This window comes from Triticum urartu, chromosome 2 (genome assembly GCF_003073215.2).
Source record: "Triticum urartu cultivar G1812 chromosome 2, Tu2.1, whole genome shotgun sequence".
In the NCBI taxonomy this organism is placed as follows: Eukaryota; Viridiplantae; Streptophyta; class Magnoliopsida; order Poales; family Poaceae; genus Triticum; species Triticum urartu.
The window spans coordinates 562,009,509-562,080,754 of record NC_053023.1 but is presented as its reverse complement, the minus strand read 5'-3'; the positions used below and the strand labels follow the sequence as shown (position 1 = coordinate 562,080,754).

At 45.1% G+C, this 71,246-nt stretch overlaps 4 protein-coding genes across 4 annotated transcripts; 3 read left to right on the top strand and 1 right to left on the bottom strand.

The window, feature by feature from the left end:
• Positions 1-3,216: 3,216 nt before the first annotated feature.
• On the bottom strand, positions 3,217-6,589 carry LOC125537288 (potassium channel AKT3-like). The gene is made up of 8 exons (XM_048700584.1): positions 5,666-6,589; positions 5,331-5,576; positions 5,134-5,232; positions 5,008-5,043; positions 4,727-4,912; positions 4,447-4,644; positions 4,299-4,374; positions 3,217-4,172 (listed from the first exon to the last, which is right to left on the bottom strand). Exons 1-8 carry the CDS (start codon positions 6,587-6,589, stop codon positions 3,217-3,219), a joined length of 2,721 nt encoding a protein of 906 aa, XP_048556541.1.
• A 28,933-nt stretch (positions 6,590-35,522) lies between these two features.
• On the top strand, positions 35,523-43,905 carry LOC125538762 (kelch domain-containing protein 4). The gene is made up of 20 exons (XM_048702055.1): positions 35,523-35,795; positions 36,027-36,113; positions 36,652-36,720; positions 36,977-37,109; positions 37,202-37,248; positions 37,793-37,879; positions 38,198-38,259; positions 38,441-38,483; positions 38,596-38,676; positions 39,104-39,220; positions 39,416-39,521; positions 39,739-39,802; positions 40,450-40,492; positions 40,846-41,067; positions 41,163-41,324; positions 41,456-41,572; positions 42,874-43,026; positions 43,218-43,304; positions 43,380-43,448; positions 43,555-43,905. The coding sequence occupies exons 1-20, from the start codon at positions 35,664-35,666 to the stop codon at positions 43,657-43,659; spliced, it is 1,986 nt and encodes a 661-aa protein (XP_048558012.1). The 5' UTR covers positions 35,523-35,663; the 3' UTR covers positions 43,660-43,905.
• A 646-nt stretch (positions 43,906-44,551) lies between these two features.
• Positions 44,552-47,370, top strand: LOC125533658 (very-long-chain 3-oxoacyl-CoA reductase 1-like). Its single transcript, XM_048697034.1, has 3 exons — positions 44,552-45,248; positions 46,364-46,433; positions 46,921-47,370. The coding sequence occupies exons 1-3, from the start codon at positions 44,620-44,622 to the stop codon at positions 47,176-47,178; spliced, it is 957 nt and encodes a 318-aa protein (XP_048552991.1). The 5' UTR covers positions 44,552-44,619; the 3' UTR covers positions 47,179-47,370.
• An 18,739-nt stretch (positions 47,371-66,109) lies between these two features.
• On the top strand, positions 66,110-68,968 carry LOC125533657 (very-long-chain 3-oxoacyl-CoA reductase 1-like). Its single transcript, XM_048697032.1, has 3 exons — positions 66,110-66,801; positions 67,721-67,790; positions 68,464-68,968. Exons 1-3 carry the CDS (start codon positions 66,173-66,175, stop codon positions 68,719-68,721), a joined length of 957 nt encoding a protein of 318 aa, XP_048552989.1. The 5' UTR covers positions 66,110-66,172; the 3' UTR covers positions 68,722-68,968.
• The last annotated feature ends 2,278 nt before the right edge of the window (positions 68,969-71,246 follow it).

Here is a 71,246-nt window from a genome sequence, read left to right as displayed (position 1 = left end):
TCTGGGCTAGGATCCAAACAGTGTCTTCCGCATTGGGTGTTCTCAAGTATTGTGGCCCAAACACTGCCACCACTGCCCGACAGAACTTGTAGAAACACTCTATGCTGGTGGACTCGGCCATGCGCCCATAGTCGTCGAGTGAATCACTGGGAGCTCCATATGCAAGCATCCTCATCGCTGTCGTGCACTTCTGGATGGAGGTGAATCCAAGAGCGCCAGTGCAATCTATCTTGCACTTGAAGTAGTTGTCGAACTTCCGGATGGAATTCACAATCCTGAGGAAGAGCTTTCGGCTCATCCGATAACGGCGCCGAAATGTTTTCTCGCCATGAAGTGGAGCATCGGCGAAGTAGTCGGAGTAGAGCATGCAGTAGCCTTCGAGACGATGACGGTTCTTTGCTTTCACCCGCCCCGGCGCCGAGCCACCTCGCCGTGGCTTTTCATTGCTCGCCAGCAGCTGGGCGAGGGCGGCGAGCACCATGAGATGCTCTTCTTCCTGGACGTCGGCCGCGGCTTCCTCCTCCAGCAATGCGGCGAGCTCTTCCTCGTCATCCGAGTCCATTGTCGAGACAGGCAAAACACCGAACACCTTGTGCTCGGTGGGCGTGTACCCGCCGCTAAACCATGCCTCCGCGGCCGGAAACGCCTAGCTGCTGTGGGAGGGGCTGCCGCGGCGAAGCGCTGCTATTTTCCGACGAGGAATGGCTATCTAGCGGAGTAGGGCGGCGGCCGTCGCCGGGATATAGCTAGTGGTGGCCGAGGGCGCGGGGGGTGCGAGGCGAGTCGGGGGAAGAAAACCTTGACTTTTCCCCTGTCGGTGTGGGTCAGGCGTGCTTTTCCCTAGCGCCGGAGCCCCCAACTGCTCCCCAGCGCGTCGGGTTCGGTCTGTGACCGCCAGGCGGAAAAAAGGTCTGAATCGACGATTTTCGGCGTCCTGGGGACGCGACTGGGCCGTTTTTTCGGCGCCGGCGCCGAAAAAGTGGCCTGGGGGGGCCTGTTGGGGGCGCGACTAGAGATGCTCTCAGCAAGCGCGTATCAGTACGCACTCGTGGGTTCGACTCCCGGCCAGCACACACCCTGTTTTGCGATTTTACGATAAACTTGGGCATATCGTAACTGCCCCAGTTGTGCCACCAAAAGTGCGCAGTTTACTATAAACTACGTTTTTCTGTGATGTAGTCGTACATTGATGGATTGTGGAAATTGTCATGCCGTGGTACAAAAAAAATCCTAATATTATTTCTTTAATTTGCAATTATTGAACAGGACATAAAACTTTGAAAGTTGTCATGTGACCGTCAATACACGCATGGAAAAAAGTTAAAGATGTCATGTCTTACAATATATCAAAAAAGAAAAAGGAAATAAAACGTAAAGTTGTTATGTGTCCAATACCAAAAAATTGTAAATTTTTCCATGTCTTGCAAATTTTCAAAAAAGTTGCCATGGTGTGTACATGTCTCGTGTTATGAAGAATGCCAAATGAATCCTATTAGTTGCCATGTGAACATTGCAAAGAAAATGGCATGTTGCTTATAATGAAACTACCATGGTAGTTTATTGTTGAAACTACCATGGTCTAATTAATAAATTGCCATGTTGTTAATAATAGAACTGTCACGTTCTAATAACTAAAAATGTCATGACCTAATTTATAAAAATATCATGGTCTAATAACCAAAAATTGCATGGCCTGATTTATAAAATGCCATGCTACCTACAATAAAACAAGCATGGCCTAAAAGTTCCATAGGCTAATTAAAATAGAATATGGCATGGTATACTTAATAAAAATGCCATGGTCTAATTACTAGAATTACCATAGTCTAACTAATAAACAATGCCATGAACTGAAAAATAAAAATGACACGCTACCTAAATAGAAGCTGCCATTGCCAACTTAACAAACATGCCATCATGTAAATATTAAAAATGCCAAGTTACCTATAACAAAAATGCACTATTTCTAGTGTCCATTGTACTACTATGATTGAAGATGAATAGATTAAAAGTTTTTTCACAAAAATAAAATAAAAATAAAATATGCACATACCAAGATTAGGAAAAATTGTTCTCTATGAAATCCCATGCTCTAAAGAGTTAAAAAAATGTTGTGAATCCCCAGAAAGGAGCAAACCCGGGCGGCGCATGCCCACAGAAAAGAGCAAACCCGAACGTTCCATGTCCTCGCCAGAGTACCCCCAAAGAGGAAGATGAGGAGGCCAATGACAGATCGAATACCTTCAGCAGTGAGCGGACCGACTTGATCCATTTTGTGTCTTCAACCGCTACTTCGGTGACGAACAATGAACTTTCTCCATAGCTCATATCTACAAAAATCTACAAATATTTTACTTAACTTTCCAAACTAACACCACCCCACCCCCCCAATTCAACTCGGGTGGCCCCTTCATCCCCCTTTTTTTATTACCAATCATAATTCTCCACATCAGCTTGTTTGTATAAAAATTAAGTAACTTTTTGTAGATATAGCATTATTCCTCATAACTGGTACATCATGCCAAATTTTTTGGCCTGGTGACATGTAGAACTACGTAGGTCATTTTAACTTTGCATGTCATTGCATGGATTTGAGAATTTGCTAATAAGGTACCGTGGACACGGACATTTAAGGGGTGACTAACGTGTGGGTATTTTGTGAAAGTTCAAAGAGCTAGATTTGCTAGGTCTGCCAGTAGATGTTGTAAGTTGTAGAAATAAGTCAAGACAGGTGGATCAGATTTCCAGCCAAAGCTATGCAATCCATATTATCTTCCTATAAGTATTGTATTGTCTTCGGATCATTTTTGAAAGATCCAATATATTACAACCAATGCTAGACGCGGACGTTTGGTTCCTTGGTGTATCTACACCCTATATGAAAAAGAAATTTAGCAATTCAATAAAAAATCTGAAAATCTGAAAATAGTTTTGAAATAAAATTGACCTTCCATTGTACTTGTGAGAAAAATTCCGCAAAAATAAAATCCACCTTTGACTTGTTTTCAACAAAGACAAATTTTTAGCCCTGAAGTCAGCGTTGGGTTTTCTTTTTGTGAAAGTTTATATACTGGTGCGAAAGAAAGTCAAATTTATTTAAAAAAACTTCTAAACTATTTTAACTTTTTGTTTAATTATTAAGAATTCTCCGTATAGAGCGTATATACAACCAGGTTCCAAGTGTAATTTTTCCCAACCAATGCATCGGTGGTTTCATTATTGATTCCTATGCGCGCTGGTAGTGTCGGGCGCCCACTGATCGGAGACGAGGAGGAGGTGGTCGCCGTCCCTGACGAGTCTCACGTCGTCGATCTCGGCGCCGTCGCTCGTTATTACCCTCGTCGCCGTGAACCCGAATCTGTTCCCCCCGAGCTCGAGCAGCTGCAGCATCGTCTCCGGCACGAACACGAGCAGCCTCTTCTGGCTCCGTCCCTGTTCAGGGCACGAGATGGTCACCCTGACGTGCGAGCTGATCGGATTCCTCTCGTGGCGATGGTGGAAGCTCGTACCGCCGCCGCCGTCGTGTCGGTTCCCGTGGAACGACGAGGAGATGACGCCGAAGAGGGAGTTCCGGAAGCTGGCCATCCGCTGCGGCGTGCTGCGCGCCGACGAGGAGTTTGACTGGCGGCCCGCCCGGTTCGGCGACGGCGACGACGACGACGACCCGACGGTACCGCTGGGCGGCAGGACTCTGGCCGACGGCGCGCTCCTGAACCTCGTGACCTGCGGAGCAGCTGGCGCGACGGCAGCGACCTCCTCCGTGGACGAGGGCTTCGGCGCTCCCTGCTGGTCCCGGTGGCGGTGCGACTCGAAAAGTTGCTGAATGTCGGCGTGGGCGTGCCGGTCGGCCAAGGCCGCCGGCGTCAACCCGCGGGCGTCCTCCCTGTCAGGATCAGCGCCGTGCTCCAGCAGGACCCTGACCATCCTGGCGTTCCCGTCCAGGACGGCGCGGTGCAGCGGGGTGGTGCCGTCGCTAGAGCACGCGGCGGCCACGTCCCCGCCGCACCGGGCGATCTCCCCCAGCAGCACGGCGTCGTCCTCCTCAACGGCGACGCGAGCGTACATGGCCCCGTCCCCCGCCGACAGGTCCGCGCCGGCCTCCACCAGCACCTGCACCACGGTCTGGTGCCTCCTGCACAAGGCCTCCCACAGTGGCACCTTTCCTTCTGGATCTGCACGTCAGCCAATATCCTATTTTGATACCAATTCTACTTAGAACTCAAATTATTCAGCAATTGCCATGAAATTTTCATAATACTATTTGCCTAGATTTTCAAAACTTTTAGGCGCACATATACCTCTGGCATTCGCATCCGCACCATTCTCCAACAGGCGCCTAACGCACTGCTCACTCCCGTTTGAAGCCGCTATATGCTGTTCACAGATAAATAATCAAATCATGGACCGTTAATTTCTGGTTGAGAAGCAAAATTAATTCGTGGTTACCAGTGCTGTACGGCCGCAGTTATCGGTTTCATTGGTGTCCAGGCCGCGCTTCAGCAGCTGGTGCATCAGAAAATCGTCTCCTCTGGACGCCGCGAAGCAGAGTGTGATTGGCAGATCAAGCTGGCCCGTGGCTAGCATGCGCTCGATGTCCTTGGCGATGCCAGAGATCACGCCGTCACCCTTGTGTTCCTTGAGGTACTGCATGCATGACCAAAAACTCAGTGTTGTCGTCTCCTTAATTTGTTGATGCTGGGAGGGAGGGAGCATGCCGAAAACTGACCTGGATGAGGTTGTTCATGATTATGGTGGCATCCCCAACATTGGACTGGACGACCTTGAGAAAGTCGGCGCGGTCCAGGCGCAGGAGCTGGCACAGGGACTTCGTCCTGGCCGTGAAGAGCTGAGGCCTGTAGCACAGGACTCCGATCTCGCCGATGACTTGGCCGGACTTGGCCGTGCTGGCCAGCTGCATATACATGCTCACTCAGCTTGTGCAGCAGCAGCAGCAGCAGCAAGAGCTGCTGTATGAAAAAGGAACAAAGCGTAGATGGACAGACTTGCCTGCTCTGCACCATTATTCTGGATTTCCAGCAACTCCTGCAGACGCGCCACTCACATGGATCAGCGAGAAATGTTGAAGATAACCGAGGATCGGACGGATCATGAAGAGAGTGTGATCATTTTTACCACACTACCAGTGACAATAATGTAGAAAACCGAGGGCGCTTCGTTCTGCAGTATCACGTCTTCCCGCGGCGCAAAGTACTCGGCGCTCATCTCCGACACCTTCCCAAGCAGTTGCGCAGCAGAAACCAGTTGAGCAAATTCCCCAGTGTATGGCATCATCGTCTTGTGAGATGTTTATTAATGAACTACTCCATTACCAGCTGGAAGATGAGGTCATTGGAGACCCCCTGGAAGAGGTAGACGTTCTGGACGAGCCCGAAGAAGAGGTGGTGCGAGATGCTGGACCTAAGGGCTTTGGGCAGCGCGTCCAGCGTCTCCTGCTGCTGGAGCCCCTCCGAGTGCGTCCTGAATTTCAGGCTGAGGTGAGAGATCATCTGGTCCTGCAGCCGCTCCGGCAGCTCGTGCCGCTGCGCGAAGCTCGTCGCCGCCTGGATCTTGTCCCTCTGATCGATCAGATGACCAGAAGTCAGTCGATCGTCAGTATGGCTGGCCATCATCTTAACAAGAGAGAGGTTGCAGCTGTAAGACTTACGTATTTCCTGGTGCGGCTGGTGCCGTGGACGACGAGGTTGGTCATGTTGCCGATGAGGTAGGCGGTGAGGCCGAGATTGAAGAGCATGTAGAAGGTGGTGAAGAGCATCTCCCTCGAGTTGACGGCGTGCATGTCGCCGTAGCCCACGGTTGTGAGGGTGGTGATGGACCAGTACATGGACGCCACGTAGCGGTTCCAAATGCTCTCGTTGTGGAACTGCGGCATGGAGATGCTGATCCAGGTTTCCGCCGGGTTCGGGTACCGGTCGGCGAGGAGATAGTAGAAGCACCCGGAGCAATGCACGGCGAAGAGCGTCACGGCGACGAGCTTGCAGCACCGGACCCAGAAGTAGCTGAACTTGCGGTCCTTCTCCATGCGGGACAGGAGGGCGCCGACGCGCCGGAGCCGCCAGAGGCGGAGCATGCCGAAGACGCCGTAGGTCCGGAGGTCGGGAGGGAGGATCCGGCGGGAGAGCTCGGTGGGCACGGTGGAGGCCACGTCCAGGACGAGCCAGGTGCTGGCGTAGCGCCAGGCGATCTTGGCGGGGTCGTCGACGAGCAGGTAGGTCCTCTTGTCGGTGTAGGCGACGAAGAAGGTGAGCACGATGTCCATGGCGAAGAAGGCGTTGACGGTGTTGTCGGCGATGGCCAGCGCGCCGTGGGGGTTCTGGAGGAAGCCGAACTCGAAGGGGGACACCCACGCGGAGTAGAGCACGAGGCAGACGATGTAGTTGTCCCACAGCCGGTAGCGGGGGTCGTAAGGGGACACGACGCAGCGCCGGACACTGCGCCGCCTGAAGCTGTGGCTGTGCTCGCCCAGCGACGGGAGGACCGCCGTGAAGACGCTGAACCGGCCGCCGCGTTCGACGCTGGACTGGACCCCGCCGCCCCGGCCCCACGGCGCGCACCCGGGCCCGGACGGCATCTTGCGCCTGTCAGTCATGTGATCGGTCGGATCGATCGGCCGCGGTCACGTGACCGGTGCCGGCGGCGAGCCTTGCATGCGACGGCGACGCGATGCATGCCCAGGGTTTCCCTCGCGGCGGCGAGACGCGCGGGCGGTCGATGGTTGCGCCAGTGGCTTGCGATGTGCTGTCCGCGACCGGGTTGCTTTATTTAGGCAGGCAGATCGGTGCAGCAGTGGGCGCGGTGGACAGTGTCACTGCTCGGTCTCGTACGTATCTCTCGCCGGCAATCCAGAACGAATCGAGCGCAGGGCGGCAACTTCTCCCGCTGTTTGCGGCGGCTGCTGTGCTCGATCTCAACGCCAACGCAGCGACCGCCATCGAGAAGGTACTCCTAGTTTCCCACTACTAGCTAGTACTCCCTCGTTCCGAATTAATTGTCATTTTAGCTAGATTTCAGTCAGCTGACTTTTAGTTTTGTGGTCAGTCGATTTTTTGACCATTGGATTGTGCTTTAAGATCTGTGCAGATTTTCTTTTTTTGTCATGTTTCGTTGGTGTACTGGGCTGGGCTGGTTGAATTCGACTGACTCCTATTTTGGGTCAGTCAATTTCGTTCCTGGGCTGGATTTTCGCTGGTGGACTGGGCTGGGCTGTTTGGACCCCGCTTTTTCCCATGGGTTTGCTTTTGCTTTTTGCACCTGTACGATTTTATTTTTCTATTTTTCAGTTGAGTTTTGTTTCTTCTTTACGTGTATTTTCCGGATGCTGAGTGTGTGTAAATGTATACATGTATAAATTATATTAGAGTACGGAAACTTCAGTCTTATATATTTTTCTACATATTATAAAAAGTGCATTTTTGTGCTAATTGTGTGGAAAAATTTGTTTTTTTCATTTTCTTTATTCTTAAGGGTGATAACAATGCTACTTGTTTTGCTAATTAAATACATTTTTCTATTATTATGTGTATGAATGCATGAAAGTACTATACAATATTTGTGTAAATTATACTAGACTGCTAAAGTTGCATTATTATATGTGTATTCACTGCATATTATAAAACATGCAATTTCACTGCAAAGTAGTGTGCAAGTTTTTTTTATTTTCTTTATTCTTAAGAGGAATACCAATGTCACTAATTTACTCTCTCTTAGAAACATTTATTTGTTTTATTATGTTTAGTATTTAATTCATTTCCTGTTTTTAAGGACGATACCAATGCCAATAATTCATTCCTTGTTTAAAAACTTTGTTTTTATGTAAAATTCATTATTATATATTTATTTTTACATAACTAAAGAAGCCCAATTTATGTGTAAATTGTGTGAAAAAATATTTATTATTTTTACTTTCTTTCTTCATAAAGGGTGGTACCAATGCTACTATACTTGATTTTTTCTTAGCAAAATTTATTTTTATTTTTGTGGGTGTAAGTAAGTATACATGCATATATGATACAACATGTGTGTAAATTATAGTAGAATGCAAAAATTGCATTGTATATGCTTATTTTTTGCATATTACAAAATGCAGTCTCAGGGCATACTTGTGTGCAATTTATTTCTTCTTAAAGGGTTTTATTCTTCCCTGGAAAAATTCATCATTTTGTTTTCAGTTTAGCTTTAGTTTCATTTCATTTTCATTCTTTAACGGTAATTCCTATATCGTTCCTCTATTATATGGTTATCCTTTCGTATTATAAAAGCACAATTTCTGTGTAAAATGTGTGCAATTGTTTTTTGTGAAACCCTTCTGTGTAAATTGCGTGTAAGTTTTTGTCAATACTTGATTTACTTTTTATATTTTCTTTCTTTTTAATGGTAAGACCAATTCCACTATATTATTCCTTCTTAGGAAACTTCTTTTTTGCAAAACTTTCACCATTATATAGTTATTCTTGCATATTTAAAGAAATGCAATTTATGTATAGTATGCAAAATTTGCCATTATTTGATTTATATTTCATTTTTCTGTATAGAACTTCGTTATTCTGATTTTGTTTCAGGTTTTATTTCATAATGTTTCTTCCTTTAGGAGATAGTAATGCCACTAATTGATTCCTTACTATAATGTTTTTTTGCGAAAAATCCACTACTATATGTTATTCTTGCATATTATAAAAAGCAGAACTTGTTTGCATTTTTTTTATTTTTTTCTCATTTAAGGGCAATACCAATGAAACTAATTCATTTCATCATACATTTTTTTTGCAAAAGTTGCATCTTTGTGTATTTATAATTGCATATTTTGAAAAAGCGTAAATTTTATGTATTTTTTGTGCAAATTGATCACTATTTGTTTTAGCTTTTTTTCCCCTTTGTTCTTAAAGGGTAAAGCAATGCACTAGCTCATTCCTTCTTAGAAAACGTAAATTTTAATTTTTGTGTGTGTAAATATAAATGCAAGTACCAAGTAATATGTGTGTAAATTATGGTAGAATGTGAAAATTGCACTATTATATGCTTATTGTTTGCGCATTTCAAAAGGTGCAATTTTAGTGCAATGCTGTGTGCAAGTTTTGAAAGGCTTTTCTTTTCAATTTTCTTTCTTCTTAAAGGTTTTCATTTTATTATAAAACTTCATTATTTTGTTTTTTTTCTTCTGACAGGGTAATATCAACGCCACAAATTCATTCTCCCATAGAAAACTTTATTTTTTTTATTTATTTTTTTAGCTTTCATCTTCTTTTATTTTTAAGTGTAATACCCCTGTCACTAATCCATTACTTAAAAAACCTTTTTTTTCAGAAATCTAACTATTATATGCTTATTTTTGCATAATAATAATATACTTTTTATATATGCAGATGTATGTGTGTGTATATATGTATAAAAATATACATATGTGAGATTGAACCTATAGCCACTAGCCGTTGTATTTTTTTCGAGTGGGAAAGCTATGCACACACTATACTATAGCAGTCTATATTCAAGTACAGAAAAGGCTGTGGGTTGGCTGCACCGGAGCAGCTCATCCACCTGTGCAGACGCTGCATGGGCTTGTGTGGCTGCATGCGCCGATGCGTTAGGTTGCTTCGAATCGACCACACTAATTGTGTGGTCAGTCGACTGACCAAAGATAAAAAAAACAGTCGACTTGTACCTAGTCATTCCCATTACTTGTCGCAGATATGGATGTATTTAGATGTATTTTAGCTTTAGATACATTCAAGTAATTTGGAATGGAGGGAGTACTAGCTAGGATCTAAAAGTTGCTCGTAGTTTTCAACTCCTAAGGCCAACTCCACCGTGTGACCCTATCCTGTCCGCCTTCGTCCGTTTAGGATAAAAAGGACAAACGAGACGGCCCAGCGCGCGGGCGTAAACGGACTTTTGTCCGCTTTATGTCCGCTTTCGACCCATCCCCGGCCCAAGTTTGCGCCGGTTTTGGGATGAAACGGATAGCGCGCGAACGAGCGGGACGCGTGCGCTTGTCCTCCCCTGGCCCGCCTGTCGATGGGAGAAACCACCCCCCACGCTCATTTGGCGCCATTTCCCCCAAACCCTCCCACGTCCCTCCCGCCGCCCCCTCTCTCCCCCGTCCATGGCCGACGCCCCGCCGAGTTCCGGCGGCCTGGCCGTCGACCCGCCCACAAAGGTGAAGAAGAAGGCGCCAAGGAAGCCGCGGTCGGAGTGCATGCCGGAGGAGATCGCCAAGTTGGACGCGGAATCGGCGAAGAGGAGGGAACGGAGAGCGGTCGTCAAGGTCAATGCCGCCGCGGCCAAGTTCGTCGCCCAGCGCGAGGAGTTGGAGGCCGCGCGGCCCAAGGCCGCTGCCGACGAGAAGGAGGACCTCGTCAACAAAGCGCACGCCATCCTCATGCTTGGCATGGGCCGTCCGGCGGGGTTCCCTGCAGCGGCCGCCGGCCCTGCGAGCATAGGCTCGTCGGTCGCCCGACCTGTGCACTACCAGTCGCCGACGTCGCGCGCCGCGCCCATGTCGCTCGGCTTTCTTCCGCCAAGGCACGGCGGCCAGACCCGTTTCTCGGGGTCGCCGGACGTGGGCGTGTTCGCGCCGTCCACACCACGTCCCGCGGCCGTCATCGACCTCAACGTCACGCCTGGGTCCAACAGCGGCGGCCGGGCGTCCGTCGAGATGCAAAGAAAGCAAGCACGGGCACCGTTCACGGGCACCATGCCCCCCCCCCGCGTCTTGTTTGACGGAATGCCAACACCAACGCCAACGGTCGACGACCCCTTCTACAACCAGTACATGGAGGACGTGATCTTCGAGGGTGGGCATGGCCGTGCCTACGACCCCAAGGAGACCCAAAGTCAGGATGGCCGCGCCCAGTACGTGCCCGATGAAGAGGCCGACGACCGTGCTGACTACGACCATGGTGACTCGTGGCATGAAGACGATGACATCTATGTCGAAGGCGACGGTGATGAAGAAGAAGGCAACGACGTTGATTTTAGTGGCGAGCCATTGTTCATCGACGAGCTCACCCAAAGAGCGGAAGCACAAAAAAAGAGGAAGAGCATTTGCACGGGTTCATACACACAAGATGAGGACAAGTTGATTTGCTAAGCTTGGATGGAGATTAGCCAAGATCTGAGGACCGGCGCGCAACAAAAGGGCATTGTTTTTTGGACGAGAGTCCACAAAACATTCCATGAAAGGAAGATGTTTGAGCCCTACCAATTTACAAGCAACCGTGGCATTGGCTCGATTCAAAAGAGATGGTTGTTCATCCAACAAGAGTGCAACAAGTATTGCGCCGCATTTCAGAGCGTTGAAGCACGACCCGTGAGTGGTCTTGGCGTTGGGGACATGGTATGCTCTCCTATTCCTAGCCCTTTCCTTGCTACGGCCATGACACTTCGGTCGTGTATATGTTTGCATGTTCACTTGTTGTTGATCACGTGATTTAGGCATTTCAATCTTTGGAGGCATTCAAGGCCCGGCACAATGACAAGCCATTCACTCTTACGCATTGTTGGACGATCATCAACAATTGCCCTAAGTTCAAGGACCAATACCGTGAACTACAAAGGAAGAGAGGACTAAAGACGGCCAAGTACGCTGGAGGTGGAGATGGCGAGGCCTTGAAGAGGCCGAGGGGCAAGACCAACTCTAAGGCTGATGACATACGTGATGCCTCATCCATGGCATTGCATGACACTTTGCATGGCATGATGTCCCAAAAGGATGTGAGGGACGAGAAGAAGCGGCAAGGCAAGGAGGAGCAAATGAAGCAATACCTAGACCTTCAAATAAAGAAGCTTGAGATGGAGGAGGCGGCCAAGAGGAGGAAGATCGACATGAAGGAGGCGGCCCGGCAAAGGCAGCTCGACATCAAGGCCGACAACATCAAGGCCAGGCAGAGGCAGCTCGACATCGAGGCCACGAACACCGCTAAGAAAGCAAAGGAGGTGGCCCTTGCGATCATGAGCGTGGACTTGTCAAAGATGAGCGACAAGACGAGGGCATGGTTCGAGGCCAAGCAGAAGGAGGTGCTCGAAGCCGAAGGCCTGAACTAGGTCGTCCGATTGGCCGTGGCCGTTCTTTTTGGAGGCTGGCATGGGTGTCGCCCGCCCGCTGGGCCGCTGGCTGTGTGCCGGCGAGAAAACATTCATTTTTATGGCCGGCTGTGTTGCCGGCCGCTGGCTGCGTTGCCGGCAAGGACAACTATTCATTTTGAAGGTTGGTTGTGTTGCCGGCCGCTGGCTAATGGCGGCGATGGACGTGTAGGCCGCTGGCCTGAACTAGGGCTTGGCATTTGAAACGTTCTTTTGGCTTTTTAAATAGACACGGACAAAATGGGGCAAATGGATGCGGCCGCGCGCTGGGCACACGGCCACCGCATCCCAGGACACGCCCGGACATGACCCCAAATCCCACCCCAAACGGACGAAATCCGGACAAAGCGGACGTCCGTTTGGGGTCGTGCGGTGGAGTTGGCCTAATGTACTATCTTGTTGTGCTCGAATTCAACACCAACACAGCAACTGTCGTGCAAAAGGTAGTATTATCTGTCGGAAATATGAGCAATTTATCGAATGATTTTATTAACAGAAAGATTTGATAAAGCATGACCAATATAACAGGGATAAGACTAGTCATGCGATCTGACATAGAAAAGGTAAATAACATCTGCATATATGAACTGTAACCAAGCTTTTTATGTAAAGCAGACAGTAAGGCAAGTTTCATATATGAAGTAGAACCTAACATATCTAGGGCAAACACCAGAACAAGGAACTGTAGCAGAATCTCGAACAGAAAGGAGAAGAACACATACGGGACAGCAACAACAGCAACAGCACTAGACTTGGGGTCGGTGTCCTCGCCAGCCATGTCGTCGAGGAGGCCGTCGACGTTGGGGAAGAAGTCATCGTCGGGGAAGTAGTCGTCGGAGTCCGGGGCGTCTGTGACGAAGAAGTCAGTAGTCGTGTTGAACGCTCCTCAAAAACCTTATCACCCTTCTCTCGTACAGGACTCAAAAGAGGTGCGGTTTCGGAGGCCTACTGTCCCGACTCGCGGTGCACGCCGCAAGCTGGGATGAGGAAGACAGAAGCAGCTCAGAGATTGGAACCGGTGGCGAGAGGAAGAAGAAGTTCTGGTGCGTCTCTCTGAGAGGAGCGACCTCCCTTTTATAGGCGCAAGAGAAGGAGGTGAGAGGCTGCGCCGGGAGCTGAAGGGAACGAGGGAGACGAAATGAACAGACAGCAGCCGAAGGGTGCAACGTTCGTATTCAATCTCCACTACAACAAAAACTTTCCAGCTCCAGAGTGACCTTTCGTATGCCCGTAGTGCGTGGTAAAAAGTTAGACATCGGCTCGGCTCATTCCCGCAACCCGCGGAGCGGCGTGGCGCGTCGTGACGAGGCGGACGGTGGAGGAGGAGCGTGCGTGGATGTCCCTCTTGTTCTCATGCTCATACAAGTGGGGAAAGATCATCCCTTATACGAAGGTCCAACTCTCACTAAACTAGCAATGTGGGATTAAACTTTAGTAGTATCCCTTGCCTTGCATGAATGGGCTAAGTGGGCCTCTAGGATTTATTTAGGAATTTCTGAAATAGTTATTGGGTTGTCCCAAAATAGACTAAATTTTTGCAATCCCCCACCAGATCCCAGAGGCACACATAAATTTGCCTTTGGTTCCAAAACACTATTTTATATATCGGTATTGCAGTGGAGACTGTTAAGTTGAACTTCCACCTAGAACTCTATGGTACACTAGTAAGAAACTTGAACAGTGGATTGGGTCTTGAACTGCAAGTTTTCTGTGAATCTAGCTTCACACAAAGCCTTGACCGATACTAGGCTACCGTGGGTCTTCCCCGCGGGTGGAGCTTATGCGTCATACTCCGCGACCTTTCATGAGTTTACTAGAGAGAACCCTACTCTCATAGATTGCGACATTTGACAATCAGGCTCATATAAGTGTGTTCTTCAAAAGATGTTCTGCGGGACAACATCTCTGCTTAAATGAGCCACTTAGAACACATTAAGATATACATCAACCTGCCATGCAGATTTAGGAGAGTATTGCATCTTCATGGAGTGATATTGTTAACAGTAAGAATACTCTCCTCTCAGTTGACCAACAGTTTGTCTTCCACATCTAATTCACGGGATCTCCGATCACATAGACTAGGTTACCACTATGAACAACTCATATTGTGGGTCTCATACCCATCTCCCTCGATGCATTATCTATCACATTACGTGATAGACCCTTAGTAGAAGAATCTTCCAGATTTTTAGACGTTTGGATATAATCCAATGCAATAACTCCGAAGTTTCTCATTTTCCTGACAGACTTTAACCTTCTCTGAATGTGTCTTGATGACTTCATGTTATCCTTTGAGCTGCTCACTTTCGTGATCACAGTTTGATTGTCACAGTTCATAAGGATACCTGGTACAGGTTTCTCAACATCCGGCAAGTCATTCAAGAGCTGACGAAGCCAATCTGCTTCGACCATAGCTATATCTAGTGCTATGAGTTCTGCTTCCATTGTTTACCTCGTTAAGATGGTCTGCTTGCAAGACTTCCAAGAAACAGCGCCACCTCCATGAGTGAATACATATCCGCTCGTGGCCTTTATCTCATCAGCATCTGAGATCAATTTGAGTCACTATACCCTTCAAGCACCTTTGGGTGCCCAGTGTAGTGAATTCCATAACTCGTAGTGCCTTTCAAGTAACGCAAAACTCTCTCTAGAGCTTTCCAATGCACATCTCCTGGTTTTGAGACAAACCGACTCAGTTTGCTAACAGCAAAAGAGATGTCAGGTCTTGTAGCACTGGCTAAGTATATAAGCGAGCCAATAATCTGAGAATATTTCAATTGATCTCTAGAAATTATTCTATTCTTTCGAAGCAACACACTGGCATCATATGGTGTTGGAGAGGGCTTGTAGTCACTGTCCCCAAAGTGACACCAGATCTTTTCCACATAGTGAGATTGAAGCAATGTAATCCCACCATCATCGTCTCTCAACAACTTGATGTTCAGAATGATCAGCCACTCCTAAATCCTTCATCTCAAAACAACGAGATAGGAAATCCTTGACCTCCTTAATAACATTTAGTTTTTTTTCCAAAAATCAGTATGTCATCAACATATAAGCAAAGGATAACTCCCTTGCCCCCATCATGGCGATAGTACACACATTTGTCAGCTTCGTTTACAACAAAGCCTGCAGCTGTTAAAGTTCTTTCAAACTTCCCATGCCACTGTTTGGGTGCTTGCTTGAGTCCATACAAAGACTTCAACAACTTGCACACTTTTCCTTCCTGGCCATCTAGTACAAACCCATCTGGTTGTTCCATATAAGTTTCCTCATCCAACTCTCCATTTAGGAAAGTAGTCTTAACATCCATTTGATGAACGAGAAGACCATGTGAGGCAGCTAGTGGAAGTAGAACTCGAATAGTGGTCAGTCGAGCCACAGGTGAGTAAGTATCAAAGAAGTCTTCACCTTCCTTTTGGGTATAACCCTTAGCCGCGAGCCGAGCCTTGTACTTTTAAATAGTACCATCAGGCCTAAGCTTCTTCTTGAATACCCATTTGCATCCTATAGGTTTGCACCCATAAGGACGATCAGTTATCTCCCAAGTTTCATTCGCCAAGATGGAATCCATCTCGCTACGAACTGCTTCCTTCCAGTAATCAACATCTTCAGATGCATAAGCCTCTGAAATGGAACTGGGAGTGTCATCTATGAGATACACAAAAAAATCATCACCAAAGGACTTTGCAGTCCTCTGTCTCTTGCTCCTAGTAGGAACTTCATTGTTCTCCTCCACAGGATTTTCAAAGTGTTCCGTCGAAATAACAGGTTCAGTAATTGTAACTGGTTCCTGATTTGATGAACTAGGCATCTCCTGATTAGATGAGGTAGCCATATCCTTCATGGGAAAGATATCTTCAAAGAAAGTCGCATCATTCGACTCCATGATCGTACCAACATGCATGTCAGGTACCTCAGATTTTATAACCAAGAATCTATAACCAATGCTATGAAAAGCATATCCCAGGAAAACACAATCCACGGTCTTTGGTCCAAGTTTGTGCTTCCTTGGAATTGGCACATTGACTTTCGCCAAACAACTCCAGGTTCGTAGATAAGAGAGCTTTAATATTTTCTTCTCACATTCCTCGAATGGAGTTATCACTTTGTTCTTTGTCGGAACTCGGTTTAGGACATGACATGCAATCAATATCGCCTCCCCCCACCATGCCTTGGAGAGACCCGATGTGTCTAACAAGGTGTTAACCAAATCAGTTAGAGTACGGTTCTTTCTTTCGGCCACCCCAGTTGACTGAGGTGAATAGGGAGGCGTCCTCTCATGGATTATACCATGTTCCGCACAAAAGGAATCAAATTCATTTGAGAAATACTCTCCACCACGATCAGACCTAAGCCTCTTGATCTTTCGATCAAGTTGGTTTTCCGCTTCAGCTTTATAGAACTTGCAATAGTTCAAAGCCTCATCCTTAGATTTTAGAAGATACACATGGCAGTATCTAGTGGAGTCATCAATTAACGTCATAAAATACTTCTTTCCACCTTTTGTCAAAACACCATTCATTTCACATAGATCTGAATGTATGAGCTCTAGTGGTGCAAGATTTCTCGTTTCCGCAGTCACATGAGACTTACGAGGTTGCTTAGCTTGCACACACACTTGACACTTATATCCCTTGATAGTGGTGAAACTAGGGACTAAGTTCAACTTCTCTAGTCGCGTTATGCAACCAAAGTTAACATGACAAAGACATGAATGCCACACATTTGATTCACTATTGTTGCAAACATGATTAACAACTTTATTGCAAATGTCTGATAAGGATAAACGAAACATGCCTCCTGACTCATAGCCTTTACCAACAAAGGTTACAAACTTGGATATTACAAATTTATTCGACTCACAGATAAGCTTATAGCCATCTCTACATAGAAGAGATCCGCTAACAAGATTTTTATTGACGGAGGGGACATAATGCACGTTCTTCAGCCGCACGATCTTCCCCAAAGCAAACTTCAGATCGACCGTGCCAACACCACGAACATAAGCACTTGAACCGTTGCCCATCAGCACGGTTGAAGTCCTTGCGGTCTGATAAGACGAAAACATGGAAATATCACTGCATACATGCACATTAGCACCTGTGTTAATCAACCAATCAGGAGAATGACATACTGAAAGAATAGTGGCAAATATACCATACCCAGCATGCTTCATGTTAGTGTCTCCAATGACAACATTAGCGGTCTTGCCGCCTTTTCCAAGATGACGCACTACAAAAAATACACTTCCGTGATGATACGTGTTTGTCACAGTAGGTCGCGTTTTTTTGTCATGCATGTACATCCATAACAATTTTATGATAGAATCAAGATAGTCATACCTGTGCTGTCGTAGAAGTGTTCCATGACATTACCAAAATTATCATCACGGAAATCACTTGCGCTGCAACTTCTTCTTCTCCAAATCACTTGTGCAGTTTCTCTTTGCATCGGCAATGGCCCGACCTAGATTATCAACGGGCTCATCTGATGCCTCTTCTTCAGCTTCTTCCCGCATTGCCGGCTCAGCTTCTTCCCGCATTACCGGCTCAACTTCTTCCCTTATTGTTGTATCATCGTATTCAGGGAACCCATGGCCAGGATAGCCGTCTTCATCCTCTTCTTCTTCATTGTCTTCCATCATAACCCCTCTTTCTCCGTGCTTGGTCCAAACATTATAGCGGGGCAAGAAACCGGATTTAAATAGGTGGACGTGAATGATTCTTGACTTAGAGTAATTTAGATCATTCTTACAGCCAGCACATGGACAAGGCATAAAACCATCCGCCCGCTTGTTTGCCTCAGCCGCAAGCAGAAAAGTTTGCACGCCATTAATGAACTCGAGAGAGCATCGGTCATCGTACATCCATTGTCGGCTCATCTTCATTACACAACACCGAAAAAGACCAAATTAATACAAGTTCATACATAAAGTTCATACAACACTTAAATGCAACAAACAAATAACTCTCTAGCTAAAGAATTTAAATGCAACAACAAATGCGATCAAGATCGCAACTAATGTAACAATTGATCCAACAACATAATGATACCAAGCCTCACTATGAATGACATATTTTCTAATCTTTCTAATCTTCAAGCGCATTTTCTCCATCTTAATCTTGTGATCATCGACGACATCGGCAACATGCAACTCCAATTCCATCTTCTCCCCCTCAATTCTTTTCAATTTTTCCTTCAAATCCTTGTTTTCTCTTTCAACTAAATTTAACCTCTCGACAATAGGGTCGGTTGGAATTTCCGGTTCAACTACCTCTTACATACAAATATCTATGTCAACTTGATGGGCATAATTTGTCATAAACACGAAATGCAACAAATAGTTTTAAAAGAGAATATACCACATCCGAATCATAACCCGGACGAGGGCCGACGGGGACGTATATCAAAACCATGGCACTATGTATAACAAACAACGTATGGGTAAGATAATTATACGAGTAACTATATATCCAAATCACACAAACATCAATTTTTTATATAAAACATTCATGAACAAGAGGCTCACCACAAGGTGGTGCCGGCGACGGGACGTTGCCGGCGATCGACGGTGGTTACGACGGAGACTTAGAAGGCACTAAGTAAACCACACCTACATATGCAAACTAAGTGTTATTTTTGACCTCAAATTGCATATAAATCAAATACTAGCACATATATATAATTCCTCCCAAATTACTAAACTCAAAAATCAATCACTATATGAAGCATTGCAAGAGCTAATCTAGAAATGAGAGATGAAAGGACAAAGTTGCTAACCTTTGTGATCATTTGAATAGATGGGGGCCTTCAAATCTTGACAAATTTTGGGCAAAATGTGTGATGAGCTTGAGAGGAAGAGGGAAAGAACAGTGAGGAGAGGGGAAAGGGGAAGAATAGAGCGAGCTCGGGTGGACGAAGGGTGTATGTAGGACGACCTTTAGTACCGGTTTGTGATACGACCCAGTACTAAAGGTGCTGGAGGGGCCCCGGAGTGACAACATCCTGCCACCACTCACTTTAGTACCGGTTCGTGGCACGAACCGATACTAATGATGTCCGCCCGCCTAGCCATTGGAACCGGCACTAATGGACACATTAGTGCCGGCTCAAATTCAAACCGGCACTAATGTGCTTCACATTTGACCCTTTTTCTACTAGTGTCACGCGCCACCTCTTATAGTGGATACCCTCAAACATAGGAGGTTTCATGGAAGCAGCAAAACCACTTGGTGTAAATTGCCTATAATAAGGTTTTTGGATTGTTGGAAATATGAACAATTTACCGAATGATTTTATTAACAGAAATATTTGATAAAGCATGACCAATATAATAGGGATAAGACTAGTCATGCGATCTAACAGAGAAAAGGTAAATAACATCTGCATATATGAACTGTAACCAAGCTTCTTATGTAAAGCAGACAGTAGGGCAAGTTTTATATATGAAGTAGAACCTAACATATCTAGGGCAAACACTAGAACAAGGAACTGTAGCAGAACCTCGAATAGAAAGGAGAAGAACACATACGGGACAACAGCAGCAACGACACTGGACTTGGGGTCGGTGTCCTCGCCAGCCATGTCGTCGAGGAGGTCGTCGACGTTGGGGAAGAAGTCGTCGGAGTCCGGGGCGTAACTGGCCATGTCGTCGAGGAGGTCGTCGACGTTGGGGAAGAAGTCATCGGAGTCCGGGGCGTCACTGGACTTGGGGTCGGTGTCCTCGCCAGCCATGTCGTCGAGGTTGGGGAAGAAGTCGTCGGAGTCCGGGTGTCAGTGATGAAGAAGTCAGTAGTCGCGTTGAACGCTCCCCAAAAACCTTAGCAGCCTTCTCCCGTACAAGACTCAAAATTTAGACATCGGCTCGGCTCATTCCTGCAGCGCGGCGCGGCGCGGCGTGACGAGGCGTGGAGTGGCGGGCGGCGGGGGGGGGGCGCGCGTGGATGTCCCTCTTGTTCTCATGCTCATACAAGTGGGGAAAGATCCTCTCCCACTAAACTAGCAATATGGGACTAAACTTTAGTAGTATCCCCTGCCTTACACGAATGGGCTAAGTGAGCCTCTAGGATTTATTTAGGAATTTCTGAAATAGTTATTGGGCTGTCCTAAAATAGACTAAATTCCAACATTATCTATTTGTATTTCAACGCTAGATAGATCCGTTTGAGCCATGGTTATTTCTCGACGAAGAGAGTACATTTTTTGTTTTAGAAATGGATTAATTACGTAAATTAAATAGTAGTGCTTCACCTGGCACCATAAAAAGTTGAAAGAATTTTTTTGATTACTATGATTGTATTGCAATATTTGGGTATGGGAAACATGTACATGAAAAATAACTGTAATATTTCTTTTCAAATATATGGTAGTAGCAGTTTTCACCATTGTATACAATCCTTCACTACTGTGAAAGTGGTGATAAAGCCGAAACAATACGTGTATTTATAATCTTCATGAGTGGATTGAGTGCAACTTTGTTTGCTATATACACATTTCCAATGAGTATATTCAAAATTATCTTTAACATTCATGGTGGCCATATACACATTTCATAAACTAAAACTCAATGATACAAATGGATCCTGTCATACAGAGTGTAATGCAAAATACCACCACAATGGCGGTCCCTTTTAGCAGAAACCACCAATTTACAATTCGTCGCAAAAATCACCGCACGAGAAGGCAACAAACATTAAGTATTTTTCGAGCGTATTTTTCAAGTGGCAAATCACTCACGTGCTGATTTCGGGCCGTGACGCTGCACTAGTAGAAAAATGGTCAAGCGTGAAGCACATTAGTGCCGGTTTGAATTTGAGCCGGCACTAATGGTACCATTAGTGCCGGTTCGAACGACTATGCATTAATGCCGGTTCGTGTTGAACCTTTAGTACCGGTTCGTGCCACGAACCGGTACTAAAGGGGTGATGGCAGGCTGGCGTCAGGCCGGGGCCCCACGATCACCTTTAGTACCGGTTTGTGCCACGAACCGGTATTAAAGGGGTCTGACCTATAGTACCGGTTTGTGACACAAACCAGGACTATAGGAAGGCAATTTTCAAAATCTACCCCCCCCCCCCCCCCGTGTGTCGCCATTTCAATTCTGAAAAAATCAAAAGAAAATGATAAAAACTTCAAAAAATAAAATCCTTCAAGAGGTACTTATATTACTACATCTACTAGTTAGGAAAATTTGAAAACTTAAATTTGGACATGTTTTGCAAAAAGTGTAGGGAAAATGTAAAACGGCTATAACTTTTGCATACGATGTCGGAAAAAAACGTATAATATATCAAAAAATTCAGCACGAAAATCCGCATCCGATGGAGACGGCCTACGGACTATTTACAATTTTTTAGAATCCTCAAATTTCAAAAACAAAAAAAAAGATATGGTCAAATTTCAGTTTTTTTAAAAAAAAATTGGTTAAATCTGGTCAAACTACTTATTCAAGAAGTATTAATATTACTACATAATTATTCAAGAATATTAGTGTTACTAAATAATTATTTCAATTTTTTAAATTTTGGTCAAATCTGGTCAAACTGTGGTCAAACTATGGTCAAACTTATTCAAGAAATATTAGTGTTACTAAATAATTACTGTTTTTTTAGAATAATAGTTTCAAACTCAAAACGGTGAAACGTGTGACCTAATGCTCAAGCTAAACTGCTGAGGGTTAATAGGATTGACAGCTTACTTTTGTCAGGAAAACAACAAGTGTAGACTTGGAATGTAGGGGGAATAGAACTCCGAAGTTAAGCGTGCTCAGGCTGGGGGAGTGAGAGGATGGGTGACCGGCTGGGAAGTCAGGTGATTTGGAATGAGTGATCCACACGTGAGCATTTAAGAGAGGTGATTAGAGACTAAATCATCAAATAATTCAGAAAAAATAAAAATAAAAAAAAATCAATTTTTTTCCAAAATTTTCAAAAAAATAATTCAAAAAAAAACCTTTAGTACCGGTTGGTAACACCAACGTTAAGAGAGGTGATTAGAGACTAAATCATCAAATAATTCAGAAAAATTAAAAATAAAAAAATCAAATTTTTTTTCCAAAATTTTCAAAAAAATAATTCAAAAAAAACCTTTAGTACCGGGGCGCGAGCTCACCCACGTGGTGGCACTTTAGCGCCGGTTCGTGCCGAACCGGTACTAAAAGGGGGGGGCTTTAGTGCCCACCCTTATGAACCGGCGCTAAAACTCCGTTTTCTACTAGTGCTGGGAAACTGCTGTGAACGGCCGATGGTGACCGTCTCGGTGAGAACTTTCTCTTTAGAAAAGCAATCGCTCGCTCCCTCTATCACCTCTCACTCTCTCCGGCGATTCCGCTATGTTACTCCACTACCACGTCCGAACCGCCGCTGCCGCCATGGTCTCCTGGAACAACGAAGAGTGCACCAAGGACTCCATGGAGGAGTTTGACTCAAATGTAAGCACCCTCGATACTCAGGCTAGGGTTAGGGGTCTTGGTAGGATTTGGGGATTTTTTTTTGATTGGGGACGATTTGGACAAGGTATTATATGTGAATGGAATAAGCTGGAGCTAGTGTTGTCTGGATGTTGTCTGTCAGTTAAGCTATATAAGCCGGAGTTAGTGTTAGTATTGTGTGGCTTTTATTCAGATATGTTTCATAGAAATTGATAGACATAAGGTTGTCAAAATCGCGATTCTTTTGTACGGTTCTACGACTTCACGATCCAAACTGATTTGTGTGATTTTACGATCCTGATTCGTAGGATCTACATTTTTACGATCTTGATAGTGAAGATTCTACAATTTGCGATCCTGCCATCGAAGCTCCGATCAGATTCAAAATCATGATTCTGATAACCTAAAACAAGTGATAAAAATTACAATGCATGGGAGAAATAAGACTCGTGTGATAACTTCTCTTTTATATGGTCTTCATACCCTCCTCAAGCTATTCCTTGGGGCTTTGCTCACTTTGCCATATGTCTTCATCCATTGGCTGCATCAAATCAGGTTCTTCCACACAAAAAAGCATTGGAGTGCAAAAAGAATCTTGCTCGTATTCTTCATTCTTTCCCTGTTCTTTCCCAATTCTTGTTGCCATCTTCATCTGATGAGCCGCCTCCCTTTTTTCTTTGCGTAGGAGTTTCTGTTTCTTGCTCTCCTCCCTTTTCCTACGCATATCTTCCAGATTATTCCTCTCTTGCTCCTCTAGCAGTGGTCTCATATCCTCCTGTTGGAAATATGCCCTAGAGGCAATAATAAAAGCATTATTATTATATTTCCTTGTTCATGATAATTGTCTTTATTCATGCTATAATTGTGTTATCCGGAAATCGTAATACATGTGTGAATAATAGACACCAACATGTCCCTAGTAAGCCTCTAGTTGACTAGCTCGTTGATCAACAGATAGTTATGGTTTCCTGACTATGGACATTGGATGTCATTGATAACGAGATCACATCATTAGGAGAATGATGTGATGGACAAGACCCAATCCTAAACATAGCATAAAGATCGTATAGTTCGTTTGCTAGAGTTTTTCCAATGTCAAGTATCCTTTCCTTAGACCATGAGATCGTGTAACTCCCGGATACCGTAAGAGTGCTTTGGGTGTACCAAACGTCACAACGTAACTGGGTGACTATAAAGGTATACTACGGGTATCTCCGAAAGTGTCTGTTGGGTTGACACGGATCAAGACTGGGATTTGTCACTCCGTATGACGGAGAGATATCACTGGGCCCACTCGGTAATGCATCATCATAATGAGCTCAAAGTGACCAAGTGTCTGGTCATGGGATCATGCATTGCGGTACGAGTAAAGTGACTTGCCGGTAACGAGATTGAACGAGGTATTGGGATACCGACGATCGAATCTCGGGTAAGTAACATACCGATTGGCAAAGGGAATTATATACGGGGTTGCTTAAATCCTCGACATCGTGGTTCATCTGATGAGATCATCGTGGAGTATGTGGGAGCCAACATGGGTATCCAGATCCCGCTGTTGGTTATTGACCGGAGAGTCGTCTCGGTCATGTCTGCATGTCTCCCGAACCCGTAGGGTCTACACACTTAAGGTTCGGTGACGCTAGGGTTGTAGGGATATGTATATGCAGTAACCCGAATGTTGTTCGGAGTCCCGGATGAGATCCCGGACGTCACGAGGAGTTCCGGAATGGTCCGGAGGTAAAGAATTATATATAGGAAGTGCTGTTTCGGCCATCGGGACAAGTTTCGGGGTTATCGGTATTGTACCGGGACCACCGAAAGGGTCCCGGGGGTCCACCGGGTGGGGCCACCTGCCCCGGGGGGGCACATGGGCTGTAGGGGGTGCGCCTTGGCCTACATGGGCCAAGGGCACCAGCCCCAAGGGGCCCATGCGCCTAGGGTTTCCAAAGGGGAGGAGTCCTACTAGTGGAAGACACCCCCTAGGTGCCTTGGGGGGGAGGGAAACCTCCCTTGGCCGCCGCCCCCCTAGGAGATTGGATCTCCTAGGGCCGGCGCCCCCCCTAGGCCCTCCTATATATAGTGGGGGAAGGAGGGCGTTTTGATCCACGCCTTTGGTTGCCTCCCTCTTCCTCTCCAACACCTCCTCCTCCTCCATAGTGCTTGGCGAAGCCCTGACGGAGTACTGCAGCTCCACCATCACCACGCCATCGTGCTGCTGCTGGAGCCATCTTCCTCAACCTCTTCTTCCCTCTTGCTGGATCAAGAAGAAGGAGACGTTATGCTGACCGTACGTGTGTTGAACGCGGAGGTGCCGTCCGTTCGGCACTAGGATCTCCGGTGATTTGGATCACGTCGTGTACGACTACTTCATCCACGTTCTTTGAACGCTTCCGCTCGCAATCTACAAAGGTATGTAGATGCATCCGATGACTCGTTGCTAGATGAACTCATAGATGGATCTTTGTGAAACCGTAGGAAAATTTTTGTTTTCTGCAACGTTCCCCATCAGTGGCATCATGAGCTAGGTCTATGCGTAGTTCTTCTTGCGCGAGTAGAACACAATTTGTTGTGGGCGTAGATGTTGTCAACTTTCTTGCCGCTACTAGTCTTATCTTGCTTCAGCGATATTGTGGGATGAAGCGGCCCGGACCAACCTTACACGTATGCTTACGTGAGGCCGGTTCCACCGACTAACATGCACTAGTTGCATAAGGTGGCTGGCGGGTGTCTGTTTCTCCTATTTTAGTTGGAGCGGATTAGATGAAAAGGGTCCTTATGAAGGGTAAATAGAAGTTGACAAATCACGTTGCGGCTTTCACGTAGGTAAGAAAACGTTCTTGCTAGAACCCTACTTCAGCCACGTAAAACTTGCAACAACAATTAGAGGACGTCTAACTTGTTTTTGCAGCAAGTGCTTTGTGATATGATATGGCCAAAGTTGTGATGAATGATGAATGACATATATGTGATGTATGAGATGTTCATGCTATTGTAATAGGAATCACGACTTGCATGTCGATGAGTATGACAACCGGCAGGAGCCATAGGAGTTGTCTTTATTTTTTGTATGACCTGCGTGTCATTGAGAAACGCCATGTAAATTACTTTACTTTATTGCTAAACGCGTTAGCCATAGTAGTAGAAGTAATAGTTGGCGAGCAACTTCATGGAGACATGATGATGGAGATCATGATGATGGAGATCATGGTGTCAAGCCGGTGATAGGATGATCATAGAGCCCCAAGATGGAGATCAAAGGAGCTATGTGATATTGGCCATATCATGTCACTATTATTATTTGATTGCATGTGATGTTTATCATGTTTTGCATCTTGTTTACTTAGAACGACGGTAGTAAATAAGATGATCCCTCATAATAATTTCAAGCAAGTGTTCCCCCTAACTGTGCACCGTTGCGACAGTTCGTTGCTTCAATGCACCACGTGATGATCGGGTGTTTGATTCAAACGTTCACATACAACGGGTGTAAGACAGATTTACACATGCAAACACTTAGGTTGACTTGACGAGCCTAGCATGTGTATAGACATGGCCTCGGAACACAGAAGACCGAAGGTCGAGCATGAGTCGTATAGAAGATACGATCAACATGAAGATGTTCACCGACGTTGACTAGTCCGTCTCACGTGATGATCGGACACGGCCTAGTTGACTCGGATCATGTTATACTTAGATGACTAGAAGAGGGATGTCTATCTAAGTGGGAGTTCATTGAATAATTTGATTAGATGAACTTAATTATCATGAACTTAGTCTAAAATCTTTACAATATGTCTTGTAGATCAAATGGCCAACGTAGTCCTCAACTTCAACGCGTTCCTAGAGAAAACCAAGCTGAAAGATGATGGCAGCAACTATACGGACTGGGTCCGGAACCTGAGGATCATCCTCATAGCTGCCAAGAAAGATTATGTCCTACAAGCACCGCTAGGTGAAGCTCCCGTCCCACAGAACCAAGACGTTATGAACGCTTGGCAGACACGTGTTGATGACTACTCCCTCGTTCAGTGCGGCATGCTTTACAGCTTAGAGCCGGGGCTCCAAAAGCGTTTTGAGAGACATGGAGCATATGAGATGTTCGAAGAGCTGAAAATGGTTTTCCAAGCTCATGCCCGGATCGAGAGATATGAAGTCTCCGATAAGTTCTTCAGCTGTAAGATGGAGGAAAATAGTTCTGTCAGTGAGCACATACTCACTATGTCTGGGTTACATAACCGCTTGACTCAGCTGGGAGTTAATCTCCCGGATGACGCGGTCATTGACAGAATCCTCCAGTCGCTTCCACCAAGTTACAAGAGCTTTGTGATGAACTTCAATATGCAGGGGATGCAAAAGACCATTCCTGAGGTATTTGCAATGCTGAAATCAGCAGAGGTAGAAGTCAAGAAGGAACATCAAGTGTTGATGGTCAATAAAACCACTAAGTTCAAGAAGGGCAAGGGTAAAAAGAACTTCAAGAAGGACGGCAAGGGAGTTGCCGCGCCTGGCAAGCAAGCTGCCGGGAAGAAGCCAAAGAATGGACCCAAGCCCGAGACTGAGTGCTTTTATTGCAAGGGAAGCGGTCACTGGAAGCGGAACTGCCCCAAATATTTAGCGGACAAGAATACCAGCAAAACAAAAGGTATATATGATATACATGTAATTGATGTGTACCTTACCAGTACCCGTAGTAGCTCCTGGGTATTTGATACCGGTGCAGTTGCTCACATTTGTAACTCAAAGCAGGGGCTGCGGAATAAGCGGAGACTGGCGAAGGACGAGGTGACGATGCGCGTCGGGAATGGTTCCAAGGTCAATGTGATCGCCGTCGGCACGTTACCTCTATATTTACCTTTGGAATTAGTTTTAAACCTTAATAATTGTTATTTAGTGCCAGCTTTGAGCATGAACATTGTATCGAGATCTCGTTTAATTCGAGATGGCTACTCATTTAAATCCGAGAATAATGGTTGTTCTATTTATATGAGAGATATGTTTTATGGTCATGCTCCTATGGTGAATGGTCTATTCTTAATGAATCTCGAGCGTAATGCTACACATATTCATAGTGTGAGTACCAAAAGATGTAAGGTTGATAATGATAGTCCCACATACTTGTGGCACTGCCGCCTTGGTCACATAGGTGTCAAACGCATGAAGAAGCTCCATGCAGATGGACTTTTAGAGTCTCTTAATTATGAATCATTTGACACGTGCGAACCATGCCTCATGGGTAAAATGACCAAGACTCCGTTCTCAGGAACAATGGAGCGAGCAACCAACTTATTGGAAATCATACATACTGATGTGTGCGGACCAATGAGTGTTGAGGCTCGCGGTGGCTATCGTTATGTTCTCACCCTCACTGATGACTTGAGTAGATATGGGTATGTCTACTTAATGAAACACAAGTCTGAAACCTTTGAAAAGTTCAAGGAATTTCAGAGTGAGGTTGAGAATCAACGTGACAGGAAAATCAAGTTTCTATGATCAGATCGTGGAGGAGAATAATTGAGTCACGAATTTGGCACACACTTAAGAAAATGTGGAATAGTTTCACAACTCACGCCGCCTGGAACACCTCAGCGTAATGGTGTGTCCGAACGTCGTAATCGCACTCTATTAGATATGGTACAGTCTATGATGTCTCTTACTGATTTACCGCTATCTTTTTGGGGCTATGCTTTAAAGACTGCCGCATTCACTTTAAATAGGGCTCCGTCGAAATCCGTTGAGACGACACCGTTTGAATTATGGTTTGGGAAGAAACCTAAGCTGTCGTTTCTAAAAGTTTGGGGATGCGATGCTTATGTCAAGAAACTTCAACCTGAAAAGCTCGAACCCAAGTCGGAAAAATGCGTCTTCATAGGATACCCTAAAGAAACTGTTGGGTATACCTTCTACCTCAGATCCGAAGGCAAGATCTTTGTTGCCAGGAATGGATCCTTTCTAGAGAAGGAGTTTCTCTCGAAATAAGTAAGTGGGAGGAAAGTAGAACTTGATGAAGTGTTACCTCTTGAACCGGAAAATGGCGCAACTCAAGAAAATGTTCCTGAGGTGCCTGCACCGACTAGAGAGGAAGTTAATGATGATGATCATGAAACTTCAGATCAAGTTGCTACTGAACTTCGAAGGTCCACAAGGACACATTCCGCACCAGAGTGGTACGGCAACCCTATCTTGGAAATCATGTTGTTAGACAACGGTGAACCTTCGAACTATGAAGAAGCGATGGCGGGCCCGGATTCCGACAAATGGCTAGAAGCCATGAAATCCGAGATAGGATCCATGTATGAAAACGAAGTATGGACTTTGACTGACTTGCCCGTTGAACGGCGAGCCATAGAAAATAAATGGATCTTTAAAAGAAAGACAGACGCGGATGGTAATGTGACCATCTATAAAGCTCGGCTTGTCGCTAAGGGTTATCGACAAGTTCAAGGGGTTGACTACGATGAGACTTTCTCACCGGTAGCGAAGCTAAAGTCCGTCCGAATCATGTTAGCAATTGCCGCATTCTACGATTATGAGATATGGCAAATGGACGTCAAAATGGCATTCCTTAATGGTTTCCTTAAGGAAGAATTGTATATGATGCAGCCGGAAGGTTTTGTCGATCCTAAGAATGCTGACAAGGTGTGCAAGCTCCAACGCTCGATTTATGGGCTGGTGCAAGCATCTCGGAGTTGGAACATTCGCTTTGATGAGATTATCAAAGCGTTTGGGTTTACGCAGACTTATGGAGAAGCCTGCGTTTACAAGAAAGTGAGTGGGAGCTCTGTAGCATTTCTCATATTATATGTAGATGACATACTTTTGATGGGAAATGATATAGAACTCTTGGACAGCATTAAGGCCTACTTGAATAAGAGTTTTTTAATGAAGGACCTTGGAGAAGCTGCTTATATATTAGGCATCAAGATCTATAGAGATAGATCAAGACGCCTCATAGGTCTTTCACAAAGCACATACCTTGATAAGATATTGAAGAAGTTCAATATGGATCAGTCTAAGAAGGGGTTCTTACCTGTGTTACAAGGTATGAAATTGAGCTCAGCTCAATGTTCGACCACGGCGGAAGAGATAGAAGAGATGAGTGTCATCCCCTATGCCTCAGCCATAGGTTCTATTATGTATGCCATGCTGTGTACCAGACCTGATGTAAACCTTGCTGTAAGTTTGGTAGGAAGGTACCAAAGTAATCCCGGCAAAGAACACTGGACAACGGTCAAGAATATCCTGAAGTACCTGAAAAGGACTAAGGAAATGTTTCTCGTTTATGGAGGTGACGAAGAGCTCGTCGTAAAGGGTTACGTCGACGCTAGCTTCGACACAGATCTGGATGACTCTAAGTCTCAAACCGGATATGTGTATATTTTGAATGGTGGGGCAGTAAGCTGGTGCAGTTGCAAGCAGAGCGTCGTGGCGGGATCTACATGTGAAGCGGAGTACATCGCAGCCTCGGAGGCAGCACATGAAGCAATATGGGTGAAGGAGTTCATCACCGACCTAGGAGTCATACCCAATGCGTCGGGGCCGATCAAGCTCTTCTGTGACAACACTGGAGCTATTGCACTTGCCAAGGAGCCCAGGTTTCACAAGAAGACAAGGCACATCAAGCGTCGCTTCAACTCCATTCGTGAAAATGTTCAAGATGGAGACATAGATATTTGTAAAGTACATACGGACCTGAATGTAGCAGATCCGTTGACTAAACCTCTCCCTAGGGCAAAACATGATCAGCACCAGAATTCCATGGGTGTTCGATTCATCACAATGTAACTAGATTATTGACTCTAGTGCAAGTGGGAGACTGTTGGAAATATGCCTAGAGGCAATAATAAAAGCATTATTATTATATTTCCTTGTTCATGATAATTGTCTTTATTCATGCTATAATTGTGTTATCCGGAAATCGTAATACATGTGTGAATAATAGACACCAACATGTCCCTAGTAAGCCTCTAGTTGACTAGCTCGTTGATCAACAGATAGTTATGGTTTCCTGACTATGGACATTGGATGTCATTGATAACGAGATCACATCATTAGGAGAATGATGTGATGGACAAGACCCAATCCTAAACATAGCATAAAGATCGTATAGTTCGTTTGCTAGAGTTTTTCCAATGTCAAGTATCCTTTCCTTAGACCATGAGATCGTGTAACTCCCGGATACCGTAAGAGTGCTTTGGGTGTACCAAACGTCACAACGTAACTGGGTGACTATAAAGGTATACTACGGGTATCTCCGAAAGTGTCTGTTGGGTTGACACGGATCAAGACTGGGATTTGTCACTCTGTATGACGGAGAGGTATCACTGGGCCCACTCGGTAATGCATCATCATAATGAGCTCAAAGTGACCAAGTGTCTGGTCACGGGATCATGCATTACGGTACGAGTAAAGTGACTTGCCGGTAACGAGATTGAACGAGGTATTGGGATACCGACGATCGAATCTCGAGCAAGTAACATACCGATTGGCAAAGGGAATTGTATACGGGGTTGCTTGAATCCTCGACATCGTGGTTCATCCGATGAGATCATCGTGGAGTATGTGGGAGCCAACATGGGTATCCAGATCCCGCTGTTGGTTATTGACCGGAGAGTCGTCTCGGTCATGTCTACGTGTCTCCCAAACCCGTAGGGTCTACACACTTAAGGTTCGGTGACGCTAGGGTTGTAGGGATATGTATATGCAGTAACCCGAATGTTGTTCGGAGTCCCGGATGAGATCCCGGACGTCACGAGGAGTTCCGGAATGGTCCGGAGGTAAAGAATTATATATAGGAAGTGCTGTTTCGGCCATCGGGACAAGTTTCGGGGTTATCGGTATTGTACCGGGACCACCGGAAGGGTCCCGGGGGTCCACCGGGTGGGGCCACCTGCCCCGGGGGGCCACATGGGCTGTAGGGGGTGCGCCTTGGCCTACATGGGCCAAGGGCACCAGCCCCAAGGGGCCCATGCGCCTAGGGTTTCCAAAGGGGAGGAGTCCTACTAGTGGAAGGCACCCCCTAGGTGCCTTGGGGGGGAGGGAAACCTCCCTTGGCCGCCGCCCCCTAGGAGATTGGATCTCCTAGGGCCGGCGCCCCCCCTAGGCCCTCCTATATATAGTGGGGGAAGGAGGGCCTTTTGATCCACGCCTTTGGTTGCCTCCCTCTCCCTCTCCAACACCTCCTCCTCCTCCATAGTGCTTGGCGAAACCCTGACGGAGTACTGCAGCTCCACCATTACCACGCCGTCGTGCTGCTGCTGGAGCCATCTTCCTCAACCTCTTCTTCCCTCTTGCTGGATCAAGAAGAAGGAGACGTTACGCTGACCGTACGTGTGTTGAACGCGGAGGTGCCGTCCGTTCGGCACTAGGATCCCCGGTGATTTGGATCACGTCGTGTACGACTACTTCATCCACGTTCTTTGAACGCTTCCGCTCGCAATCTACAAAGGTATGTAGATGCATCCGATGACTCGTTGCTAGATGAACTCATAGATGGATCTTGGTGAAACCGTAGGAATTTTTTTGTTTTCTGCAACGTTCCCCATCACCTCCTGCCTCTCATGAGGATCTTGTTGCTCAAGCATCATTTTCCTAGCTTGCTCCTCTTGCTCATAAATCTGGTAAAGCTTCTTGATCAGGTTCTTCACAGGGACGGTAATATCCAGAAAATCAACACCAGGAACAACGTACAACTTCTCCTCTGTGAACTTGGAAGATACATAGAACCATCGCTCGGTAAAGCTCAAGGCGACTGTCCAAGCCAAGTGCAACACAAACAGAAATTCATCAAGCTTAACACCAAGCCGATTCACGTACGACGTGATATAGATCCCCTCGCCTTTGGGCAACCTCCTGATGATGGCGACCTCGTTGAGTGGGCTGAGCCAACCGTCCTCGAGGACACCCACTTTGCGATCAAGCCACCTACAGTTGTAGTAGTCGCTACCATATGAGAGGGCGCCCGGTTGCCCGTCCTCACCCGCCTCCTCCAGACGAGGCCCTTCTCTGCCGCCGACGAGACGGGCCACGCGCAGAGCGCCGGTGTACCCTGCCCGCTCCGGGGGGAAATGGGGGTACTCCTTCCGCCACCACGACACCTTGGCATTCTTGGCCGATGCCTTGATCTTGAAGAGAAGGAAGGCGGTCGCATCCGGGCCTCTTTTCTTCCTCTCGTCGATGAAGCGACCAAACGTCTTCCATTGGCATAGCTCGGGATCAAACCGTCGTCTGTCAAACGAGGAGAGGAGCTGCGCGTGTAGAGTGGAGAATACGATCTTGTACATGGTGAGGAAGCTCTCTGCAAGTGAGACGGCGTCCTCGTACCTGAGGCCCCTCTCGACGGTGAGACAGCGGACGTCGTAGTCCGTCAGATTTGACCAGGCGGCGACGCGGAGGAACTTGCGCACCTCCTCGGCCGTCAGCCCGCTCTGGACGGCGACGGAGAGGGCCTCCTCCAACTCCCCCGCCGGCTGCCAGCTCGCGAGCTCCTTCCCCTTCTCCGGCTTCCCCACCTTCTTCCGGTCAGCGACGGCGAGGGCTTCCTCCATGTCGACCGGCCGCAGTGACCGGACGCAATCAACCCCCTTCCAGCTCTCACGGTCTGCCCGGGCAGCAAGCGAGAGGGCCTCCAGCAACTCGCTCAACTCCTCCGCGAGTTGCCGTCCCAGAACGGAACCAATCCCCACCCCCTTCTCCGGATGCTTCATCTTCTTCCGCGCGACGAAGGGGTCGGCCTCATCCAGCTCCTCCGTCGATCGCCGCCCGCTGGCCTGCACGGAATCGATCTCCATCTCCATCTCCTTCCTCGGCGAGGTTGATCGGTAGAGACCTCGCCGCCGACGCGAGGTTAGGTTTTTCTCTTTTTGATTGAGATTGAGGGGTCGCGAGGTTAGGCTGTTTCGTTTCCGTTTTCTTTACTTTTTTTAGCGGAGTTTTCTTTACTTTACTTTTTTTAGGCAAAACACGTGCTTTATTAAACAGTAACAGCAATGTTTACAGGTACATTCAGAAGATCATAAGGGAGATCCAGCCAAACATGACGACCAAAATCTAAAGAAGAAGCGTGTTTTGCTAAATCGTGGGCTTCAAAATTGAAGTTTCTCCGTTCATGAATAATAAGACAGCTGGTAAAATGGCCCATCCTTCCTTGTATCTCCCGCACAATTGCACCGTTTGTAGCACTCAAACCTTGATCAATGTCAGTCACTAACGTTTGGCAATCTGATGCAATAGTAATGCTTGCAAGGTTCAGGTCAGCAGTAAGGGCTAAGCCCTCCTTGCAAGCCAATGCTTCAATGACGGTTGGATCATTAATGTTCCCCAGAACGAGGGCTGAAGCTCCAACGTATCTGCCTGATGCATCTCAGCAGAAAGCCACTGCCGCTGTTGTTTTGCCCCCACGGGAGAAAGCTCCGTCAACGTTTATCTTTGAGTAACCCGGTTGCGGCGCCAACCATCTCTTGCTTGCATCAGTTTTAGAAATCAACCTCAATTTGTGGCTCCTGGCGTTATCCAGCATGTTCAGCTCAACTATATAAGAATTGACAAAATGGTGGATATGTTCCGGACTCTGGAAGATATTCTCATGGATGGCCTTCCGACGAGCAGACCAAATTGCCCATAGTGTGATGATCATCCTGGTAAACTCAAAATGAGGTACTGTATCGTGCATGAAGAATAGCCAGTTCTTCGCATTTGGTTCTGTGTATCCAATCATATGGTCTATAATATTCTCATCCGACAGTGCCCAGGTACACCGAGACATTGTACATTCGATCAAGGAATGCCGCCAAGAGTCCTCGCAGCCACACAGTGCGCAACTGCTCGACATTGCCATGTTTCTATGCTGTAAAAGGTCCGCTGAGGGGATGGACTGATGTGCAAGACGCCATACCAAAACCTTTAGTTTTGATGGTATGGAAAGTTTCCAAAGCTTTGTCCAAACCTGTTCTGTTTTCTCACTGGAAGATGATCCCGCTACACCTTCAAGCCAGTTTTCTCTTCTGATTTTGGTGTGTACCAACATTCTGTATGCAGACCTGACGGTGAATAACCCCCGGCGATCGAAATGCCATGCCCAAAAATCAGTAACTCCAGCAGGGCATGTAGGAATGCTCAGGATCGCATCAGCATCCATCGGCAAAAATACTTGGCGAACCAAGTTGACATCCCATGTACCTTCAGTGTGATTTATCAGTTCATACACCATTTGTGGAGGGTCTTGAATAAGGGGTAACAGTGGCCGCAGCAGTGGTTCCCTCGGGATCCAATTACAGTCCCAAATCTTAGTAGTCTGTCCGTCTCCAATGCGACGAATCAGGCCTTACTTAAGCACATCTCGCCCATCTAGGAGTGCACGCCATACCTGGGAAGGATTGGCGCCAAGTTCTGCTTCAAGAATAGTGCTATTTGGGAAATAGGCAGCCTTGAGTAAACGAGCACTCAATGATGATGGGTCCTGGATCAGGCGCCATACTTGTTTGGCTAGTAACGCTAAGTTAAAAAGTTCTAGGTCTCGGAAATCTAAACCCCCCATATATTTGGGGCTTGTCATGATTTGCCATGATACCCATATATTTGAGGCTTGTCATGATTTGTCATGATACCCAGTGAGGTTTTCTTTTACCATGTTTGCTCCCCCACCAAAAGCCATGAATAAAAAGAATTTATATGCTCGCAAAGGCCCCGGGGTAATGTGAAACATGCCATGGAATAGACCGGTATTGCCTGTGCAACCGATTTGATAAGCACCTCCTTCCCTCCTGCAGATAAAAGCTTCTCAAACCAGACTTTAATCTTCTTCTAAACTCTGTCTTTCAGATATTTAAAAGTGCTTGAAAGCCCCACATCTGTGGGCATTCTCAGATATCTCTCGTTGAGAGATTCATTAGGTACCTGTAGTGATTCTTTACTTTACTTGGTTGGAGGAAGGAAGGCCTCCGTTTCGGTGCTGACTTGCTGGGCCCAAAATCTCGAAAAACAGGCAGTTAGCCCAGAAAGGCCCAGTTTGAGCGCCGGCTCCACTCCCCCATTTCCCCTTCTCCCCGTGAGGTTTTAGCTCTCGCCGCCGCCGCCGCCGCCCCCGCGCCAGAGAAGTGAGGTCTTAGCCCCGCCTCCGCGGCGAAGTGAAGTAGCCGGAGAGATGGGGAAGAAGCAGAAGAAGCCGGGGAAGGGGAAGGAGAAGACGGAGCGTAAGACGGCCAAGGGAGAGGAGAAGCGCGCCCGCCGCGAGGCCGGCAAGGTCGGCGAGGAGGACGACATCGACGCCATCCTCGTCAGTATCCTCTTCCTCTCCACCTCACCTCTTCGTTTACTTCGATGAGCTCGCTTTCCAGTGCTTCACTCTGCTGCTGCCGCTGCTTGTTGCGTTCTGTTCAGCTGCTGCTCTGCATCTGCTAATGAAGTCTTTTTTAATCGAAATTATGGAACGTTTCTTTAGTATACGCGTTGCTGTACTTCATCCCCTTTTGCTTATTTCCCCCTGTTGGGCTTTACTTTACTGCAGAAGAACATACAGAAGGAGGAAGCGAAGAAGAAGGAGGTTCATGTGGAGGAGAATGTCCCTGCGCCATCTCCCCGGTCCAATGGCTCGGTGAGGCTTTGCAGAGACTCAAAAATAATGACAGTTACTGAAAGAATCTTGTCTATCCATAATTCCATATGCTGAAAAGAACCGTGTAACATTAATTTCTATGCTTGTGAATCTTGTGATGGTCGTGTTCAATTAGGTGCTTAGAAGTTAGATTACTCAGTCTCATTGTATATGAGCAAAAGGTCTGCAAAATCTCTATGAGGCAATGATAATTTTCAGTGAAATTATTTAACAAATGATTATCATTATACGATTAAGCTATGTCCAAATAAAAGTTCTTCATTTTGTGGAGTGCTTTCGACATGTTTTTTTTGTTAAAATATACTCCCTCTGTCCCATAATATAAGAACATTTTTCAAGCTAACATAGCTTAAAAACGTTCTTATATTATGGGACGGAGGGAGTAATAATTAATCTGTGTGTTACTTATATTATTACCAATGCTACACAGAAGATACGTATATGACTTTTCAGCCGAGCAAGTAGATTTTATGGAGATTTAATTGCCAATTTTGACATTATTCTTTCTCATATGCAGCTTACCATAAACCCATCGAAAGATACAGAACTAATTCTGTATGGTGGAGAGTTCTACAATGGTAGCAAGGTGGAGAACATATCTTCTGTAATCTGGACATTTTGCCCCATGTGACATGAATAATATGATAAATATATTGCACCAATTTCGCCATGCTCTTTCATTTATGGGTATTCCTGTATATTCTATAAATTTTATCTCCTGTCATTGCGCTTCCGTAGTAATGCAATGGTTGCTTAATGTTTTTCCTTGATAATTTTAATAAGTTCCCTCTTGAAGGCAAATAATTTCAGTAGTGCTGAATATTGTCTATATGTTTCTGCAGACCTTTGTTTATGGTGATCTTTATCGTTACGATGTAGAGAAAAATGAGTGGAAGTTGGTATCTAGTCCTAACAGTCCACCTCCACGAAGTGCTCACCAGACAGTTGCATGGAAGAATAACATATACATGTTTGGTAATAAAACTTCTACACACATGAGGACATTCTATGAGTAAAGGTGCTATTTCAGTCAACTGGATTTATTTTTCTTTTTATTGATGTTTCAGGTGGGGAATTCACTTCACCAAACCAAGAACGTTTTCATCATTACAAGGTAGAAGACTAAGTATTTAGTCTAAATTTTCTCATAACTGCCTGGGGATTTTTTCTTGGCATTAAGCATTTCACATATCCGTGATGATAAGCTGTCCTGACAGCTTCGGCCTCCGAAGACAAAAATTACATTTGGCTTGTTTTAAAAAAAATTGAACCAAGAGAGATGCTAATCCTATATGGGATATATCTATGAAAGTATATGTTGAAATGTCATTTGTAGAGATTAAGCCTGGGAGTTTGTTGCCATTTATAAATCAAGGAATAGAAGGCTCTTTACCATGGTCTGCCTGTCTTTTATTTGGATGTGTACACATGATAGATGATACTCCCTCCTTAAAGAAATATAGAGCGTTTAGATCACTATTTTAGTTATCTAAACGCTCTTATATTTCTTTACAGAGGGAGTACAATTTATTTTGTTCCTGATTTGCTTCTTTCTTTCTGATTTAACATCAGGGGTTATCTGTCTGTAATATGTATCTTAAGTTTAGCCGTCATAAATATGGTGCATCTCTTATCCCGTGGCTTGTTTTCTACTGCAGGACTTCTGGACACATGATCTCAAAACAAATCAATGGGAACAAATTCTTGCCAAGGGATGTCCAAGTGCACGTTCAGGACACAGAATGGTTAGTGTCTTCTATGTTGAAACCACTTGTTAACTATTACGGTCCTGTTTTCCTTAATCTTTTCTGCATTATAAGCACCAGGCTAGCAGCATAGTTGTAGGAAACATGTGGTTGTGATGCAATCATGTTAGGTAGTTCTGTTGAATAACCATATTTGCACAACCTAGTGCCTAAATACAAGAGATATTGAATCAGGCTATCTATGGAGTGATCTGAATAAATATGTAAATTAATATAATTGGCCGATGATATAAATTTGATCCCTTTCTTTTTTCTTCCTTTAGTCATTTGTAAACTGGTATGTGTTTCTTTCCACAGGTCCTTTACAAGCACAAGATTGTGCTATTTGGTGGCTTCTATGACACTCTTAGGGAAGTGAGGTTAGTACGTTTAGCTTCTGGTGAAGTTATTTTAGTAATATTTAATAATGTATGATATTTTTATAGAAGTATTAGGAGTTATGTCCTAGTTACACAAAAAGAACTCATGGCGTAGAGTATGTTATGAACTGTCAAGGACTTAATATGATATGGATTCAATTGATAATCATATCTTCTGCAGGTACTACAATGATCTGCATGTTTTTGATCTGGATAATTTCAAGGTGAGTACACCATGTTGTTTTTCCGTCAGTACTGCTGGAAACATAAGGTATATATTAGTAACAGGTAAAGCCATGTAATTCAATATTCTTACTGATAATGTTGGTGTTTTAGTGGGAGGAAATTAAGCCTCGTCCTGGTTGCTTGTGGCCAAGTCCAAGAAGTGGCTTTCAGCTTGTTGTTTACCAAGATCAGGCAAGCCTCTGTTTTTTAACCTCGATAGTTAGTATGCTGATACTTCATAAATGCTGTTTAATGTAACTCCATCACAATTTTTCAGTTATTAATGTATCGCATATTTTGCTATTGGGAGTGCTCTTGTTATGATTGATATTTTTTTATGTGGCAACTGATGTTTTTGCCGTAACAAGGCGTCATAAGAAAGAAATATAATTCTTCATGATGATGACATGGTGATAGATTGATTTATTGCACGTGTTTGCTCAACAAATATCAATTTTTTGCTCTGTTTAATCAGTTCTGGCAACCTTTAATTTTTTGTGTCAATAACCATTCAATAAGTGTGGCATAATGATACCTGACAATAGGTGACCTGTTATGCCGAGTCCTTTATTATTTAATATGTAGCTATGTAAGTTTATTAATGGTTGTTTTTCTGTAGATATATATGTATGGTGGATATTTTAAAGAAGTTTCTTCTGACAAAAATGCATCAGAAAAAGGAACAGTTCATGCAGATATGTGGTCTCTTGATCCTCGTACTTGGGAGTGGAATAAGGTCAAATCTTGCATTTCTCTTTAATTTGGTATCTACTGAGTTCTGTACTTAAGTCCAAGGATTTCTGAGCTCTGGGGCCATGTACTTAAGTCCAAGGATTTATCTTGCCAATGTTTAAAGTTTTTACTCCAGACCTGCATATCCCTGCTGAATGTCTTGCAATGTTTACTTGTTTCCCACTTGAACCCTTGATAGGTTAAGAAGACTGGGATGCCACCTGGCCCCAGAGCTGGGTTTTCAATGTGTGTTCACAAGAAAAGGGCTGTCCTTTTTGGCGGTGTAGTAGATATGGAAGTTGAAGGTAAGTTGAACCAAACTTTGCTTGCACTATGCATTCCTACTTAGGTTCTTCTATTTTATATTTGAAATATCATGTGCGCTATGTTTCATCTTTTTGGTGATTAAGATGATTATTCTTTTTTACGAACCAAAGAGCTGCTTCAAGTCTTCAAACTCTAAGGGGTATTTCAATTGCTGTGAAACCTCTGCTAATTTCACTCCCTTATTTCTATTTGTAGCTGATGTCCTTATGAGCATGTTCATGAACGAGCTGTATGGATTCCAGTTGGATAATCACCGTTGGTATGCTTTATTTTAGCACCATTTGTGCAAATTTAATATTTATTTTATTTATATTTAATGGAAATAAAATTAGCTGCAAAAAACTCAGCCAGACAGGCACTAGCACCTTGGTAACATTCTTTAAGAAGAACGACCGTGACACCAGTTACTCTGTAATAAATTCAAATTGAATTAGTCACGACCCTGCTTAAATTTGTCTGTCATTAAGGTTGGTGGCATTCTTTAAGAAGAATGACCGCAACAACAGTCACTTGGTGGAATAAATTCAGATTAAGTTATTCATAATCCTGCTTGTTTGTCAGTAATTAATTTGAGCTACTGTGGGTATTTAAAAGAAAAACGGATGTGTCAGCTTGGTCCGGCAAATTACTGTAGCTGCTGCAACAAAATATGTTAGTGTTAGCAACATTCCACAGTCAGGCATACCATATGTTTTGCTCTGGCCAACTTTTAGTATCATTGAATTGAAGCAATAAACTATCATGTCTTGGATTGAACTTTCCCTTTAATCTTCTTGTGGTTATCTAGATTCTAGATAGCTTAACTATTCTGGAAATTATATAGCCTAGATGTGAAAGTTTGTTCTTTCTTGTAGTTTTTGCATTCTGTTTGTGTGTTGAATATATTGCTTTCCTTGGATGTCTCAGGTATCCTTTAGAGCTCAGGAAAGACAAGCCTGCTAAAAATAAGGTGATTCCTCAAATTAATGTGATCACGTGATCATCCATGTCCTGTTTATAATTGATAATCTGTAAGAAATCAGGCTGCGTACCAAAGTGGTTGGACCCTTCCCCGGACCCTTGCACAAGCAGGAGCTTATTTTTTAAGAAATCAGGCACAAAGCTACTGTACCAATTAATCTGCTGAAATGTCTTTTATTAATTGTGAGATAGACAGCTAATTTTGTGGTATGGGGTAAAATTTTGAACTTAAATGTGTAGTGATGTTTGTATCTCGGCCTAGCAAATGGCAAATTTAGCTGTCTTGAATGCTTATTTAGTTATTATTATAACACTATGCTGACAGTGGTTTACCATGCACAGACAAAGGATATCAAAAGAAAGGAAACAGCAAATGATTCAGAAAGTAATATTGGTAATGAGGATGATGATACCATGGACTGCTCTGAAGAAGCTACTGATGTTCAATCTGAAGTTGGTGGAGTTTCTAATCACTTGACCAAGAGTCTAACCTTAAATAAAGTTGGCTCAAGCCAAAACTCTGATGTCATGTCTGATTCAACAGAACAAGAAGCAACCCCAGAGGTTATATCCATGCTGGACAATTTTCGTAGACCATCTTTGATGTTTATACATCCTAATGACACTTCCGTTGCTCACTTATTTTTTGGTAATAACAGGCAATTAAGCCCATTGGTCGTATCAATGCATCAATGGCTGTAGGGAAAGATACACTATACTTATATGGAGGAATGATGGAAGTGAAAGATAGAGAAATTACTCTTGATGATCTGTATTCACTTAACCTTAGCAAACTAGATGAGTGGAAGTGTATCATACCGGTCAGTCGAAGATTGTCTTTCCCTTATATAGTTCATTTTTATTGGAGTACCCAACAAGTTATCTGCTAGTTGTTTCCTAATTATTCCCCAAAAAATATCAGAACTCACCTTTGCTTTCTGTTTTTGTGCAGTCATCTGAATCCGAATGGTTAGAAATGTCCGATGATGACGATGAGGAGGATGAGGATGAGGACGATGAAGATGATAGTGCAGATGATGCTATGCAGACAGATGAAGATGAGGAGGAGGTATGCAGTTGGATTTAAGGTTCATATTGTGCACATGTTCAGGAGAACAGTATTACCCACTTGGTTTCCCCTGCTTACAGTCATACTCGTACTTCTTAAAATCTCGCTAAGTTTGACGTGGGCTGTGACTGATTAATCTGATTCTAGCCAGTTCTATATACTTCCTGTAAGGCTTTTTTTTTTTGTTAAAACAAGTAAAATATTTTAGTTTGATGTTTTCAACAATTGTTGCCAGAAACCAGACGAGCTGCTAATGTCCAGCCTGTTTTGTTTCAAGAATACACGTTAGTATATGCGTTAGGCTAAAATTCTGCATGATAGACGAGCCGGTGAGAAACCGTTCCACCAACACTTTCCACTTGAGGGATAGTAATCAATGTTTTAAGAGCGTCATAGGCGAGAATTTTTTCATAAATCCAACATTACAGTATTTTGTGGCAGAAATATTTGGAACTACAGAGGCCCCAGTCTTAGTTTGTTGGTATATGTTGTCATTCATGAACGCTATAGTAAAGTTGGGCTGTTGGTAAAATGCTCATTTTGTATTGACTATTGCACTCAGGCTTACCCAAAATGCCTCTGGCAGTTTGGCATGCTTGCCTGAGCTGTCAACTTGAGCTGCAAGTTCTCTGTAATTATTTATTGTTGTAACTTTTGGTTGGTACAACAATGACAAGAAAGTGTAAGTCACTGATAACGCCAGAGTCTGTTTTTTGTGATGAATTAACCTATTTGACAAAAATGCTAAATGGAGGACGAGCTCCATGGAGCTCTTTACTTTGAAAATTTTGAAGTTTCGAAAAATTCTAAAAAAATCACACGTTCATATGGATGTATACTACATGTGTGTAAAATTTGAAGATGATATACGTTATTGTGAGAGCTACACAAAAAAGACAGAGTTCTGATTTTGAAAATGGTGAACAGTACATGCACTGTTGACTATTAAAAAATTGCACGAATTTGTCTTTTTTGTATTGTTCTCACCATGATGTATTTCATCGTCAGACTTTACACATGTAAAACACATCCATATGAACGTGTATGATTTTTTCCAGATTTTTTTGGAACTTAAGAATATGATCTTTTGAAGATCTTTTTTTTAAAAGAGCTCCATGGAGCTCGTCCTTCAAAATGCGCTACTCCCTATTTGGAGGTTATAAAAGTAGGTATGCATGGTTAGTCCCATGGTGGTGTTTCTCACTTTCTGAGATTTATGCTGATGTTTATCTTTCTTTTCCTTTGTGATCAGTGTTTTTACTCATATTGTTTGGTTATTAATTTATATTCCTCCTGCGTAGTCCGATGAAGAAGCTGAGAAGAATGTAGCTGTGTCCGGTGCTGTGGCTCTACTGAAGGGTGAACGTAAGAAATTGCGCAGAAAAGAGAAACGTGCCCGGATAGAACAGATCAGGGTCATCCTCGGTCTTTCTGATTCTCAAAGGACACCAACGGTAATGTTGCAATTGATTAGCATTATTTATTCCTTCTATTATTTGTGGATCTGTTCCTGGCTATGGGTGTGGTGTCTGAAGTCATCCTTCGGATGTTTATCATGGAGCAATTTTTGGCCAGCTGTTTGTTACCTGCAGCAGACTGAAAACCAAATCATTATTTATTTATTCCCATCTTTTTGTTTTTTTAGCCAGGAGAGTCACTGAGAGATTTCTACAAGAGAACAAATATGTACTGGCAAATGGCTGCCTACGAGCACACTCAACACACCGGAAAGGTTGCCCTTCGTTGCTTATCGAGTATTCTATTCTAGGCTGTATGTTGTATTTAATCTTTGCGTGCCTGATGCCAGGAGCTCCGCAAGGATGGTTTTGATCTTGCCGAAACTCGATTCAAGGAACTGAAACCCATACTTGATGAGGTATTTTCTATTCATGCTAGAGTAGTTTGCCTGAAGGGATTCCAATATATCTGATCAATCTTGTTTTATGAATTTATATGTCAACTCATTCTGTGTGCATTTTCAGCTGGCCGTGCTGGAGGCTGAACAAAAGGCGGAGGAAGAGGCCAGTGCGTCGACTAGTTCCAAGAAAGACCCGAAGAAAGGCAAGCAGAAGAGCGCGGGAAGATAGCTTTGGTTCTAGAAACGGGGCTTAGCTTTGCTCCAGAGCTCGCCAAAATTAAAGTACAAATTCTTCCGGTGTTTGGACCTATAGTGTAGATCTCACGACTTTTTATGCGATCCGAAGAGTGAGACCCTTGAAGAGTTTTGTAATGTGTGTAGTACATTTTTGTTTACTTCTCATATGTATCGGAGGAAGGTGCATTCACCATATATGCTATGCATGCTAGTGTTAAGCATATCCTTCATTGTATTATTCTCTGCACATGTTTTCGTAATAGCTTGGTGGTTATGTACTGGTTTGGTTGGTTGGTGGGGGGGAGACGCATGTGTTTCGTTCCGACAACAAGAGCGTCAGCACGCAAAGAGCATGCCGCGTATTTCGTGTGGCACGATCAACTTCAACTACTACGCCTGCCATCCGTGAGATTTTGACTACCCAATTTACTCTTCAGCCTCGTCAACTTTCAACGCCAACACAACCTGCATGCATTGCATGTGAGATTGCTTAGATACATGGATAATGTGCTACCGGTTACCACTCGTAGGGATTGTTGGAACAAACGTTTAATAATACAGTATAAAATTTTCCTAGAAATATTATGGCAAAAAAGAAAAAAAAAACTGGGGAGCATGAGATGATGTCCCTGCATCTGCATGTATCCTACAATGTGCTGATGATCACTTCTGCAGCTGGGAATGCGATTGCCTTTGAAATCCCTGCATGTATTCCGTCATCCTTCCGAGGATTCCAATATTATGTTAACGGCTTACAAAAAAAATCAGTTAATTAATTAGTTAACAGCGTTCGACCCCACGAAACTCCACAGCAAGCAGCCAACCATCATCCTCTCCCCAGGGCTATATATGCGTGGCCGTCGACCGCGCCATCGCCCAGCTTGAGCTACACACCTCCCCACTGCCCAACAGTCTCGCCGTGTAGCGGCCGCGCTCACTTCCTTCCCATCGCATGGCCGGGGCAAGCGCGCAGCCGGCGTGGGCGCAGGCGCTCGCGGCGGTGGGCCTCCTCGTCGCGTCGCGCGCCGCGACGCGCCTTGCGCTGTGGCTCTACGCGGCGTTCCTCCGCCCCGCCAAGCCGCTGCGCCGCCGCTACGGCGCATGGGCCGTCGTCACGGGCGCCACGGACGGCATCGGCCGCGCGCTGGCCTTCGAGCTCGCCGCCGCCGGGCTCGGCCTCGTCCTCGTCGGCCGCAGCCCCGACAAGCTCGCCGCGGTCTCCAAGGAGGTCAGCGCTAGGTTCCCCGGCGCCGAGGTGCGCACCTTCGTCATCGACTTCGCCGCCGACGGGCTCGCCGCCAGCGTGGCCGCGCTGGCGGAGTCCATCCGGGGGCTCGACGTCGGCGTGCTCGTCAACAACGCGGGTCACGGCTACCCGTACGCGCGCTACTTCCACGAGGTGGACGAGGAGCTCAGGAGGAACCTCATACGCCTCAACGTAGAGGCCGTCACCCGGATGACGCACGCCGTGCTCCCTGGCATGGTGGAGCGCAAGCGCGGCGCCGTGGTGAACATCGGGTCCGGCGCCGCCTCCATCATGCCGTCCACCCCGCTCTACACCGTCTACGCCGCCACCAAGGCGTGAGTACTGCTCGGCCCTCTCCTCTTGAACCACTTTTGAAGTTAGTTTCATTCTTGCTATAGGTGTTAAATATGAATGCAGAAATTTAAAAATAGTGCATTTTAACCCTCATTACGAAGTGATTCGCAATTTTTTTTATTACAAAGTCCGTTAGGAGGAGGATGTCGTTCACCCGTTCTAGTTTTATTTTCTTCTTTTGTTATCAACATAAATCACATCACACGTAAGTAGGAACCGACATTTCATTTGAATCAATAGCATATTTCATGTTTCATCTGATTTGCTTGACATGTGTTCAGTACTACGATAGTGTGTCACATACAAGTAAGCTGAGTGTTAACCGATATCAATATATCTTTTTCCATATTTTGTTCCATTAACCACTTTTCTCCCTCCTGACATGTCAAGTCCACGGTTAGACACGGAGGCCACGTAACATATATTGGAAATAATTGCACAAATTCTCTTAGAACTAAAAATTCTATCTCACCAATTTTATCTCCAAACTTTTCTGTAAGCATAATGTAAACACATACAGAATTTCCTCATATTTATTGTTTTCGTTCTAAAAAAAGCACACCTCAGGGGGAAGAAAGATGGATAAATTCTGAAATTGAGTATCATTGGCACTTCGATGCCAATGAGGGCAGTGATGAGTGAACTATATATACCCTCGATTTATACAACAAATTTATTTTAAAGGAAATATGGCAATTTGATCTTGCTTAAATCTGCAGACCCTTGCCATATGGGTAACACACCGTCTTTCATTTCTTCACAGTGATACCAAAATGATTACATCATTTGCAACTGTAAAGGTACAAATTGCACACACTAGGATAGGTACAAAGATGATATTTCATTTCTCTACATTTTTTGTTTGCAGGGTTTCTCTAGATTATACAACATGCATTTATTTGTTTCAAAAAGTTGACTATAGATCTCTCCACAAAAAAAGAAAGTTGACTATAGATTGTAACTAAATACAAACTCACAAGAAGTATGTGCGCGTGCGTGCTCGGAAGAAGTTACATACCACTCGCCAGGCACAGTGATAGGAACTCAACTATTTCTGAGAACCGGCAATGAAACTAATGTGTTTCCAATTTCTCAGGTATGCTGATCAATTCTCCCGAAGCCTATATGTGGAGTACAAGAACAAAGGCATCGATGTGCAATGCCAGGTACTAGCTAGTTAATCACTCTTGTAGAGGGCTGTTGCATTTCAGTTATCTCCGTTATTTTGCATGTCAGGCATAGTGATGTTCCTGTATGTTTAGAGAAATACAAATGATACGGTAGTATGTTGGTATTTTTATGATCTACCACCCCACCAGTTAAAAGTCTTTACTGGCCCTCCCAACGAACGCATGGATTTTCTCATTGTGGCACGAGCTAGTTCACATGGTTGTAGACCTGTACTGGATCGTACAGTAGACAGGTACTGGTGCATGGGCGCGAGTTAGTTCAACTAGAAACCGAAATCAACTAAAAAAATAAATAAATAACAAGAAACCGGAATCATGACGTGTAGAAACAGTAGGAGCACTCAATTAGTGTCAGTTCGCCGCAAATCCTACTGTTTGGTCCAAGGCAGTAATAATCAGGAGTTATGCACTTATCAGTGCCACCTCATTCGTCAAACTGAATGAATCTCTCTTATTTGGGCAGGTACCCATGTACGTGGCGACCAAGATGGCCTCGATCAGGCAGGCGTCCCTGTTCGCCCCGTCGCCGGAGACGTACGCCCGCGCCGCCGTGCGCTACATTGGGTACGAGCCTCGGTGCGCGCCCTACTGGCCGCACGCCCTCCTGTGGTTCCTCTTCTCCGTGGTGCCCGAGCCCCTCGTCGATGGGTACGTCCTCGGCATGTCCCTCGGTATCCGCAAAATGGGCCGTGCCAAGGAGGCCAGGAAGAAAGCGGTGTGACACGCGCGGTGGAAGAAAGGGCACGTACGGTCGTAAAGATGGACTCAGATGAATGTGTTAATTCTACAGTCTTCATGACCAATTGTAACACGACGAACGACTGAATGCAGCCTCCCTTCCCCTTCCAAACAGTTTTATCTGTATTAAGACTTAATTTGTGATATTTATCCATGTCTCACCAACGGGCCAAAATCGTTCGAAGATCATGAAACTGAATTCATATATTGAATGTGTTAAGATCAATCATAGACAGCTTTGTAAAGGCCATCATAGGGAGCTAACAACACTGGCTGCCCTCGAAAAGTCCAGGGGCCTCCTTCCATGACTTTATCCTAATCTCCAAGGCAAGAAAATTGCATGCATGGTGTAAAGGTTATTACTGGGTGATCAGAAATTGACAGCTGGTGCAAGATCCCGTGCGATTCCTCACATCCTTGGAAAACCAGAAATCCCCATACTCACGGCTGGTGTGGACCTTGTCGATCGCAAGCTAACGTGCCTCCATGGTTTGTTCTGGCATAATGTCCTCATACTCTCTCCATTCCATAATGTAGTGAATATAGATTTTTTATAAAGTCATATCTCACAAACTTTGATCAAGTTTGTGGAGAAAAACATTTACATATAAAATGCCAAACATATATCAACATATTCATTATAAGATGTAGTTTCATGTGTTATATATTTGATATTGTACATACAAATAGTTTTCTCTATGAAATTAGTCAAATTTTGCAATGTTTGACTCTTCTAAAAAAATCTATAGGCACTACATTACGGAACAGATGAAGTACACCAGCTCATCTATGTCTTCCTCAATGATGCCTAGTTCATTCATCAGGTCCTCAAGTTCCTTGTCCTCCCATGTCGTAGACGCAGACACGGCACCCGCCATCACCAAGCTAGGGTTTGCACGATCCCGAGCATGTCCGCACCGCCAAACACTAAAACCGTCGTCGTGCAAAGGCCAGGAAGCAGCGCAAGGCTGCCATTTAGTCAACCCGAGCGGGGGAACGTGAGGGAAGGAAGGGGAGTGCCGGGTGAAAGATCGTGGATGTCGCCTAGAGGGGGGGGGGGGAGGGGGGTGAATAGGCGCTTTAAAATAATTACGATTTAGGCTTGAACAAATGCGGAATAAACCTAGCGGTTAATTTGTGAAGCACAAAACCTACAACAACTAGGCTCACCTATGTGCACCAACAACTTAAGCTAAGCAAGATAAGCAACTATGTGATAGCAAGATATATGACAAGAAACAATATGGCTATCACAAAGTAAAGTGCATAAGTAAAAAGGTTCGGGTAAAAGATAACCGAGACACGCAGAGACGACAATGTATCCCGAAGTTCACACCCTTGCGTATGCTAATCTCCGTTTGAAGCGGTGTGTAGGCACAATGCTCCCCAGAAGCCACTAGGGCCACCGTAATCTCCTCACACCCTCGCACAATGCAACATGCCGTGATTCCACTAAGGGACCCTTGAGGGCGGTCACCGAACCCGTACAAATGGCAACCCTTGGGGGCGGTCACCGGTACCCGTCAAATTGCTCGGGGCGATCTCCACAACCTAATTGGAGACCCCGACGCTTGCTCGGAGCTTTACACCACAATGATTGAGCTCCGAACACCACCAACCGTTTAGGGCGCCCAAGCACCCAAGAGGAACAAGCTCAAGGGTACCAAGCACCCAAGAGTAATAAGCTTCTCAACTTGTAACTTTCACGTATCACCGTGAAGAACTCAAACCGATGCACCAAATGCAATGACAAGGGCACACGGAGTGCCCAAGTCCTTCTCTCTCAAATCCCACCGAAGCAACTAATGCTAGGGAGGAAAATGAGAGGAAGAACAAGAAGAAGAACACCAAGAACTTCAAGATCTAGATCCAAGGGGTTCCCCTCACAAAGAGGAGAAAGTGAATGGTGGAAATGTGGATCCAGATCTCCTCTCTCTTTTCCCTCAAAAACTAGCAAGAATCCATGAAGGGATTGAGAGTTAGCAAGCTCGAAGAAGGTCAACAATGAGGAAAGAACACGAGCTAAAAGGATAAGGTTGAATGGGGAAGAAGACCCCCTTTTATAGGAGCTCCCAAATCCAACCGTTATGTGCTCAGTCCGCGCACGAGCGGTACTACCGCTCAGGGGAGCGGTGCTACCGCCCAGGCGTAGAACACGGAGAGCGGAGCGAAACAGAGTGCGAGGCGGAGCCGTATGAGCGGCACTACCGTTGGAGTCAGCGGTACTACCGTTGGGCTCAGCGGTACTACCGCTTGGCTCAGCGCACAGCGCCAGCCACGAGCACGGGGAGAAGGAACAGGGAGGAGGGCCATTGAGCGGCACTAGGGGCGGTGGTAGCCGCGGTACTACCACACATGAGCGGTACTACCGCTCCTACTGCCGCTCCTACTGCCGTTGAACCCGACACGAGAAAACCACGTCTCGAGTCGAGGCGGTACCAGCGCGGAACCGGAGCCGTACTACCGCTTATGGCCATGGGCGGTGCTACCGCTGTGGGACAACGATACTACCGTTTGTGGCGATAAGCGGTACTGCCGCTCCGGCCCAACGGTACTACCGCTGGCACCATCCTTATGCCACTTCCACGAAAACAAGAATACTCCACGGAAAACCAGAACTGCCATAACTTCTGCATATGAGCTCCAAATTGAGCAAACTCAAACTTGTTGGAAACAAGACGACGAGTAGCATCAAAACAACGACTGGTTATAGTAAGAAGAGGCAGGGGAGGTATGCATAACAAAAAGAGGAGTGAAACCTCCAACCGAGAAGAATCGGCAAAAACCTCCAACATCGAAAACATCATAGAAGAGGCATGCGAACTCCGTTTTCGATGAACTCAAGCTTGTCATCAAGATGACCATAAGCTCTAAGATTCACAAAGAGAACCAAACAAGAACCAAGAAATATGATGCAAGGATGCAATGGTTTGAGCTCTCTACGAACGATACGATCAAGCTACTCATCGAGAGCCCCCCTTGATAGTACGTCAATCGATCCTATAACCCGGTCTCCCAACCACCATTATGAGACCGGTAAAATAGAAAACCTATCAAGGGTAAACCTTTGTCTTGCACATAGTCCACTTGAGCTAGATGATGACGATCTTGACTTTCTCAAGTTGGACCACCTTTCTTGATTGTGTTGGCTCGATGAAGACTAGTTGATTGCTCCCCCATACTCCACTATGGGTGAGCCACTCTTCCGCACATATTCACAAGTCCATTGTCACCATAAAGGATGGCAAGCTTCAAGCATTTGATCTCTTCGTGATGCTCCACTTGAACTTGCACACCGCAACCTAACCCCACAAAGAACCCTCACGAAGACCATGGGTTAGTACACAAAGCGTAATTGACAATGCTTATCATACCATGGGATCACTTGATCCCTCTCGGTACATCTTCTACGCTTTGTAGGTTGAACAACTTGATTCACTATTTGACTTAGTCTTGATCAACCTCTCACAAGACCAATCTTTAGGTAATTCCTTGAATAGCACCTTGGTCGACATAAACTGTCTTTGAAACCAACACATGTACTCCAAGAAAAGCCTATGGACAAAACCTTCAAATATAACTCAAGGCAACCATTAGTCCGTAGAGATTGTCATCAATTATCAAAACCAAATATGGGGGCACCGCATGTTCTTTCACCGGGGAAAGTCTCAACCTAATGGAATGCTAGTTGTATCCTTCTGCCAAACTAGTTGGAACCTCGTATCTGGCTAACATTCGCCAGGAATGGGCGGCATTTCGAACACTTTTCATGGCTATCATCCCAGAAAATGTCATATCGCTCTGAAGAAACGGTCACCCACATACAACTGAAAATATCGTCAAAATCGTTCGAAATGTCATGTGTTCCTGGCAAACGTTTGCTAGATAACATTACCGAGAAAAAAAGGATGCTAGTAAACGTTCGAAATGTCATATGTTCCTGGCGAACGTTTGCTAGGTAACCCAACCTGGAAGCTTCCTTCCGCCAAAACCAATGGCATGCTAGCCTCCTTCCGCCAAGTTTCAAACATGTGCTAATCACCTTCCGCCAAAGCTAATAGCACCGGCCTACCGTTATCCGGACGGAGAGAAGAGAGATACATGGTGGCTTTTGATTAGGTAGATGGATGTTCGGATTTCCGCAAATTTTCATTAGGTTTACAAAGTACGGCCAGGTAGTTTGGTCCGGACGTTTGCAGGCTATTTGAGGGTTTGTACTGAAAATGACCTTATTGCCAAGAAAAAGAAAAGGAGTGCCACGTCTAGTCCGAACAAATGTAAACACAAGCTTCGTTCCGACACAAGAATCTCAACATGCAAAGAGCATGCTGTGGCACAAAGCAGCTCAGATGTCAATTTTCGGATAATCAAGTATTATGCTGGCCATCCGTGAGATTTTGACCACTACTTGAGCTTCGTCAACTTTCAACGCCCGCACAGCCTGCATGCATTGCATGCCCATTCTAAGAACTAGCCCGTCACACCTCGATAGACCATACTAGAACCTACCACGAGTATGCTCATGTTAAGAGACTTGCATAATGTGCTATCGATTACCACTTGTATGGATTGTTGGAACAAACGATTTTTATGGTAGTCTTTTTTTTAAATTGTTCACGGTGGTTTCTCTGGAGTGGCATCTATTTACAAAAATATTATCGGTTGTGTGAGCGCGCAGGTATACACATGGCGTTTCCTTGACAGTGGTAATTTTGAGTGACTTTGCGCCAAGCCATGATCCCCCAAGCCTCAAACTCGGCCACCTAGCTCTCATAGCCTACATTATTCACAATAGAAATCTCTGGATGCATTCATCATTCCTCTCCAAGGGTTCCGGTATTTTGTTCAGATTGCACATTGTCATTTCCTTTGATAAGTCCAACACTCTTTGTCCTTCATCTTCTCGTGATGAAAAGTATTATCGTCCACAAATTTCATGTAATGCATTCAAACTTTTTTTCTTCAAAAAGGGAGGGCTCCCCGGCCTCTGCATCAGAGTGATGCATACGGTCATCTTATTAACCAAATACAAACATGCCAACAAGATTTCAAAGTCTCCAACTGAAAAAAAAAGACAGCTCACACAGAGCCAAAAAGGCTAGAGACACAAACTAGCCAGGAAAAAAACGCCACAACCAGCTGGCTAAATATAGATAGGTAAACTAATTGCCTATCCTATTACATGACTGCCATCCAAACCAGTTGAAGATATTCCGAGCTACTATCTCCCAGCGGATAGATGCAGTAACCAAATGCTCCCTGGCCTTCATCGGAGTGAGTAGCGACCACGAACGGATCACTGCCGTGGCTCGGAAAATAATCTGCAAAAAATGAAAACGTGATGTTCTGTTAAAAACCAAATCATTTCTGCACTTCCAGATAGTCCACAGCAAAGCACAAACTCCAACCCGAATGTGTCTCGCTAAGTCAGGCTCAATCCCATTAAGCCATGTCCCAAAAATCGCATTGACAGTATTCGGTGGGTTAATATTAAACGCAATGTGGACCGTCTGCCAAAGGACTTTGGCCAGTGGGCAATCAATAAAGAGGTGTTTGATCGTCTCATCCCGATCACAGAAACTACACCTAGTAGGTCCTGTCCAATTACGCTTCATCAAGTTGTCCTTTGTTAAAATAACTTGTTTATGGACAAATCACATAAACACTTTTATTTTTAAAGGAATTTTGACATCCCATACACTCTTGGACGTTGGAATGGAGTTCGAATTAATAACATCAATATACATTGATTTAACTGTGAATACTCCAGACCTAGTCAGTTTCCAGCGTAATTTATCGGGTTGTTGAGAAAGCTGAACCTCCATCAACCTCCTAACTAGACGAAGCCATTCTTCCCAACGATTGCCCGCTAGCGACCGTCTAAACTGAATATTAAGGGGAATAGATTGAAATACTGTTGTAACGAACACCTCACGTCGTTGAACAATACGATATAAAGACGAATATTGAATGGCCAAGGGTGTGTCGCCGAGCCAAGTATCTTCCCAGAAACGTGTACTAGCACCGTTTCCAATAACAAACTTTGTCCTATTAAACATAGATTGTTTGACTTTCATTAGTCCTTTCCAGAAAGGCGAGTCAGTCGGCCTGACTGTGACCTGGGACAATGTATTTGTCTGGAGGTACTTGCTGCGAAGGATCTGCGCCCACATGGCATCAGTCCCGGATGAGAGCTTCCACAGCCACTTACTAAGAAGGCATCTGTTCTTAACTTCAAGATTCTCAATACCAAGACCCCCTTGGTCTTTCGTGTTGGGAAACGTAGTAATTTCAAAAAATTTCTTACGCACACGCAAGATCATGGTGATGTATAGCAACGAGAGGGAGAGTCTGATCTACGTACCCTTGTAGATCGCAACGGAAGCGTTGACACAATGTAGAGGAAGTAGTCGTACATCTTCTTCCCGATTCGACCGATCCAAGCACCGTTACTCCGGCACCTCCGAGTTCTTAGCACACGTACAGCTCGATGACGATCCCCGGGCTCCGATCCAGCAAAGCTTCGAGGAGGAGTTTCGTCAGCACGACGGCGTGGTGACGATCTTGATGTACTACCGACGCAGGGCTTCGCCTAAGCACTACAACGATATGATCAAGGTGGAATATGGTGGCAGGGGGCACCGCACACGGCTAAGGAACGATCTCAATGATCAACTTGTGTGTCTAGAGGTGCCCCTGCCTCCGTATATAAAGGAGCCAAGGGGGAGGGGTGCGGCCAGCCCTATGGAGGTGCAGGAGGAGTCCTACTCCTACCGGGAGTAGGACTCCCCCCCAATCCTATTCCAACTAGGATTCCCAAGGGGGAAAGAGAGAGAGAGGTGGCCGGCCACCTCTCCTAGTCCTAATAGGACTAGGGGAGGGGGGAGGCGCGCAGCCCACCATGGGCAGCCCCTTTCACCTTTCCACTAAAGCCCGATAAGGCCCATATGGCTCCCGGGGGGTTCCGGTAACCTCCCGGTACTCCGGTAAAATCCCGATTTCACCCGGAACATTTCCGATGTCCAAACATAGGCTTCCAATATATCAATCTTTATGTCTCGACCATTTCGAGACTCCTCGTCATGTCCGTGATCACATCCAGGACTCCGAACAACCTTCGGTACATCAAAATGCATAAACTCATAATAACTGTCATCGTAACATTAAGCGTGCGGACCCTACGGTTCGAGAACAATGTAGACATGACCGAGACACATCTCCGGTCAATAACCAATAGCGGGACATGGATGCCCATATTGGCTCCTACATATTCTACGAAGATCTTTATCGGTCAGACCGCATAACAACATACGTTGTTCCCTTTGCCATCGGTATGTTACTTGCCCGAGATTTGATCGTCGGTATCCAATACCTAGTTCAATCTCGTTACCGACAAGTCTCTTTACTCGTTGCGTAATACATCATCCCGCAACTAACTCATTAGTTGCAATGCTTGCAAGGCTTAAGTGATGTGCATTACCGAGAGGGCCCAGAGATACCTCTCCGACAATCGGAGTGAAAAATCCTAATCTCGAAATACGCCAACCCAACATTTACCTTTGGAGACACCTGTAGTACTCCTTTATAATCACCCAGTTACGTTGTGACATTTGGTAGCACCCAAAGTGTTCCTCCGGTAAACGGGAGTTGCATAATCTCATAGTCATAGGAACATGTATAAATCATGAAGAAAGCAATAGCAACATACTAAACGATCGGGTGCTAAGCTAATGGAATGGGTCATGTCAATCAGATCATTCAACTAATGATGTGACCTCGTTAATCAAATAACAACTCTTTGTTCATGGTTAGGAAACATAACCATCTTTGATTAACGAGCTAGTCAAGTAGAGGCATACTAGTGACACTCTGTTTGTCTATGTATTCACACATGTATTATGTTTCCGGTTAATACAATTCTAGCATGAATAATAAACATTTATCATGATATAAGGAAATAAATAATAACTTTATTATTGCCTCTAGGGCATATTTCCTTCAGTCTCCCACTTGCACTAGAGTCAATAATCTAGATTACACAGTAATGATTCTAACACCCATGGAGCCTTGGTGCTGATCATGTTTTGCTCGTGGAAGAGGCTTAGTCAATGGATCTGCAACATTCAGATCCGTATGTATCTTGCATATCTCTATGTCTCCCATATGGACTAGATCCCGGATGGAATTGAAGCGTCTCTTGATGTGTTTGGTCCTCTTGTGAAATCTGGATTCCTTTCCCAAGGCAATTGCACCAGTATTGTCACAAAAGATTTTCATTGGACCCGATGCACTAGGCATGACACCTAGATCGGATATGAACTCCTTCATCCAGACTCCTTCGTTCGCTGCTTCCGAAGCAGCTATGTACTCCGCTTCACATGTAGATCCCGCTACGACGCTTTGTTTAGAACTGCACCAACTGACAGCTCCACCGTTTAAAGTAAACACGTATCCGGTTTGCGATTTAGAATCGTCCGGATCAGTGTCAAAGCTTGCATCAACGTAACCTCTTACGGTGAGCTCTTTGTCACCTCCATATACGAGAAACATATCCTTAGTCCTTTTCAGGTATTTCAGGATGTTCTTGACCGCTGTGCAGTGATCCACTCCTGGATTACTTTGGTACCTCCCTGCTAAACTTATAGCAAGGCACACATCAGGTCTGGTACACAGCATTGCATACATGATAGAGCCTATGGCTGAAGCATAGGGAACATCTTTCATTTTCTCTTTATCTTCTGCAGTGGTCGGGCATTGAGTCTGACTCAACTTCACACCTTGTAACACAGGCAAGAACCCTTTCTTTGCTTGATCCATTTCGAACTTCTTCAAAATCTTGTCAAGGTATGTGCTTTGTGAAAGTCCAATTAAGCGTCTTGATCTATCTCTATAGATCTTTATGCCTAATATGTAAGCAGCTTCACCGAGGTCTTTCATCGAAAAACTTTTATTCAAGTATCCCTTTATGCTATCCAGAAATTCTATATCATTTCCAATCAGCAATATGTCATCCACATATAATATCAGAAATGCTACAGAGCTCCCACTCACTTTCTTGTAAATACAGGCTTCACCAAAAGTCTGTATAAAACCAAATGCTTTGATCACACTATCAAAGCGTTTATTCCAACTCCGAGAGGCTTGCACCAGTCCATAAATGGATCGCTGGAGCCTGCACACTTTGTTAGCTCCCTTTGGATCGACAAAACCTTCCGGTTGCATCATATACAACTCTTCTTCCAGAAATCCATTCAGGAATGCAGTTTTGACATCCATCTGCCAAATTTCATAATCATAAAAAGCGGCGATTGCTAACATGATTCTGATAGATTTAAGCATCGCTACGGGTGAGAAGGTCTCATCGTAGTCAACCCCTTGAACTTGTCGAAAACCTTTTGCGACAAGTCGAGCTTTATAGACAGTAACATTACCGTCAGCGTCAGTCTTCTTCTTGAAGATCCATTTATTCTCAATTGCTTGCCAATCATCGGGCAAGTCAACCAAAGTCCATACTTTGTTCTCATACATGGATCCCATCTCAGATTTCATGGCTTCAAGCCACTTTGCGGAATCTAGGCTCACCATCGCTTCTTCATAGTTCATAGGTTCATCATGATCTAGTAGCATGATTTCCAGAACTGGATTACCGTACCACTCTGGTGCGGATCTCACTCTGGTTGATCTACGAGGTTCAGTAGTATCTTGTCCTGAAGTTTCATGATCATCATCATTAGCTTCCTCACTAATTGGTATAGGTGTCGCAGAAACAGTTTTCTGTGATGTACTATTTTCCAATAAGGGAGCAGGTACAGTTACCTCGTCAAGTTCTACTTTCCTCCCACTCACTTCTTTCGAGAGAAACTCCTTCTCTAGAAATGATCCATTCTTAGCAACGAATGTCTTGCCTTCGGATCTGTGATAGAAGGTGTACCCAACAGTCTCCTTTGGGTATCCTATGAAGACACATTTTTCCAATTTGGGTTCGAGCTTATCAGGTTGAAGCTTTTTCACATAAGCATCGCAGCCCCAAACTTTAAGAAACGACAACTTTGGTTTCTTGCCAAACCATAGTTCATAAGGCGTCGTCTCAACGGATTTTGATGGTGCCCTATTTAACGTGAATGCGGCCGTCTCTAAAGCATAACCCCAAAACGATAGCGGTAAATCAGTAAGAGACATCATAGATCGCACCATATCTAGTAAAGTATGATTACGACGTTCGGACACACCATTACGCTGTGGTGTTCCGGGTGGCGTGAGTTGCGAAACTATTTCACAATTTTTCAAATGTACACCAAACTCGTAACTCAAATATTCTCCTCCACGATCAGATCGTAGAAACTTTATTTTCTTGTTACGATGATTTTCAACTTCACTCTGAAATTCTTTGAACTTTTCAAATGTTTCAGACTTATGTTTCATTAAGTAGATATACCCATATCTGCTTAAATCATCTGTGGAAGTGAGAAAATAACGATATCCGCCACGAGCCTCAATATTCATTGGACCACATACATCGGTATGTATGATTTCCAATAAATCTGTTGCTCTCTCCATAGTACCGGAGAACGGTGTTTTAGTCATCTTGCCCATGAGGCACGGTTCGCAAGTACCAAGTGATTCATAATCAAGTGGTTCCAAAAGCCCATCAGTATGGAGTTTCTTCATGCGCTTTATACCGATATGACCTAAACGGCAGTGCCACAAATAAGTTGCACCATAATTATCAACTCTGCATCTTTTGGCTTCAACATTATGAATATATGTATTACTACTATCGAGATTCATCAAAAATAGACCACTCTTCAAAGGTGCATGACCATAAAAGATATTACTCATATAAATAGAACAACCATTATTCTCTGATTTAAATGAATAACCGTCTCGCATCAAACAAGATCCAGATATAATGTTCATGCTTAACGCTGGCACCAAATAACAATTATTTAGGTCTAATATTAATCCCGAAGGTAGATGTAGAGGTAGCGTGCCGACCGCGATCACATCGACTTTGGAACCGTTTCCCACGCGCATCGTCACCTCGTCCTTCGCCAGTGTTCGCTTAATCCGTAGTCCCTGTTTCGAGTTGCAAATATTAGCAATAGAACCAGTATCAAATACCCAGGTGCTACTGCGAGCTCTAGTAAGGTACACATCAATAACATGTATATCACATATACCTTTGTTCACCTTGCCATCCTTCTTATCCGCCAAATACTTGGGGCAGTTCCGCTTCCAGTGACCAGTCTGCTTGCAGTAGAAGCACTCAGTTTCAGGCTTAGGTCCAGACTTGGGCTTCTTCTCCTGAGCAGCAACTTGCTTGCCGTTCTTCTTGAAGTTCCCCTTCTTCTTCCCTTTGCCCTTTTTCTTGAAACTAGTGGTCTTGTTAACCATCAACACTTGATGCTCCTTTTTGATTTCTACCTCCGCAGCTTTCAGCATTGCGAAGAGCTCGAGAATAGTCTTGTTCATCCCTTGCATATTATAGTTCATCACGAAGCTCTTGTAGCTTGGTGGCAGTGATTGGAGAATTCTGTCAATGACGCAATCATCTGGAAGATTAACTCCCATCTGAATCAAGTGATTATTATACCCAAAAATTTTGAGTATATGCTCACTGACAGAACTGTTCTCCTTCATCTTGCAGCTATAGAACTTATTGGAGACTTCATATCTCTCAATTCGGGCATTTGCTTGAAATATTAACTTCAACTCCTGGAACATCTCATATGCTCCATGACGTTCAAAATGTCGTTGAAGTCCCGATTCTAAGCCGTAAAGCATGGCACACTGAACTATCGAGTAGTCATCAGCTTTGCTCTGCCAGACATTCATAACATCTGGTGTTGCTCCAGCAGCAGGCCTGGCACCCAGCGGTGCTTCTAGGACGTAATTCTTCTGAGCAGCAATGAGGATAATCCTCAAGTTACGGACCCAGTCCGTGTAATTGCTACCATCATCTTTCAACTTTGCTTTCTCAAGGAACGCATTAAAATTCAACGGAACAATAGCACGAGCCATCTATCTACAATCAACATAAATAAGCAAGATACTATCAGGTACTAAGTTCATGATAAGTTTAAGTTCAATTAATCAAATTACTTAAGAACTCCTGCTTAGATAGACATCCCTCTAATCCTCTAAGTGATTACATGATCCAAATCAACTAAACCATAACCGATCATCACGTGAGATGGAGTAGTTTTCAATGGTGAACATCGTTATGTTGATCATATCTACTATATGATTCACGCTCGACCTTTCGGTCTCCGTGTTCCGAGGCCATATCTGCATATGCTAGGCTCGTCAAGTTTAACCTGAGTATTCTGCGTGTGCAAAACTGGCTTGCACCCGTTGTAGATGGACGTAGAGCTTATCACACCCGATCATCACGTGGTGTCTGGGCACGACGAACTTTGGCAACGGTGCATACTCAGGGAGAACACTTCTTGATAATTTAGTGAGAGATCATCTTATAATGCTACCGTCAATCAAAGCAAGATAAGATGCATAAAAAGATAAACATCACATGCAATCAATATAAGTGATATGATATGGCCATCATCATCTTGTGCTTGTGATCTCCATCTCCGAAGCACCGTCATGATCACCATCATCACCGGCGCGACACCTTGATCTCCATCGTAGTATCGTTGTCGTCTCGCCAATCTTATGCTTCCACGACTATCGCTACCGCTTAGTGATAAAGTAAAGCATTACATCGCGATTGCATTGCATACAATAAAGCGACAACCAAATGGCTCCTGCCAGTTGCCGATAACTTGGTTACAAAACATGATCATCTCATACAATAAAATTTAGCATCATGTCTTGACCATATCACATCACAACATGCCCTGCAAAAACAAGTTAGACGTCCTCTACTTTGTTGTTGCATATTTTACGTGGCTGCTACGGGCTTAAGCAAGAACCAATCTCACCTACGCATCAAAACCACAACGATAGTTTGTCAAATAGACTCCGTTTTAACCTTCGCAAGGACCGGGTGTAGCCACACTCGGTTCAACTAAAGTTGGAGAGACAGTCGCCCGCAAGCCACCTGTGTGCAAAGCACGTCGGGGGAACCGGCCTCGCGTAAGCATACGCGTAAGGTTGGTCCGGGTCGTCTCGTCCAACAATACCGCCGAACCAAAGTATGACATGCTGGTAGGCAGTATGACTTGTATCGCCCACAACTCACTTGTGTTCTACTCGTGCAAATAACATCAAACCATAAAACCTAGGTTCTGATACCACTGTTGGGGACGTAGTAATTTCAAAAAATTTCCTACGCACACGCAAGATCATGGTGATGTATAGCAATGAGAGGGAGAGTCTGATCTACGTACCCTTGTAGATCGCAACGGAAGCGTTGACACAACGTAGAGGAAGTAGTCGTACGTCTTCTTCCCGATCCGACCGATCCAAGCACCGTTACTCCGGCACCTCCGAGTTCTTAGCACACGTACAGCTCGATGACGATCCCCGGGCTCCGATCCAGCAAAGCTTCGAGGAGGAGTTCCGTCAGCACGACGGTGTGGTGACGATCTTGATGTACTACCGACGCAGAGCTTCGCCTAAGCACTACAACGATATGATCGAGGTGGAATATGGTGGCAGGGGGCACCGCACACGGCTAAGGAACGATCTCAATGATCAACTTGTGTGTCTAGAGGTGCCCCTGCCTCCGTATATAAAGGAGCCAAGGGGGAGGGGTGCGGCCAGCCCTATGGAGGCGCAGGAGGAGTCCTACTCCTACCGGGAGTAGGACTCCCCCCCAATCCTATTCCAACTAGGATTCCCAAGGGGGAAAGAGAGAGAGAGGTGGCCGGCCACCTCTCCTAGTCCTAATAGGACTAGGGGAGGGGGGGAGGCGCGCAGCCCACCATGGGCAGCCCCTTTCACCTTTCCACTAAAGCCCGATAAGGCCCATATGGCTCCCGGGGGGTTCCGGTAACCTCCCGGTACTCCGGTAAAATCCCGATTTCACCCGGAACATTTCCGATGTCCAAACATAGGCTTCCAATATATCAATCTTTATGTCTCGACCATTTCGAGACTCCTCGTCATGTCCGTGATCACATCCAGGACTCCGAACAACCTTCGGTACATCAAAATGCATAAACTCATAATAACTGTCATCGTAACATTAAGCGTGCGGACCCTACGGTTCGAGAACAATGTAGACATGACCGAGACACATCTCCGGTCAATAACCAATAGCGGGACCTGGATGCCCATATTGGCTCCTACATATTCTACGAAGATCTTTATCGGTCAGACCGCATAACAACATACGTTGTTCCCTTTGCCATCGGTATGTTACTTGCCCGAGATTCGATCGTCGGTATCCAATACCTAGTTCAATCTCGTTACCGACAAGTCTCTTTACTCGTTCCGTAATACATCATCCCGCAACTAACTCATTAGTTGCAATGCTTGCAAGGCTTAAGTGATGTGCATTACCGAGAGGGCCCAGAGATACCTCTCCGACAATCGGAGTGACAAATCCTAATCTCGAAATACGCCAACCCAACATTTACCTTTGGAGACACATGTAGTACTCCTTTATAATCACCCAGTTATGTTGTGACGTTTGGTAGCACCCAAAGTGTTCCTCTGGTAAACGGGAGTTGCATAATCTCATAGTCATAGGAACATGTATAAGTCATGAAGAAAGCAATAGCAACATACTAAACGATCGGGTGCTAAGCTAATGGAATGGGTCATGTCAATCAGATCATTCAACTAATGATGTGACCTCGTTAATCAAATAACAACTCTTTGTTCATGGTTAGAAAACATAACCATCTTTGATTAACGAGCTAGTCAAGTAGAGGCATACTAGTGACACTCTGTTTGGCTATGTATTCACACATGTATTATGTTTCCGGTTAATACAATTCTAGCATGAATAATAAACATTTATCATGATATAAGGAAATAAATAATAAATTTATTATTGCCTCTAGGGCATATTTCCTTCATTTCGGTCTACAGATGATATCTCATTTAGCAAGCCGGTATTTTCTTTTAAGTTCATCACCCTGCCGAAAAAACGTGATCGATAGAAGTCCCGTCTTTTCCTAACACCAACTGGGACCTCAAAAAACGATAAGAGAAACATAGGCATACTCGTGAGCACCGAATTTATCAGGATTAATCGGCCTCCGTATGAAATGAGCTTACCCTTCCAGCAACTCAGTTTCTTCTCAAATCGGTCCTCGATGCACTTCCATTCTCTGTTTGTTAGCCTACGATGGTGTATTGGAATACCTAGGTAAGAAAAGGGTAGATCCCCCAACTCGCACCCAAACAATTGCCTATAAGCCTCCTGTTCGTCTTTGGCTCTACCAAAGCAGAACAACTCGCTCTTATGAAAGTTAATCTTTAACCAGGTCAATTGTTCAGATAGGCATAGCACCAGCTTCATATTTCTCGCCTTGGCCAAGTCATCCTCCATAAAGATGATTGTATCATCATCGTACTGAAGGATGGATACACCTCCATCAATAAGATGAGGTACCAAGTCACCTACTTGACCATTCTCCTTAACCCTTTCTATCAAAATTGCTAACATATCCACCACAATGTTAAACAGGATAGGGGACGTCGGGTCTCCTTGTCTTAGGCCTTTATGTGTCTGAAAGTAATGACCTATGTCGTCATTAACTTTAATTCCGACACTCCCTTTTTGCGTAAATGATTCAACCTGTCGGCGCCAGGCTTTATCAAAATCTTTTATACGCAATGCCTATTAATGTTTCCTACTCTCAGTATTTCCAATTTCCTATAGAAATTCGTAAGATGTGACACACAGTCTGTGAATTTTTTTTGGCAGAAAGATTATGTGAAATTGTTTTCTGTACTTTCATTTTATTTCAAAAGGCCTTCATTTCAAATGATTTTTCAATTATAGATTGTCATGCTATTATGTTTCTTCAATAAAAAACAATTCAACCAAGAGGATTCTGGCAAGAAAAATACTAAGAGGAACCCCTGCGGAATTACTAAACAGTAAAACAGGGCTACCTACGGCCCCCCACAGCGATTTAAGTTTGCTAACCGTCGGATTGTGCTCATCAATGGTCGTCCTCGCGTAGATTCTGACGTACTTTTCCCCATCACCTGTTTACCCCCGCTCGGCCAACATTATCGGGCTGCTGCTCCACAGGTGGACCTGGCCGTCATCTCCTTAATCGGGCTGTTCAAGTACAGGTCCAGCAAAGTAAAACTTTGGCCCATTTACTGTATCTCCATCGCTGCTCCCCTCGAATCCTCGTTAGGCCTGTTCATTCATGATGCAGCGGCGCACGCTACCGCCGTACTGCCTCCGGATTTCATCGGTGCGTCCCTTGGAGTTCTCATTAATAATATGATTATAAAGGTGTGTTACTAAATCAACCGGTCGATCCGATGGCAGAAGCCTGGCTACGAAGCTCCCAGATCTTGGTAGCAGTCTTAGTTTCCTTCATTTTCCTCGCCCCATGCTGCCACCTTCATTTTCCTTTTCCCCATGGTCTTGAATCTTCTCTTTCTTCCTGCTCTATGCGTAGGAAACTAAGACTGCTACCAAGATCCACAATATACTGTTGGCACCTTGCTCCCAGGTTGCGCTAAACTGATAAGCTACTTTCGCATAATTCTTAATTAACAAACTTCTGGACAGCGGGCCATGCAGGTGCCTATAAAAAAGCATCGGGCTATACAGGAGTAGTCTTTTATACTATATGAAACTGAGATAAAAATGATTATTTCATTTGCACCATTAATAGATTATGAATAAGCATGTAGCATATTCCAGTTACATGCCTCGCAATATGGCCATTTAGCTATTACGAAAAATTGTTCCGCCTAGCAGAACGAATTTCAACAAATGATGGTGTGGGTGAAAGCTTTGTAAGCCGAAGATGGACATCATAAGCTTGCATGAATATGATATGGAGTTGAAAGCTCTTTTACCTTCATAAAATTTACACAAACTCCTATTGGATCATTAAAATTGGCGGGCGCAGCAACGCGCGCCATCATGGTCTAGTAATACCTAGTAGAGAGCTACTTCCTCCGCCACTCGAAAAAAGTGAGTTTCGACATTAACTTGATCTTGAAATAAATATATAAATTTAACCACTAGTTTCTGTTGGGGTATATGTATGAAGACCAACGAATCTAATAGTCTGAAACTGCTCTTGAGACAAATCTTTATACATGGTTTTCAAGTTTGCAATCTACTCCCTCAACTGTCATAGTGAAAAAAATGTCTTATATTTTTATATAGAGGGATTGAGGGAGTATGCATTTAAAAACAATATATATGGTCAAAAATTGGTTTACACATGACCAAAGCATGACTATTTTAGTACTCCCCCGGTCCTTACTCGGCGCATTTCACAATATTTCAAATTTCCTATAGAATTTTCTATATTGCAAATGTTGATATTTTCTTCTACAAACTTAGTCAAAGTAGAAATACTTTAACTTCGGACAAAACTTAGCTGCGGACTAAAAAGAAGCGGGAGGGAGTAGATGAAGGGGGTATGAGAGAAGCAGAGGTTTTAACCAGCACAGCAGGGTGTCCACCGCTGCACTAACGCCCTTCTCCTGTTCGCCATCCGAAGAGGAGAAGACTCCGTCAGAGCATCTCCAACAGGGGCCCAACGCGGCGCGCGTAAAAAACAACTTTAGCGCACGTCCATCGCCTGATTTGGCGTGGCGCGCTGCGCCCACTCCAGCAGCCGCGCTAAAATGCAGCGCACGCCGCTACAGCAGCGCGCAAAAAATGCAGCGTGCAGACAATATTTTTTTAATTTTTGAACGCATAGATAAAATAAAAACTAGATAGATTGCATAAATAAAAAACGATACAAAGGTATTTTACATCGGTGCAACTAGATAGATAGTTCGAAAGCATAGATAAACTACGGCGCAACTAGATAGAAACTACTCTAAGTCGCTATCATCATCACCATTATCATCCTCGGCGGTGTCGTCCGAGGTGTCTAGCCAAATGTCCAGCCACCGATCACCGTTCGGCGCGAAGAACGACTGCCCACCTGCTGCAACGATGTCGGACTGCGCATTCGCCAACGCCTTCCGCTGACGCCTTTCCAACCGCGTCTCGCGGTGCCTTCGCGTGTCCTCCTCGCGGCGCCTTGCCCAGTAGGCCTGCTCGTAGGCGACATCCTCCGGGTGGCGCTGGCGCCACTCCGGCATGACCTGCTCGTCCTCCTGGGCGACGAGGAGGCGGCGTTGCCGCTCGGCGTGCTCAGCACGGTCTTCCGCCGTGTTCAGACGAGGCAGAGGGGCGAGGTTGAGCGCTTGCTGGAGCGTGTACACATCTTGAAAGTTCATCTGGCCGCGCGGCCGGCCTAGGCGCCACGCCGCCGCGTCGTACGCGCGGGCGGCCTCGCGCGCCATCCCTTACGTGCCGAGGCCGAGGCGGAGTTCGCCGGAGCGTATCTCTGTGGTGTAGCAGCCATTGGGGCGCAGGCGGACGCCGCGGTAGCCGGACGCTCCTCGGCGGCGCGGCGGCATGGCGGCGCGGCGGTGGCGGGGCGCTGGAGCGGCGCGTGGCAGAGAGGGAGAGGAAGAAGGGAAGAGGAAGTGTGGAGAAACGCGTGGCGAAGCGGCGCACCAAATCTTACGCGCGAGCTGGCGGCTTTTCCCGCGACCGCTGAAGCGTGGCAAACCGCCCCGCGCATGCTAAAAGCTGGGTTTATCCCACGCGCGCGTCGTTTGGGGCGTCTGTTGGGATGTTAATCGCAGCCAAAAAATAGTTAACAACGGTCCAGCATGTGGCGCTCCGACCCCGCGAAACTCCTCAGCAAGCAGCCAACTACCGTACCATCCTCTCCCCGGCCCTGGGGCTATATATGCATGGCCGTCGATCGCATCGTCGTCAAGCTCGAGCTACACCTTCCCACCGCCCAACCGTCTCACTGTTGCGTCCACGCGCGCGCCAGCTTCCTTCCCATCGCATGGCCGGGGCAAGCGCGCAGCCCGCGTGGGCGCAGGCGCTCGCAGCGGTGGGCCTCCTCGTCGCGTCGCGCGCCGCGCTGCGCCTTGCGCTGTGGCTCTACGCGGCCTTCCTCCGCCCCGCCAAGCCGCTGCGCCACCGCTACGGCGCCTGGGCCGTCGTCACGGGCCCCACGGACGGCATCGGACGCGCGCTCGCCTTCGAGCTCGCCGCCGCGGGGCTCGGCCTCGTCCTCGTCGGCCGCAGCCCCGACAAGCTCGCCGCGGTCTCCAAAGAGGTCAGGGCCAGGCACCCCGGCGCTGGGGTGCGCACCTTCGTCCTCGACTTCGCCGCAGACGGGCTCGCCGCCAACGTGGCCGCTCTGGCGGAGTCCATCCGAGACCTCGACGTCGGCGTGCTCATCAACAACGCCGGCCACTGCTACCCGTACGCGCGTTACTTCCATGAGGTTGACGAGGCGCTCACGAGGAACCTGATACGCCTCAACGTCGAGGCCCTCACGAGGATGACGCACGCCGTGCTCCCTGGCATGGTGCAGCGCAAGCGGGGCGCCGTGGTGAACATCGGGTCCGCCGCCGCCACCATCCTGCCGTCCGACCCGCTCTACGCCGTCTACGCTGCCACCAAGGCGTGAGTACTCCTCTCGGTCCGTTAAACTGCTCCCCACGTCGTCCCACGCTTTTTTTTGGCTATCTTATAATTTTGGCATAAATCACATAAGTAGGGACCCACATTTTATTTTGAATCAGTAGCATATTTCATCTGATTTTTTAAATATGTTTTCAGTACCTACAAATAGTGTCATATCGTTAAGCCGAGTGTCGATGTTTAGCTAATTTACAATTTTCATCATCATTCTACAATATTGGTGTGTATCATGCTCAGTGGTGGAGCTACACAAGATTGGTTGGGGGGGGCAGGAGAGAAAATGTCCAATTCTAAAGGGGCAAAAGCTGTATTTTTTTCAATCTGCACCTTCATATTACAAATTTCTTCATAAAATTTACCAAACCTGGGGGGCCATGGCACCTGCAGGGTTGCATGTAGCTCCGCCAGTGATCATGCTATATTGTATCCCATTTAATTACTGTTCTCTCTCTCTTGGAGGCCACGTGACAGGTACTGGAAAAGAATACATGACTCTTTTGTAACTAAAAAAATCTAACCATTTTTAGCTCTAAATTGTTGGATAATAATCATAATGTAAAAGCATACTAAAATTCCCTCATTTTTTCAATTCTGACTTTGTATTTTAAACAAAATTTAGGATAATAAACATATAAAATCTTTAAAGATAAACCATTGTGTGTATAACTTGGAATATTATAGTAAGGATTTGTGTATTCGCACACCTTTGGATTGTTACAAACGTCCATTTCTCTTTTCTTTGTGTATGTCACTGGTTTTCCTAGATTATTATACAATAGACCGAGGGAGGGGGCTCACAAGAAGTTGCATGCCCGCGTCTCAGGCGAAGTGATTTTGTTTCCTATTTGTGTAAACTTAACCGTTTCTGAGAACCGGCAATAATGATACTTTGGTCTATCAGATATGTCGATCAATTCTCAAGAAGCCTATATGTTGAGTACAGGAACAAAGGTATCGATGTGCAATGCCAGGTACCAACTAATATCACTCTTATAGTCGATGCATTTCACTAACCGCTCAAAAGAAAATCTTCTTCTTAGCGTTTCTTTTTGTTTGATTTTTAAAATACATACTTTCATATTTGTTGGTCTCATGTAACCCTTTTGAATACTCCAGCATGGAGTTGATAGCGGGCTGTTGTACTGAATTTCAGTTATCTCCATAAATATGCAAATGCATTTACATGATCGTGATGTTTCTGTATATTTCATGGTAGACAACACTTTGGAAAATATAAACAATAGCTTGACATTTTTATGATTTGACACTCCGCTTGTTAAAGGTATGTCTTTCCCGCAAAAGACGCCACGGTTTTATGGGCTCTCATTTCAAACATGATTTTTCTCATGCTTACACGAGTTAGTTCAATTAGATGTGCACTTGTACTTGTACTGGACAGTGTGCAGTAGCTACATAGACACTGATGGGGATAACAGTGACATGGGGTTTTCAACAAGAAACCAAATTCATGACATGTGGATACAGTGCGAGCACTTAACGAGTGTCACTTCAAAAGTTAATGTCCTATAGCTTGTTCTTTTTGGTCCAAGGCATGTAAATGAGGAAAGCAGTTGGCATCGGTTCAGTCGTCCTTTTCAAAAAAAAAAGTCGCAACTGATTGAATAATTTGTGTGATGTGCGCAGGCACCCTGGTACGTGGCGACGAAAATGGCCTCGATCAGGCAGGCGTCTCTGTTCGCCCCGTCGCCGGAGACGTACGCCCGCGCCGCCGTGCGCTACATCGGATACGAGCCCCGGTGCACGCCTTACTGGGCGCACGCCCTCGTGTGGTTCCTCTTCACCGTCGTCCCCGAGCCCATCGCAGACAGGTATGTCCTTGGTGTGTCCCTCGGCATCCGCGACAAGGGACGTGCCAAAGACGCTAGGAAGAAAGCCATGTGAGTGACATGCGCGGTGAAAGAAAGGCTCATACGCTCTCAAAGATCGACCCTCCGCGTGTTAAATTCTACTAGTACATGCCAACTGTAATAAGATGAATGATTGCGCAGCTATTTCGGTTGCCAGTCATCTTATCGTGATGTCCTGACAGTGTGTATTGTGCTTGCACGTACCACATGTTTCTTGGATTTGGATGGCATATGTACCATCCTGTTCCTCCTAGCTAATAAAAGGTTGTCTAAATTAGCAATACCGTTCTTTTTTATGTACTCCCTCCAATCCGAATTAGTTTTTCTTTTTTGAGAACCCAATCCGAATTAGTTGATGCACCTCTATACAATGTAAAGCGGAGGGAGACCACGTGACATATTAGATAAGCAACTCAAACTAATCCCAAGAAAATATAAAGCGGAGGGAGTACAAAAAAAACCTGCAACAACGTGGTAACCTAGGGGTGCAGATATGTATCGCCTTGAGCGAGACTGAGCAGCCATTCGCCTACAGCGAGTGTCCAGTTGGGCTGACTAATTAGCTTCCTACAGGTGAGTTTCATTTTCATTGTTTTTCATTTGTTTTGTAAACTTTATTTTGCCTTGCTCATATTTTCAAGAAAAACCTGAATACCTATATCCAAAAATTATATTTAATCCATATGAAACACTTATATTTTCTTAAATAAATATTAAAATCACAATTTTGAAAAATGTTAACACAATGTAATTTCTCTGTTAGTGTAACTTAAAAAATGTTGATACAATTCAAAAAACTTGTTCATGACATTTAAAAAGTTTGCGCATTTCAAAAATAAGTTTTTGACATTTTTTAAAATGTTTAAATAATGTAAAATATAATAAATGTTCACATAATTTTTAAAAAAGTTTTGTATCATTCAGAAAAATGTTTCGACATGTATTTGACAAATGATTAACACATATTTACCTACTAGGAAAAATGAGCGTGTGTTGCAACGGGAGAAAAAAAACATCACATCTCTAAGAATGACTCAAGATCCTTCACTCAGGTCCATGTCCTCTATTTTAACATAGCAATCCAACAATGTCTATCCTTCCCCCTCCCTTATGTGCGGTTTGTAATTGCAATACATTAAGATCTAAAGTAATATTTAAAATCCTATTATCCACAATATTCTCATGATATCCAAAAGTTAAAAACAAAAGAACAAATATGAATATATGCTTAGAAACTCAGGAAAAAAATTCCACTCAAACAACTTTACAAGTAAAATAACAACAAAAGCAGGCAACATTATTCAAACTATTTTGGTTTAAAAACAATAAATTTTTTAAGTTCGTAAATCCTATAACTTTCTCAAAATACATATAATAAGTAAACATGGATATGATTTTACTTGATGTTTCAAGTTGCAGGGTCTCCATCTTGTTGGTGAACTGGCACATGGCAAGTTGACACTATTTTTTTTGCCGAAATCGAAGTACAATGTGGTCTGAGAGACGAGGATGTATACCGATGTTCACTTCCTTAGAGGGAAGCTATGTCACCGTTTACAGAGGTGGATGTTACCACGTTGGCACACCAACGCCATGAAGGCTCACCCTATTCTCTCTTTGAGACAACACCACGAAGGCGTTTCTCAACCACTAGTGGTAGACCTTGCGGTGGTCTCAAAACCCTCACAAACTTTCCGGGGATAATCACAATGATTGATTCCTCACCGAAAGACTCCTACCTCCTAGGAGTCTCCAACCTTCAAGAGTAATAAGATCTGAGGGAAAAAAGCTCAAGACTTGCTCAAATCACGATTTGCTTCGGTCACAAGAAGGAGAGGGAGAAGATCTTTATTTTGATTGGAACAACTCTTTCAAACTCTCAAGAATCAAACCGGGATCTAGGATTTCGTGGATGAGCAAGAGAGAGGGAGCACAGGTGTTCTTGGGGCGTGTTGGAGTGGAGTGTTCCACCTTATCTCGAAGAGGTAAGGAGCTATTTATACCCACAACAGAATAGAGCCGTTTTGAGAAGAGGTTGACTTGCCCGGATGATCTGGAGGACCATCTGAATGATTTGGTCACAAGCCTGGATGCTCCGGCTAAAGACCCGGATGAAAGTGGTAGCAGCAGAACTGCGTGGAGGTCGAACAGTCCGGAGGACAGCCTGGATGATCTGGTCACAAGCCCGGATGATCCGGATGAACGACAGGACGATCCGGCTTTATCCACCAAACTTCTGTGACGGAAGAGGCGATATTATCCAGACGATCCGGGGCAGGTCCGGATGATCCGGCTACAATTAGTGCCTAACGATGCTTCCTGGATGCATTATCCGGACGATCCGGATCCAGCACCGGATGATCCGGGGCCAAGTCCGGATGATCTGGGTATGGGGTCAGCTTGTGGAGAGAATGAAGAGAAAGAGTGGTAGGTTTTGGCTAAGGGGTTTTGCTAGGGATTTTGGTATTTTGTGAAAAACTACTTGTGAGGTAGATTGTGAGCAAGCCTTGAACCTACACCTTGGATCCCCTCTTAATAACGCGGGATCCCAATTACTCA

What these genes read in the sequence shown, in the direction of transcription:
- LOC125533657 (XM_048697032.1), top strand. Translation starts at nt 66,173, where the DNA reads ATGGCCGGGGCAAGCGCGCAGCCCGCGTGGGCGCAGGCGCTCGCAGCG. An exon ending in GTCTACGCTGCCACCAAGGC is followed by an intron (nt 66,802 to 67,720) that starts GTGAGTACTCCT and finishes TTGGTCTATCAG; the next exon opens with ATATGTCGATCAATTCTCAA. An exon ending in GTATCGATGTGCAATGCCAG is followed by an intron (nt 67,791 to 68,463) that starts GTACCAACTAAT and finishes TGATGTGCGCAG; the next exon opens with GCACCCTGGTACGTGGCGAC.
- LOC125538762 (XM_048702055.1), top strand. Translation starts at nt 35,664, where the DNA reads ATGGGGAAGAAGCAGAAGAAGCCGGGGAAGGGGAAGGAGAAGACGGAG. An exon ending in TTGATCTGGATAATTTCAAG is followed by an intron (nt 38,484 to 38,595) that starts GTGAGTACACCA and finishes TTGGTGTTTTAG; the next exon opens with TGGGAGGAAATTAAGCCTCG. An exon ending in TGAAACCCATACTTGATGAG is followed by an intron (nt 43,449 to 43,554) that starts GTATTTTCTATT and finishes GTGCATTTTCAG; the next exon opens with CTGGCCGTGCTGGAGGCTGA.
- LOC125533658 (XM_048697034.1), top strand. Translation starts at nt 44,620, where the DNA reads ATGGCCGGGGCAAGCGCGCAGCCGGCGTGGGCGCAGGCGCTCGCGGCG. An exon ending in GTCTACGCCGCCACCAAGGC is followed by an intron (nt 45,249 to 46,363) that starts GTGAGTACTGCT and finishes CCAATTTCTCAG; the next exon opens with GTATGCTGATCAATTCTCCC. An exon ending in GCATCGATGTGCAATGCCAG is followed by an intron (nt 46,434 to 46,920) that starts GTACTAGCTAGT and finishes TTATTTGGGCAG; the next exon opens with GTACCCATGTACGTGGCGAC.
- LOC125537288 (XM_048700584.1), bottom strand. Translation starts at nt 6,589, where the DNA reads ATGCCGTCCGGGCCCGGGTGCGCGCCGTGGGGCCGGGGCGGCGGGGTC. An exon ending in ACTGCGGCCGTACAGCACTG is followed by an intron (nt 4,375 to 4,446) that starts GTAACCACGAAT and finishes ATCTGTGAACAG; the next exon opens with CATATAGCGGCTTCAAACGG. An exon ending in TGCGGATGCGAATGCCAGAG is followed by an intron (nt 4,173 to 4,298) that starts GTATATGTGCGC and finishes GCTGACGTGCAG; the next exon opens with ATCCAGAAGGAAAGGTGCCA.